At 30.2% G+C, this 64,808-nt stretch overlaps 1 long non-coding RNA gene and 2 pseudogenes across 1 annotated transcript; all 3 read left to right on the top strand.

Moving 5' to 3' along the window:
• The first annotated feature begins 7,183 nt into the window (after positions 1 to 7,183).
• On the top strand, positions 7,184 to 28,659 carry LOC120606407 (uncharacterized). Its single transcript, XR_005653894.1, has 3 exons — positions 7,184 to 7,258; positions 16,571 to 16,706; positions 28,585 to 28,659. It is a non-coding gene; the product is annotated as an uncharacterized LOC120606407 (long non-coding RNA).
• A 2,878-nt stretch (positions 28,660 to 31,537) lies between these two features.
• On the top strand, positions 31,538 to 31,656 carry LOC120597936 (uncharacterized; annotated as a pseudogene).
• A 16,953-nt stretch (positions 31,657 to 48,609) lies between these two features.
• Positions 48,610 to 48,728, top strand: LOC120596092 (uncharacterized; annotated as a pseudogene).
• Positions 48,729 to 64,808: the final 16,080 nt, after the last annotated feature.

Raw genomic sequence — 64,808 nt, 5'->3', positions numbered from 1 at the left:
TAATGAACTTATAACTGTATACTATAAAGCCACATATATATACTATATAGCCACTTATTTCTTACAGTATGATCAATTTTATATATTAACAGAATATACTAGAAAATCAGTATTATATATACCTATCTTATCACTAAATATGTTTCTCGAACACAGAAATTCCTTCTTACACTATATATTCTACTTTGAGGTAAAAAGATGTGTGCTCTATTTGTAAAATAGCAAAATTTAGAGAAGAATCTTAATGGCAGCAGTGATTATAAACTGTTTAAGTTCTATGACATTCATTTTTCTATAAATGTATGGAAAGGAAAGTTAGGTAATTAATTATATAATCCTAAAGTGAAGAAGAGTTTTTTTTCAACAGAAATTACAAAGAAAAAAATTTATATTTTATAGTTAAAAAAAGAGAAAAAAATGTATATTCACCTAGCTTTAGTGAGATGAAATCATATCACAAACTTAGATAACTAAAATATTTCTTTCATTATCTATTATCATATCTGAAATTCTCATATCTGAGTTATTCATTTTGTACTCGTTAATGTGATATCACCTTAAAGCAGTGCAATATATTACTTTCACATGTTAACACAGAATTACAAGTGTATTTACATTATTATCCTATCAGCATTACTGTCAAAGTATAACATTCCAGATTTAGGATGAAGGCCGTAGCTTACATAGCTAATAAAATATTTTGCATTCTATTCTATATGAGTTATCTATTTAAAATACCTTCTGAATCAAGTCCCTGCTAAAAAGATCATTCAGGACAATAACATCTGAACACTTTACAGTGGCCTAGAAGGCCCTTTCTTCTTCTATCCATTTTGTTCTCCCTCCATTTAAGCTATATTGCCTTCTATTTGTTCCCTGTTGTTTTTTGTTAGTTTAACACTTTCTCTGACAGGAAACTCTTCCCTTTTCCTCTTTCTTTAACCAGATTTTTCTTATACTTAATTTCTCAGCTTAAATACCATCTCATCTGAGAGGCTTTTCCCTTTCTACCATGTATTTGGTTTCTTGTAATATAACACATCACCATTTGCAATTGTAATATGTTTGTTAGTTCTCATTCTTGAGTCTCTCTTCCTCACTAGGAGATGGAAAGCTCCATGTCTCTGTTGTTTATCAATGAGTAAATCCTCAGCCTTGAAAATATTAGTTCTCAAAAAATACTTGTTGAAAGAATAAATAAATGAATTATGACAGGAAATGCTTTTGATAAAGCCCTTCTGAATATCATTTAGTGAATTATTAAAATTATCTTAAACAGAAACACAAATAAAGGCAGAGGTGGGGGGAGCGCTAATTCTACCTGGAGGTGTTTTTTTGTACTTGCTGTTTGATTATATTATAATGTTAATAGTAAGTTTTTTGTTTGTTTGATTGTTTGTTTTACTTTGAGCACTTTGAATTTTATTAACTCTTTAAAGAAGGGCATATGGACCCTATTTGAACACCAAACACACCACTTCCTATGTCTTTATTCTCTGCTGCTGTTATATTTTTGTTACTTGTTTGAATGATTTGTCTACTGTTGAAAGAGGTTAATGACTTTGATCTAGCTAATCAAAGAATCAAGTCTGAAAATAATCCTATATGCTAAAAATATGATGTTTATCAAAGTACTGTTTATATTACTAAAAATTTTTAAAAATCTAAATTTCTAAAACATGTTTGAAAAAATTATAATCACATTGAAAATGTTTTATTAAAGAAATGTAAAGAAGAATAAAAATCAATATAATCACAACCAGTTTTACAAAACATTCCCCAAGGAAAACCATTTTATGAGAAAAAGTTTGGAATGAAAAATGTCAAAATAATAATATTGGTTTATTTTTAGGTGGTGGTTCTCTGAGTTAATTTTCTTATCTTTTCCATTATATGCATATTTTAATAATAAAAAGATCTTTTAAATGCATTTTAATGAATGATATTTATTGGTTATTCATCCTGGTGATTTTGAAAATTTAATTACATTGCCTTATCTTTAGGATAAAAACAAATGAATTTTTTTTAACATAATTTGAGCTTGACCTCAAAGGATAAACAAACAGTAATTTTAAAGGCAGAGAATGAGGAGAGAGATTTGCAAAAGTGGGTATTGCACATGTTGGCTCATTTTACTTAAATACTATAGGTGTTCTTAGGTTAGAAAATGTGAAATGTGTTGAAGCAGTAATTCCTTAAGATGAGGGTATTATTTCCAAACTGTTACCTCTACCCGGAACTAGCCATGAGTCCTAGTTTTGATGTGTGCATCAGCTGAATGGGTACATAAATGCTATTTAAAACATCTAAAACATTTTCAACCTCATTTGTAAATTGTGAACAATAATGGGAAATCTGTGATATAAGAATCAAATAAATATAAGAACAATATTTAAAATTTTTAGTGTGCCATATTTTTCAAAATGCAGTCTTACTTATTACATAATTTCACAATATTTGTTAAGGATGGATTAATGGAAATTATATATATAATATATATAATACATATAATTATAATATATATTATAATTAAAATTGCAAGAATATGTTACACATATTCTTGTAACCTTTTGTATGAAACGGTTTGTCTAATTTTAATTATAGCTATAATATTTATAAATTCTATAATATATATTTTCTATATAGCAAGAATAATATGTGTATATATTGCATATGCATGTGTAATATATAATTATAAATATTTTTATTTTAAAATTATAATTATTCATAAGTATAGTTGTTCCATGTATAAAAATGATACATATATGTTTCTGAGAATAATTTAGATAAAATTATATGAATGATTCATCTTCATAAAACTACAATTTGGGATTATTCCCATTCTATAGATAAGGAAACTTAGCCTAAGAAAAGCTAAATAGTACACTCATAGTCATTCTGCTAATAACCGGGATAGCTCAGTCTTAAGCTTTTCCCCTCAGCCAAACATTGGCTCCTATGGAAAAGAAACATTGAGAATGAGCTTTGAGAATTATTATAGCTATATATGGATTTAACATTATTAGTAACAATGACATACTGTTTTTTCTTATCTTTAATTATACCTCCTTAAAAATTGTTCACCCTATTACCAGTGTTTCCTTGCCATAATATCTACTGGCTTGTCTGAAGCCCTTTGTTCCTTCCCCACACTTCAATTAGCTGAGTTCTTTGACCTTACCCACTCTCACACCAATCCCTCAGCCAATAATCTGAGATAAATTATCTGAAACTGATCATTTGCATGAATATATATGATGGTTTCCTTTTAGATTTTGGAACTTCTTAACTATGGAATAAACCCACGTCTCTCCCATATAATGAAAGTTAGAAAGTTTGCAATTGGGGAATGAATGCAGTTAGACTCATTGATATCACAATCTGGGAAAATTGACTACTATAATGTCAATGGAATTCCTCTAACTCTTTTATTGCCTAGCTGAAATGAGACAGATTCTGAACTCCCGGAGGGTAAATGCAAGGTATTTTACTTTCTGTCTTAGGTGAAGTTACCATAACAAAATGCCATAAAGTAGGTGGTTTACAAACAACAGAAATTTATCTCTCACTGTTCTGGAGGCTGGAAGTCCAAGATCAGAGTGCCAGAATGGTGAAGTTCTGGTGAGAATCATCTTCATGTTTGAAGACTGCCAACTTCTCATATATAACATGGTGAAGAGCAGAACAGAGGAAGCAATCTCTCTTGTGACTCATAAAGGCACTAATCCCATTCATGATAGATCTACCCTTATGACCTCATCTAATCCTAATTATCTCTAGAAGGCTACCCTTCTAATACCATCACATTGAGGGGTAGGATTTCAACGTATGAATTTTGGGGAGACATAAACATTTGGTTCATAACACTTTACATATCTTTGGCTAGAAAAGATTTTCCACTTTTAATGTGCTTAATATTTTTTTTGCTTACTTGCATTCCTAGCCACAATTTCTCCTTTATGGGGAAGTATTCAATACAAATTCAATCAAAGCCCTTGTCTCAGCTTTAAAAAGTTTCCCATTCTCATTTTGTGCCTCAAGACAAAAGTATGATTTGTACTTAGTAAATACACAGTTTCTTTAGATTTTTTTTTTCAAAATGCAAAAGAAAACACTGTACCTTTACTTTTAGAAGAACATAAACAAAAATAGCCTCAAGCTTCCATCATAAATAGGTTTCCTGGTAGGCTGCTTACCTATTTTTACAGTTAGAAACTGCATTGAACATCATGAGAACATTATTACTCAGATGCTGTGTTATAAATTAATGGCAGGAAGAGGCAATCCAAATAAAAGTTTTGAAGTGGTTTGCTCATAGAAACCAAGACCAGTACTGAAAATTAGTGTTTCGGACATTACCAACATTTTACTCTTTGATACACGTACAGGGCTCTTTCCCCTAAAGGGATTTAGTTTTGACAAATTATTAACTAAGGACACATTGTATCTGAGGTGATAAAGACAAATTAGACTTCTCTTTTAACTCCTTTATAAAAGTCTTGAAATCTATCATTACTTTCAGTAGAAGACTTATTTAAATGGTGTTTTTGGTAATTTTATTACATATGAACTTTTTATTTTTGCTTTGATGTAGCTAATATATTATAGACCTCACTTAGAACATGATGAAAGGAAGGTTAGGGTTACAAAATTGAAATCTTACAAGGCCACTGCCTTAGATCAAAGACTTCAGCTGAAAATAATGGCTATATTTTGATAATTCATTCTTACAAAGGAATACACTTTTTATCCAACCCCAGACTACATTATAATGCTTCTTAGCAATATCATGTAACTAGGCAGGTAATAGCACTGAAAGATTTTTAATAATCTTATTGTCCCTTAATCTTAATATCTTCAATAAGAGTGAGAATTTATAGAAACACTAATATGTCAATGTATAATTTCATAGGTAGTAACATGTTTAATACTCTTCAAAAATGTTTACTTGAGTTAATTTTCTTTTTTTTAAAATTGTATTAAAGTTATTGAGGGGGCATTGGTTCAAAAGATTATATAAGTTTGAATTGCACAGTTCTATTTATTACATTATGTGTTCATCACCCAAAGTCAAGTCTCCTTTTGTCATCACATAGGTAATGATTTCAGTATGAGCAATATGTTAAGTTATATCTATACATATATGTCTAAGTATATACATGTAAATAAATTATACACACACATATACACACATACATTAAACACGAACAATTCATCTAACACCATATTTAACTAGTAGTTATTTATCTATTAAAAATGTTATTAAGAAGATGGAATAAACAAAAACAGCCCCTGAGCATTCCAAATAAATTGTGCAAAATTATTTCATTAATTAAAGATAATAAATATTATTCATAAGAAAATTCTCCATCCCCAAGTTTGGTTATCTAATTATTATTATTTTTTTTACCCTTAGCAGGTTAAAATAATCTGATTAGGAAGCTGGCTAGAACCAAGAACAATGTTAAAAGCAAGACGTTTTAAGTCGGGATCCACACACATACAGATATATAGCATGCATATATACACATCAGGCTTGTTTGGTAAGTATATAATAAAGGACTTATTTTCTTTAATGGATACTAAAGGGCTTTCTATTATAAAGCCTGATTAAAATTGGTCATAGCAATGACTTTAAGAAATCCTTAAATGATTTTATATAGTTTCCTTTATAAGGAGGATATGTACAAACTGTATTTAAGAATGACTTTTTTCCCCACAAATAGCTAACTGTTTTTTTAAACTGAAGCTTGCATATGTACTCTAGTTATTTGAAAAAAATTTTCAGCCCCTTGTAGATAGGGATTATATTGGTTTTAAACCTCTCTGACTAATTTTCCTTATCTTTAAATAGGATCATAACACCTACCGTACGGTATTGTTGTAAGAACTATATGATCAAGAGTATGAGATGACAAGCCGTAGCTGGGAGAAAATATAGTTTCTTACAAAACTATTTATTACCATGTGACCCAGCAACTGACCTGGGTATTTACCTAAATGATTTAAAAACTGATGTCCACATAAAAATCTGTATACAGCGGTTGAGAGCCACTTTATTCACAAGTAACCAAAATATCCTTCAGTAGGTGAATGGATAAATAAACTACGATATATTCGTACACATTATTCAGCACTAAAAATAATATTATTTAGCACTAAAAGGAAATGAGCTATCAAGCCATGACAATAACTAGACAAATTTTAATACAGATTACTAAATAAAAGAAGACAATTTGAAAAAAGCTACTTAATATATTATTCTAATTATCTGACATTCTTGAAAAGGTAAAACTATAGAGATAGTTAAAAGATCAGGGGTTGCCAGGGGTCGGTGGGAAGAAAGAAATGAATAGGTGGAGCACAGAGAATTTAAAGGGCAATGAAACTATTCTGTATAATTTTAATAGTGGATACATATCATTAAACATTTGTAAAAAACCATAGAATATACAACTCTTAATATAAACTATGGACTTCGTTGGTAATGATGTGTCAGTGTAGGTTTATCAATTATAACAAGTGCACCACTCTGGTGAAGGGTGTTAATAGTCGGGGAGGCTGTGCAGGGGCAGAGGGCATATTCAAATTCTCTATATTTTTCTCTCAGTTTTGCTGGGAACCTAAATATTCTCTAAAAAAAAAAATAAAGTCTATTATAAAAATAATCAAAATTAGAAAACTGAATGAGAAAATTATGCCAAGATATTAGCACTATGTCTGGTGCCTGCTGTGCACTCAAAAAATGGTTACTTTGTTGAACAGTTAACCGTGTTGAATTCTTAACACTGAGCAAAGAGCCTGACATATAATAGGTGCTTGGAAGATAATTTGACTAAGTAAATGAAACATCTAATCTTCTAGCTATGTCAAATAAATAAATAAACATCAACATTATAATAGAAATTGAGACAAATTATTTCTGATTTCAATTTTACTTTCTAAAAATATATAATCAAGGTCTGAATTGCTGACAACCTCATCATTGTCTTTTTATTGGCAGAATTTTTTCTTCTAATAATACATGAAAGACATATGGAGCATACATTGATCTAGGACTATAGGTTTGCCACATTGCAATAAACCAATGAGCTGTCATCTTCTTTTGACAGTGGTTGACCCATACACTTTAGAGTAAGGCAAATCCACAAACCCTCCATAAAGCACTTAATTGGGCAGTGCAATATAATATGCTGGGACATTTTCCCCTGACCTAAAGAGAGAATGTGACCTGACTGTCCTTTCATATTGAATCCAGGTAAGTGGAACCCATTTGACTTTTATGCTTAATTTCTTTTTGAACCTTGTCAAGTTATTTACTTCTAGAAACTTTCTGGCAATACATTCTGTGAGATCACAAATCTTCTATATGTTACAGGTGCTACTATCTTTTCTTTTAGTGATAGTAATTTCAGCAATTATTTAAAGGAAACAACCTATCCAACTAAATTAGAATATCCAAGGCAATGAAAAAATCTGGTCCCAAAAGTTTATTTTTAAAAATATTTTATATTAAATTAATATAGCTGGGTATTTGCCTTTTATTTGTTTGGCCTAATTGTTATGTGCTGACAACATTTTTGTCCTTCAAAACATTTCATGTAATTCATAACTGGTCCAAAGGAGAATAATAGCAGAGGGATTACAGAAGTACCTGGTCATAAGAACATATGATTTTGGAATTTCTTTTAAATTAGATTGGAAGCCATTGGAGGGTTTAGAGTGGAGGAGTGACATGGTTTGATTTATATGTTAACAGGATCATCTTATCTCTGTAGAGAACAGACTGTAGGGAAGCAAGAACAGTAAAAGGAAAGGCACACACAAGGACACAGGTAAAAGGATTTTTCAGTATCTCAGCAAGAGATGATGGTGACCTGGTTCAATGAATAGTAGAGATGGTGAGAATAGTGGGATCTTGAATATAGTTTAATTGATAGTATTTTCTACACATTAGATGTGGGTTGTGCTTGGGATATGGGATGTAGAAAAGAGAGAAGCCATGGTGAATGTGTAACTCTTATTACATATGATATGCTTTTAGAAACTCGTAGTTACAGTAATACGATCATTTGTATGCATCCTAAAAAATGAACACTTTATCAAAATCTTGAAAATAAAAAAAAAAAAAACAAGTTCCTGGGCTTCATATATTCAAGCATATAATAAAGCGATTTCCAGTTCTTTACCTTGCTCATATTCCCACATATACATACATTATGTGTAGAAAACTAACAATCTTCAAAAATCTCAAATAAACTTATAGGCTTTTCCCTCCTTTCTATGATAAACCTAGATATGATAAACCTAGAGTCTGATTTGGAAAGTTCTACTTTTACCAATGCTAGGATTCATCACTTTGTTGTCATTATGTGTCATGTTTAAATAGTGACTTTCAGTAACTAAGAATTTTAAAGATTTAATGGGCAGCTTAGTAGGGAAATATTTTATTCAGGTAATTATCTAATGTCCTCTTTTGTTATTAACGAATCACCACATAATTTTCCCAAAAGAAATACATTTTCCTATGTTAAAAAGGAAAATTCAAAATCTAATATATTAAACAATGTCTCTGCATGTGGGGGCCCAAATTAAATTAAAAACATATGCTATATATTTTCAATGGAAGGTCACTTGGATGTTTTATAAAGAATCAAGATGGACATGTCCCTTTCTTACTTCTATGCACACCATTTTCTAATTAAGATCCCATTTTACATAAATGATAATTAAAACAAATTCTATAAAAATACTGTTCAGTAACTAAAAATAGTATGTTAAAATCTAGCATTCTAACTGAATTAAACTGCATATTTTGAAAACTGATATTAGTTTGTATTCAGTCTCATCTCACTCTTCAAATGTTTTTGAAATCATATTTTTTCAATGCTTCAATCATGAAGCAATTTTATTTTCTGTGGATAAATAATTGTTATCTTTTAACAATTCTACCAATTTATGGTATCAAGACAATGTAGAATACTTATGACTTATTTACTTGTATAGAATATTTATATATGAGTTTATTTGTTTGTATTTGTCTTTTCAGTACTGTACATTTCATGAAAACTAAACAAGAACAAAAGATATCTAACTTGTTTGCTATTCATCTAGGTTCTTGCACATAATGCTAGGCATACAATAGGGTTTGGAGAAAAGTCATGATATATGATTTACATTTTAATCATCTAAGGAAAGAAGAAAGAGAGGAAAGAAGTGAGAGAAAGAAAGAAGGAGGGAAGAAGGAAGAGAGGAAAGGAGAGGAGTTAAGAAAAGAAAGAAGACTGTGGGAATAAGAGGAAAATTTGAATGTTTGTTTCAGCTTAGTAAAATATATATATTATATATATGAAATATATAAATATAGATTATATATAATGTATATATATAAATACATTATATATAATATATATAAATATATATTATATATATGAAATATATAAATATACACATTATTTATATATAAATGTTAAATAATTATAATGTATAAATTAAATATTATATGTAATACTAATTAGCAATATATGCACACAGGCACACACATATACATATGTATGATATATAATATCTATAATTCTTGATCTAATTTAAAGTATAATGATGCCCAATTTTATAGAAGTAGTCAAATATCACCATGCTACATAAGAAATTATAAATTAATATTCTTCTATTGAAGACTAAAGAACTGTAACATTCTTAATACCTCATATAGTTATATCATGAGAGCCTAGGAAGACAAGCTCTCAGTTCCAATATTTACATATATTATTATTGAATCTCTTACATAGAGCATCATGACAAACCTATTATCTATTTATTATGAAAGTGACATTCAACTCTATGTGTAGTAGAAAAAAAAACTGTTCAAATATATACATTAAGTAGTAAAATTGAAAAACTGCAATTGCATTTCCCCAAAGAATGCAATCATGATCATTTTATTTGCAACACATTACTGCTACGACATCAATAGGATTCTCTTTAAAACATTCTGTACTATAAATAAGCAATAATGTATGGAGAAAACAATCAACAAGGATATAAGAGCCAAGTTTTGCTATGGTATAACTTATTATTTTACTCCATATGGAGCAATACTGTTTTCTTTCTCTGTTAAAATATTTGAATAGCTTCATCATGAAAAAGCTAGACAAACATTTTCAATTACCACAACAATAGATTCTTTATGTAAGCAAAATATACATCATACAAAGTAAGATTCCTAAAAGACAAAATAAAATGTCCAAATGTAACTACACCACACATATCTAGTTAAGATTTGTCCTTTTTTAGAATTACATAAATTAATGATGACTGACTGGTCCAAGGTATTTAAATCACTTTCGAATGATGCTTAGCTTAGTCTACCTCGTTTCATAGTTTGTTCTATATATGTATTATCTGTCACTAAACTGTAGAGTGCTCAAGAGCAGACTTACAGTTGTGTTTATTCTCAATGAGGTTCCTACCATAATGATCAATAAATCTCATCTGCTTTACCTAAGGCAACAATCAAATTTACTTTTTCCCTTTGTTTATGAGTTTATACAAACATTGCTTAGTATATAAATTCACATACTGCAATATTTATCTAATTGAGAGATATATAAGTAGCAAAAATTGTTATTAAAAATAAGCTAGCATGTGCTTTTATATGCATATAGATATTATAACTAGTGATTTTATAATTAAAAGCTCAGAATTGAAATTAAATGTTGGAATAGGTTGATATCATCAATCCACTTCTCTCTTTCCATGTCTCCATATTACTCAGCAATGTCATGAAAAGAAAATACTTACTTTTAAATAGAATTAGATAATTATGCCGACTAATACATAGCAATAAAATACAATCATTAAAGATATGAAGTTATTAGGTATGTTAACATGAAGTTATTAGGTATGTTAACAAATTTAATTTCATTTTAATACTTAGTAAAGACATTTAGAATTCAATGTAAGCAAAGAAAAAGTGATATCATCTCAATAAGATAGATTTAAGATAGAAATTCAGCCTAGACTGACAGAAACAAGTTTATGTGCTTCACTTATTTATCTGTCTTCTCAAAAGCAGCTAAAATGTAAACCAAAGAGAATTACACTTCCAACTCTAACAAGTTCTTACTCCACTATTGCCTATATTGATAAATAATGTCACCATCTAAACTGTTTTCTTCAGTAAAAAACATAGGCTTTATATTGGACATCTCTCTCTTTTTTTTTCCTTTTTCACATTCAATGACCACTAAGGCTTGAATTCAATTTTTAATTCATTCATTGGCAAAAATGACATAATAATAAGTGTTTTACAGAAATGTAAATAAATAAATAAATATATAATGATACTTAATATTCTCTTCTAATGGTTTTGATTAACAATTGTAACAGCTGATTAAATTAATACTTTAGATGTCAAAAACAAAGTTTAAAGAGCAAGATTAATTAATCTTGTTACTACCGTAGAGCTGAGTTTGAGTAATTTTAAAATAAAAGTTTACAAACTCACAGAAATTTATTCTACGCAGATACTATATCATGCATTTCAGTGGAATGTAATTTTTATTTATATTACTGTGGGTTATGTTAATTTATTTTAAGTAACCTATATTTATACATGTGTATATAAACATTTACACACAGTAAGACAAGGCAAGCTATGCATCTGAGAAGAAAGCTTGGATTGTTTGTAATGCATCCCTTACACACAGTGTTTAAAATTAAAATTTAAAAAAATTTTAATCTACAGCCTTGGCACCCTGAAAAAGCTCTATCCTGTCTGATCTCAGAAGCTAAACAGGGTTGGGTCTGGTTAGTACTTGGATGGGAGACCACCTAGGAAGACCAGATAGTGTAGGCGTAAAAATAAAAAAATAAGGGATTGTAAACTGACAAGGTCCTTGCAAACTGTGAGGTCATCCAAAGGTCGCCTCGCCTAAAAATAAATAAATAAATAAATAAATAAAATTTTAAAAGATATGAGTCCTAAATCTTAGTATATTCAGAAGTTATTATTGACAGTGATAATCATCTGTGAGCTTGATAATCACCATTGAAGGATTATTGATACACAAATATAAGAATCTTTTTCTAAGGGATATCTTTAGCCTTTAAAAATTGCTTCTCTTCTCATATATTAACTACACTTATGAACTATGCTTGAATTCAATGCTCATAAGAAACCAGATTTGACATATCTGCTCGGACATGCAATTAGATCAGCTCTTTTTTAATTTTAATCCTAGTACAAGAGTTTCTAATTTAAGCATTCAAACTAAATTGAACCCTATAAGGTCTATCAATTTCATCCACAAAGCTCTTTTGTTAGACAGTTCCATCAAAAGTTAGACAATTCGTTTTACTAGGAAAAGAACTGATCAGTAGAAAAATAAATTGTATCCTTAATGCATGGACAGATCACTGGATTACTGCTAATGTATTATTAGTCAAGCAGAATCTCCTTTTGAAGGAGCCTTGCAGTCCATGTCATAAACTGATTAAAAATCAGTGAGCAAGTAGTTTCTACCTTTGTCGTATATTAATGAGAAATCGTCTACCCCAGAACATTTTTCTGAACTAGTAACCTTTAACTTCCTGAAACTAGACCATAGTAGAGCTGAGTAAGCACAAAAACGTTTTCCCCATCAGTCTTTAGTATAGAAGGTTATATTTTAAAATTTAATTTATTTCAATTAGTTAAAACTTTTTTATATTTGAATATAAATTCTTATGTAAGTTCTTAGACATGGGCAAATAATAAAACAGTATCACAACATCACTCTTTTCTTCGTGTATGCATATTTGTCGATATTAAGCAGGAGGAAGGAAAGGGCATTGTGTGTATGTGAGAGAGGGAGAGAAAAAGAGAGACAGAAAGGAGAGAAAGAATGAAAGAAAGGAGAGAGGAAAGGAGGGAGGGAGAAAAGAAAAATTATTTAAAAAGCGACAGCTATACAAAAAAGTATTCTGACTCAAAAAGATGAATAACTAACTTTCCAGTAATGGATAAAAACCTTAAAATGGGTTATTTTCTGTTCATTAATATTCATTAATATTTCTGTTCAATCTGTTTGAGCTCTACACACTTACAAAATTGGTGTTAAATGATATCACACCAAAGTGAAACATTTTTAGTTAACAGACAAAATGGATTTTTAAATTTAATGTCAAAAAATATATAAATTTTCACTGTGATAGGACATGGAAGAAGGAGAACTAACACTGATGGAAGACCACTTTGGTATTTTGGTTTTCTATGCATATGGGATCCTAAATATCAAATTAAAGATATTGAGTTTCTATGAAGAAAAGATCTTACTCAGAGCCCCTCAGGTAGTGGATGAGATAAGTCCTCAAACTACGTCTGCAGTTTGCCAAGGACCATTGCTCTTCAGAACATCCCCACGTCCTACATGTGAGACAGCTAAAATAGTACCATTTCAATTTGTTTCTATTTTTTCCCTACATCACATTAAAGATATTATTATAAAGTCTTCGAATGATTGTTTCTGTAATAAAATATTTCTTTCGTGGTACTGAGATAAACTAAGGACTTTATCCACCAAATTGCAGGAAGCATATTACCAAGAATTGAACAGATGATTTGATTTAAGTGATATACTATATTTCAAATGTTTTTTTTACTTGTTTTAATAACCAATGAATGGATATGAGGTTTAAAAAGAGTAAAGATATAAAATATGATGGTACCAAAGTCATACATCTTCTCAAATTTTAAAGAAGCAGGTGCTGTGTATACAAAAAATTTAAATGATGTTGTCAATTAGTTGGTATAAATTTTCTGGAGGTAAGTCTTCCAATAGCTATCCACATATCAAAATTCTACATCTATGCATTTATTCCAAAAAAGTAAACATGTATGGGATGATAACTGAAGCCCTATTCATAATATCAAAAAAGGAAGCAACAAAGTATATACTGGTAATGAATTAGCTAATTAAAATATTGTATCTTTGTAAAATGTTATACTGTACATCCATTAAAAGGGCAATATAGATATATTTATTGACATATCAATTAGTCTATGACACACTATAGAGCTGTTTCAAAAACAACAAGGACATAAATCATAATCCTATTTCTGTGACATGTATACTTCTATCTTTCATAGAGAGAATATTCGACTAGAATATTATCTCTCCCTGGTGGGAGTTTGTGTGGTTTTTGCTTTCTTTTCTTCGTTAAAATTTTAAAGTTACACACAACTCAATTTTACAAAAATAATGACAATGGTTAAAAAAACCAAAATATTGCTATTCCTATTATTAATACTAATAACGATAATGGGATATGCAACTTAAGTCATTGACCTTGTATTTAATCAGATGGCAAATCTTGTTAATTCAGTCTCCACAAGTCTTATTTTTTAGCTTGTACTATTTTAGTTAAGGCCTTTATTTTATTTGAACTATACTGCTGCAGTAGTCCCTCATCCCTCTACCTAGTTTATTTCCTCTTTAATAAATTTAATACACAGCCATTCTAAAAGCAAGAGATGGTTGAGCTATTATCATAATAATCAAAAAAAGAATGATCTAAGTAGAATGATAAGACCAATATCAGATTCCTTCTACCACCCGCTTTTTTGCTTACTTCTTCCCCTCCTTTGCTATGGATACAATGCTACATGCAAATCATCAGCAAAAGTACAAGGTATGGGCCATTTGAACTACTGATAAACATTTTTACTATTAAAAAATGAACAAAACACATAATTTTTCTTTAAACATATTTCATATTTACCTACACAGTACAAATGCAATGAAAACAAATATCTCAGCTTGTCTTTTATGGTTACTTTACAATCTGATTCCTTTATAGTTTTATTTCTTCTTCACTCTCTTTTCTCCAAGTGCTTCATTGACAACTGATTTACTCAGGCTGGTAAACCCCAATTCACCTTCTCTAACTTTCATAATTGTTTTCTTACACCAATTTGTCCTCTTGCAGCAGTGCTTTCTTCAAGCATTTCCACCTCTATCAAAGCTCTCCATGTTTCTATATCCTACTTGAATTCTTGCTCAAATTCTATTCTTTCCCTAAACCCTCTGAGATTATCAAATTCATAATTAACCTCTCTCATTCTCATACGCCAAAAAAATGTTTCACTTTTCTAAGTCCTTAACAGTGTCTTAATAAACAATTGAATGAGTCTGTGAATATTGTGACCAGAGCCAGCAAAACTGCTTCCCCATCTCTCCTTGGTTTTCACAAATATCATGAGATAGTATACGTTAACACATTTCACAAAATACGCAGCATTAAACATGTAAGACATTATTACTTTAATTATAGGTAGTAGTATTATTTTCTACTCCTTATAGACTGGTTCTATACTTGAAAGTGAATCCATTTAAAAGTCCAGAGATTTTCAGAAATGATACAAGTGCTGGCAGCAAAGGCTGATCACCTAGAAGCAACAACTGGACAATCAGATAGTTGGAGCAGCTGACAAATCCTGGCAAATGCCTAAGGAGCTGGTTGTCAAATATTAGTATGTCTCTGAGTCATTTGTGTTACTTTAAAAATGTAGATTTCCAGTATGTCAGCCAGAAATAGTTATTCAAAGTGGAAGAGGGAAGTAGTAATCTGGGGTGGGAGAGGGAAGTAGTAATCTGCATTTTATCAAGCATCCCACATGACTTTCCTGTACATTGTCTGGGGTTCCTTCTTTACAAAACATTCCCTTAGAAATGGAACACTTGCAATTATTTCTAATAAGGATTTATGGCCTACATAGATTATTAAAGCAACCTGCAGTGAAACAAAATTCTTGTAAAATGGGCAGACTATTGTCAATTTTCCAGACCAGAGCTATGATCCTAGCTCTGATTTTGAATCATAAGATCAGAGAATCAAATAATAGTTTGCTTTGTCAAAGCTAAAACAAAATAATCCCCATATAGCTTTTGAATAATAAGCCCTCAGGTCTCACTCATGGAAAGCAGAAGAAGCTCTTAAAACAAGAACTGATTATAAGCAAGACTGATAAAAGGAAATTAATTCTAGTGCCATTGTTTTTTCCTTATGCAACATTATTGAACAACCATCTGGACCTGACAATTTATTTCTTAAATGGTCTTCAGCAAGACTTCTCATTTCCTCTCCAGAATTTTTTTTTTTTTAAGTTTTTTGCAAAGGATTTTGCTTATTGGTGGAAATTTTTGCTAATTGCAGTATTCAAAGTCTAAATTAGGTCTGATTTGGTTACCCTGGGACATACAATATGAGTATATTGTATTAATCCTTAAATGCCTTCTTAATTACTATTGCCTTTTTAGTACATTGTTTATCATTTTTCTTCTAAATGGATTCAATTAAGTTTTGATTGGCCTTTTTTCTCCCTCTGAAATTATAAACTAACTCTTATCTTCTTTGTTCTTAATAGATTTGTTCATTCAGCATAAAGGGAAATTCAATTGTGCTAAACATTTAAACCATAAACTTGCCCCTGGCATTTGTTAATACTCTAAAGGTACTTTTACATATTTATTTATATATATTTTTTTAAGCTCTTAATTAGTTCAGCTAACTGATTGTTTTTTCCTTTCAGATTGATATGATTTTATAAACTCAGGACATCAATGTCAATAATGGTTCCTATAAACTGCCTTCACTTTCTCCTCCATTTCCAATCTCATGAAAATCTACTGTGAGAAGAAATACCTTTTTGAGGACGAATCTTAAAAGTAAGTCTTGAATGACATTTTGATTCAGATATTTCTTATAAGTTAAGTCTTGATTACCTCCTATTGCAAAATAATAGTGAAGTGATAAATTAATAGCAGATTTGTTTGCTTTCTCTGTTTTCTCCAATGGCAGTAAGAGGCAATTTTAACTTCCACAGCTTCTGAGATGGACAAGGAACACGATAAATGAAGATTCTATTAGTAAAATTGACAGTACACACTATTCCTGATTGTTATGTAATTAGTTCTGGACCAAACACAGGTAATCTACTTTGTATCGTTAAGGAATTGATATTATAAAAAGAAGAGTCAGAGATCAAAGTGGTGTGTCAAACAGAGATCTTGAAATGATATGTGCGTGCTTTAGAAGGAATGGATGAACACCATTTTTAAGGTGTCATTTTAAAACTAATTTAAAAAAATAGATATAATTCTAATGTCTGTTTAAGTATTGAAAACAGCTTTTAAACTTGTCAAAATATCAAGTTTATTGAACTATCTGAAAATAAATTGTGCCTTAGTGAAACGTTTAGTCTATAAATTAAAATTTTTATTGTATTTTTGTAAGGGATAAATTTTCATATATGAAAACTTAAATTTTCATAGAAACTTGGCCAATTTTAATTAACATCAGTATTCACCCATATCATTTTTATAATTAAAATTTGTCCATCTAAAATAGTGAAACAGAAATAATCTTTATGATAAGAATTTTGAAGATCATGTACATGGATATTAAAATTAGCATTGATAATTTAAATACTATTTATATATATACATGTTTATAGCCATGTGCCCATTAAGATACACTCATAATCCAACAACATTATGAATTGTAGTGTTCATTCATCATTGCTATTTATAAATATTTTATTGGCCCTTTCATTTTATTTTAGCCTATTTTCAATATTTCATCGGATAGAACTAAAAATTTAAACATATGACAGTAAGTTAGGGGAATATTTGACAGGGAATTACGAATAATTTGTGTTGAACTAAAAATAAATATGAGATCATAAAAAGTGTGTTTAATATGGAAGAACTCAAAGCAACAACTGGAGTAGCTGAGAGGAGAGACAGTTGCCACAAATATGCCTGTATGAAACATTCAAATCAAATGAGACTATGATTAAGGAGTTTTTATGAGCTCTAATGGGAAGAATAAAAATTGCCATAGTATATTAAACCATCAGGACTTGTCAGAGATATATTTGAGAGAGTGAGACAATTTTTACAGCTTGTGTAACTGCTGTGAATAAATGAATCACATGGACTGACTGCTATGGGGGGAAGAGATGCTGTCATTAATAGGGTTACAGGATAAAGCAAGAAAAACATTACTTATTTCAATATGTAAATAAAAGAAAACATATCATTCTACATGATTCCATATTATAACCACAATATAATTTTCTGAGAAAGTTGTAAGAAATCCAAATAAGCATAATTATTAGTAAATTCTATTATCTAGATTAAAGGCTATTTCTTAATAAACTAGAAAACATTGATAGCTGAATTGCAAATAAAATATTTAAAAATTTAAAATTGCCCATATAAGTCTATTGCTATAATGATCTTATCTATATTTAGATATTCCTTATTGTGTGCCTGCTGCTATAAATACTTTTAAAAATATTAACTCATTTAATACTCAAAATAATCCCATAAGAATACACTATTACTATTCTTATATCACATATGAGTAATAGAATCACAGAGAATTATGTACCTTGCCTGATATCATAGAGCTAATAGATGACAAAGATAGAATTCCTAAGCAATTTAATCCTGGGGCTCATGACTTGAACAGTGAGCTACCTCACAGAGAGAATGAGATCCAAACTATATTTTGAAATGTATCTATTTAGCAATCTATTCTCTCAATTTACTCTTTATAGAAATCCTGAAAGTTAATAACCCATTTAGTTATGTATTAATATGTTGTTCTGCCTATTTTCATTATTTTCCCATTAGACTGTAAGCTACAGGTAGAAAAGAGCATGTCTGTTTCACCTACCAAGATATACTTTTAGCCTATTAAGTTGCTTAACTCAGAGAAATTATTTTAAAATAGTTGTTAATGAATGTTGACATGATTAATCTCATTACCAGACAGAAATTCTACTTTGAGGAAAAAGGCATACTAGGAACACTGAGGATTCCTTCTACTGGGAACAACTAAAAACTACATATCATATATTATGCATAATATATGCACATATTTTATCATATAAAAACTGCATATATATAGAGAGATAGGTAAATAAGAAACATTTATAGACATATATTTATGATATAGATACAGATATACAAGTTTATAGATATATTTTGTTGTTGCTGTTGTATTGCTAGGTTTACATGATGTTACCAAATTGCCAATGCTATAAAAACAAACCTCCACATTCATGGAGAGAAATTAGAGCTATGAACTGTGATAGTAAACAAACACAAAAAGGAAGGTTATTTTGAGGGTAAATTTTAGTATCGGTATTAGTATCACAGAGAAATTAAATAATTTGCCTTGATATGACCAAGCTAATAAATGACAAAGGTATGGAAGTATGTGGAAGCAAGTTTAATTTGTATGTAAAGGGAAATCAAAGACTCAGATTAAACTTCAGACTCTTCAAAAGACTAAAGTGATATATGTCTGTAGTATCCTCTGGCTCCTGGAGAAACAAACACAAATCATTTCTAGAGAAAAGAATTCTACCAGAAAAAGGGAAGAAACTTTAGGTAGTCAACAGGGTAAGAATAATCAAATATGAACCCCTAGACAAAATAGATATACTATTTGAGAGACATACATATATAAAAGCAAAAAGATTGAAAGTAAAAGATATCAAAGCATAAGCCTGTCAAATATATACCTAAAAATGCTGTCACCTACATTAATATTAGACAAAATGAACTTTAGATTAAATGATTTTTCAATGTAGAAAGTAACATTATATTATGATAAAAGTTTAAATTTACTAAGAGGATGTAACAATTCTAAATATGTATGCATAAAATATAAAGAATTTGATAACTATAAAAAGAAAAAATCATGCTTTATATCACTGGTGGCTAGGGTGAGATGAGGGAAGTGGACTGGCAAATTTATCATAAAATGAGAAATATAAACTCACTTCTCTCAACTGTGAGTTGGTCATACAGACAACAAAAATAGTTAAATTAGAGAAAGTTTGAAGAATACAATATCAAACTTTATTTTGGAATATATGAACTATATAGAATCCTGTATACAAAACTAGAAAATGAATTCTTCTCATGTCAAATTCATAATCAACATTTATAAAAATTAACCACACTCTACCCATTAAACAACTCTAAAATATTTAAGGGATTTTTGGCATCACAGTATGACAGCACATAAATTAAAAGTCAATAATGAAAGATAAACTAATAGAAAATCTCTTTAGACACTAACTACTTCAAGATATCTCACGAGTCCTTAAAGAACCCATTTAAAGTTATTTTGAACTGAATGATTAAGAAATTTCTTGGTTTCAAAATCTGCAGCATGCAGTAAAAGAACTCCCATAGTATAGTATAGACTTAAATGCTTATGATGGAAAAAAGAAGAATGACTGGAAAGTAAATAGTTAATGCCCAAACCAGAAATGTGAAGAAAGAGCGTCATGACAGCGCCCCCCGCCCCGCCCCCAAACAATCAAATAGAAAATGATAATGCAAAGAAAATCAAAAGGTAAAGTTAGTTCTTTACAAACATAATAAAAAACATAAAATAATTAAAAATCATTAATTAGGATATTAAAAAATGAACAAATATCCAATATTAATGATTTTTAAAGACACAAATATAGATATAGATTAACGTTTTTAAAAAATTAAAAACAACAACAATTTATTTTAGTAATTTAAAAATGCAGATGCAACAAAGACTTAAAGTAATAAAACATAAAATTTGCTTAAGAATAAATGGAAAAATCTGAATTTTATTATAAAGACAACAATAAAAATAGCAGGTCAAAATAATTGTACATAATTGTACTGGTGCATTCTATCAACATAACCAGATCATTCCAGATACTTAAAACAAAGAAAATTTCACAACTCATTCTTTGAAATTAAAATAACCTTAATATGAAAAAATAAAAAACACTATGAGAGAAGGAAATTATACCCAGTTTTACTTATAATCATTGATGCAAGCATTCCAAACAAAATATTACTCAACTAAACCCAACAATAAATAAAAATAGTAAGACATCATGGCCAAGTTTATCACATTATTGCAAGGGTTCTTTTAAAGAACTACAACTATCATTCACCACATGGACAGATTTAATAATAAAAAGGTAATTACCTCAAAATATACTATAAAACATTTTATGTAATCTAATATTTCATCTTTAAAATTTTCTAGATAAGTTAGAACGTAAAGAAGAATATTTTATGATTCTAATTAGATACTTTAAGGATAACTATTAAAAATCAGAGTAAACATCATTGTTGATGGGAAAATGTTAAAGCCATTCATTTGGCAATCATGGTGGCTTCTCAAGTTCGCATCTCCCTATGCAGCCTCCAAAAAAATAAAAACTCCAAAAATAAAACTCCAAAAATAGTAAATCTTCTTGTGATAACTAGAGGGGTCCCCAACTTTAAAACAACTGAATATAGAAAAAAAAAAATAAACAACACTAAGTTCTAATAAAAGACCTTTATATTCCTGCCAGAAGATTTGTGATGATCAAATACAGTGTGCAAAACTCTGCAGGCAAAGATAGAATAGGGGATCAAATGACATCTAAGATCACTCTAAAACTAATGCTAGAAAGAGAAAATCACCCTGTGTAAAAATACTCTCCACAACTCTCCACCTGATCTCCCACAAAAAAAAAAAAAAAAAAAAAAGTTCGTGGTAGATGAGAGTTCTGATGCTAGGAAAGACAAGTAAAGTATGCACAATTTGAAAACATAGTCTTCAAAGTTTACTTGAGAGTCAAAGTTGCAAAAAAAAGATGAGAAGTCTTTTGGCAATTAAATAGTGAAGGGGTAAAGAAACCAAAGGGGAAAACCGATTGATTGAAAAATAATATAATAACTTATCATCTCTCTCCCTCTTCCTTCCTCCCTTTACTTCCTCCTCCTCCCAACATCCCCAAGACACAAATACTCTGCTATATACTAAAGAGGGCAACCTGACCTAGGAATCTAGCAACATACATATGAATTCATGCATATAAGATAAAAGCTAAGCAAAGATGTTGGACGTATAATTAATAAATAAGATTTACCTATAGAATGCACAAACTATCAAAAAGCATAGCTTTAAAAATCGAGTCCATGTGTCACCTAGTGGAAATATACACTAGCTATAAATTGATTTGGCTGAAAATTTATGATCAAATGGATCAGTTACTTCTATGATAAGTAACATTTTACAGAGGAATGCTTGAAACAACATCACAGGATGGCATCAGCAAATTCCAACTGTGGGCACTTTTACAAAGTAGGCACTTATGAAAAAGGCCAGGTCAAAGTAATTGGGTGTCCTAGATTCTTCAACTTCATACTGATTAACAGAATATCATAAAATAAAAATAACCAAAAGCAGGAGGGCTTGATTTGCCAATTCAATTGTACTTCAGTGACTCAAAGATAATTTCATTAAAAACAAAATGAAAATGTAAGAAATATTTGTTTCTGCCAATCTTTCTAGAAATCCAGAGAGTCAGTCAATAATTTGCAGAATAAATAACAGCACACGGGAGTAAAATAGTGTGTTTTCTCAAATAGCAAAATTGATATAAGATATGCACAACTGTCAAAAGAGTATCTGAATACATCTCTTGCTTTGGAATATGAAATAATGAATGTTTATTTCTGTGGAGAATAATCTTTTTAAAATATTTTCTTTTCAAGTTTCCCCAAGATAAATATGTTATCAGGGTAACAATGAATACTGCTAAGATTCACTTACATTTGATAGTTATATGACTCCCAATAGCTTCTCAATCTTATAAAGATATTTATTTCAAGCAATCCTGTCAAGATAATTTTTCATCACAACTATTTTCCACTTAAAATGATAAAAAGCCTTTATTTTCCATAATCTACTAAAAGTTAAATTTTCTGATTTGCAACTAGAATGTTTAAAAGCTGAGACCCCCAAAGTATCGAATTCATATTTAAATATAATGCTTTGGAAATTAGAAAACAAACAGAAAGCTCATTTTGGTATCATTTGTACATCAAGACCATCCAGAAATTATAAAATAACATTTTTTTTTCACAAATTGCTAGAATTATTACTAGTTCTAAATAAAAGTTTATAACACAAATTATTTTATTACAATCATTTGGTGAGCCTCTACCAATGAGAAATAATCTTGTATACAGTCCCCAAAGTGATAAATTCAATATGTTGAAAGATATTTTACCAGATAATTGTATAGAGATATTATACAAATTATACAAAGATGTATACTAGTTCTTTTGTTCTTTTGTTTGCTTTAGTTTCTAAATTTACTTACTTTTATTTCTTCTTTTCTTATTATTCTTTGTAATTAATGTACCACATATATTTTCTTACTATTGGCTATATATTTTTAATCTGAGGTGTTGATAGTCTGATTGAAAGCTGTCATTCTCTATAGGAATTATAAAGGTGGCTTATAATCTATTAAAACTTCACCCATCTCAATATGGAAAATTATTATTAATTATTAAAACACTGTATTAAAACAATCAGTAAAGATCATTCAAAGCTAAAATACCTGGCTAAAATGGAATATGTCTCTTTTGGTCATTTACAAACCTGATTATCATTTGACTGAAGTATACCAAACAAATAGATCAAGAGCAATTAACTTACATCTGTACAAATTATATTCCTAGATTAAATTTGAACAAGTAAAAGCAAAACTATGTGAATTATTAGAGAGTTATTGGGAAAAGCTAACTGGTCTTTTCTTACTAAAAAAAAATATTATTTGAGGGCCTGGACACCCAGGTATCTTGAGTTACTTCCACCATCCTCCTTAGGATTAAGAGGAGGAAGGGATGCAAATTCCCAACTGTTAAAGGGTTAATTGATAGAGAGAGGAGAAAGTAAAACATGGTTGAAATAAAACATTTGGCTGCTTCAGCTGGTAACAGTAAAACTAAGGTTCCATAGCAATTGATCTTTAAGCTATTTCGCAGACCTAAAATTATATAATTTTCTCTTTGTTGGATGACTGGTAATGTTATGTGAAACTGGAATGATTCAAATGCTTTAAGGATAATATCTACATAACCAACAAACCAGAGCTTAATAGATGTTTAATAAAACAGGATACCGTGGCCTACAGCATGGCTCTATACAAAGAGAATCAAGAAGCTTGCCTGAAAGCCCTGTGTTAAATTCTGGGCTCCTTCCCATAATAGATGCATTGTTTTTGGAAAAGTGCTTAACTTTGAGCCTCAGTATTGTCATCTATAAAACAGGAATACTGTAATAATATATCTTTCATAAGTTTTTTTGTCTGGAAAGTAAATGAGAACTAGCACAAAGTCTAGCACCTAATGGACACATCACTGTATATATGTGTGTGTGTGTATTTAGGATAGATATATATCTTTGTGTAATTGAATACTACACAGGTATATATTACTGTATTTTAATAAAAGTATAGTTACTAATTTGGTGTTTCTAATTATCTATTGAGATTGATTCTCAGAAACTACTCTTTCAATAACCTCATTCAGTCAAAAGTGACAAAATTATCCAAAATGATTTAGCCTTGTGTTTGCATGTGATTGGATGTTCATTTTCTCCATGGTGAATTTCAAAGCTGTAGATTATTCATGTCAGTCAGAATGATATAGCCATCTCTACATCTCCCTTCCCCTTCGATCTCTTTTTTCACCATTTAAACAAAAAGAGAGTCACAACATAGAGGTGGATGTGTACTGGGTTTATAGAAATGAAGCCCAGATTTTTGATTTCACAAAGTTTAAAATAATGAGAAAAAATATAATTCATGACATAAGATTATCACGATTATAAAAAAAATACATATAATATTTGGTATTTTAAAATATAAAATATATTGTTTGTATAACAGATTTGCCACAAAATAAAAAGTTAATAGGAGGTACTGTCAAAGAATAAAGGATCGTCTTTTAAAATTGACCAAATAAACCTTCCTAAATATCTTACTATGTTGTTCTCATTTAGCTCTTTTATAGTGAACTGGTAAAAATTTTGCCACAGAGCAGCTTTTGGGAACCTCTACTTTATCATACTTTTCAAATTCATAACAGATACTTCAAAATAAATATATTTTAGAGAGCCATATATTCCAAAAATGGAAATACTGATCAAAGTTGATTTTTCCATTTACTTGAATCTGGAACACATTTTTTAATTAATGTATATAAAAACTAATATTTTCAAAGTGACTTAATTTTAGACATTAAAATATCAGAATGGATATTGTTCTCTTTATTTTTTATCTTCCCTTATTATCTACTTTCGAGTTTCCTAACATCCTGGGCAAACACTGCCCCCATGTAAATTTGAGCGGTATCAAAACAATAGTGTATAAAGATATGATCTCGACACATAACCCTACTGTGAGTAATATTGTCTGAATCCAGCATGCCACCACATGTTGGCCCCTTCTGCCTCCTGTGTGACCTTTTTCACTTTGATGTCTCTTTTAATCAGACCATCTGAAAAGAAGCAAACACCATATGAGGTTGGGAGATATGACTTCCCAACTCTCCTAGCATCTTTTATCTCCTTGGGGAAAATTAATCTGTTCTATGTTATCCCTGTATGGCAAGAAATTTTAATAATAGAAAAGTGCATGTTGAGTTTAGCAGTTGCTTTAATTAAAAGGTGATCACTAGAGAGTTCATTTCCTAGCTGGTTGTTGACTTGCAAACAGAAAAGAATTGGCATATACAAACCAGCAAGAGGAATGGCACTCAGGACACAGAAGCTGTTGACAATAAAAAAGTAATAGTGCAATAAAATCATTTATGTTTATATAGGGGATGCTGTATTTATGTCCATTTCCAGTTATTAGCATTCCAGAGCTTAGCAAAGACATCACCTTGAACTTTCTTCCTTGTCATTACCCATTCTCTCTCTCTGACAATTGATGAGCTTGACAATCTCGTTAAACTGCCAAACATATAATTTGCAGAGGCTCTAACTCGCCAGCCCCTGGATAACAGCAAAGTGATGGTTTAATACAAACCTGGCACTGATCTTAATGAAAAATTTGTTTTATAAGCCAGGTTGCTATCACATCACCCTCTTTGAAGTCTGCACTGGCTTGAGGCAAAACTAAAATTAGAGGACAGGGATAGGATTTGGTGATCTCTTAAGGCTTGTCTAACCTATAGTTGTATTGGATCCTCTTCCCCATACCAATGATATACACTTTTTCTTCTAATGACTTCTCCTGATATCTTCTTTATATAGAGAGAATGCTTACATTTTCTATCAACTGTAGTCAGCTAATAATTCAAGATACGTGTTTAAGAGATTTTCAAGGTTTATTTCTAAAGAATGAGAAGATGACAAATTGTTTTCTTAGTTTGTCTTTTTGCTTTGGTAGTTGTGTTGTTCCTTTTATTTCTGGTGGGGTATATCAATAAAAGTGTGTGGGGAGTGGACGGTGAGGGTGAATCTTACAGAGAATTGGGGCAAGAGAAGTCAGGGAAGGAAGTTGCCAGCTTGGGAATTAGACCTTGGAAGTGCTTGGAGAAGCCTACCTACAGTCACTGTCGGAGTATCCTACAATGAGTTTGGGAGCTAAGACATTCTCTGGAAGCCATTTATTCTTCCCTCCAATAAAAAACATTCCTCTCTGGCACTAAAAATTAGAAAATTTTTAGAAATTTTGCTTCAAGGACATAACTTAGGACCTGTTTTGAATGAATACTGCCCATCAGTTTCACAACCCTTTGCTTAGTCCAAAAAAGCCCCAGGACCTCATAGCTCTGGGGAGAGACTGGTCTGGATCTCTAGTGGGTGGTGGTGGGGAAGGCCACTGGAAAAAAACTTCAACTGCTGAACAAGATATGGACAGACATCAGTAACAGCCGCATTACTGTTTATAGTCAAATCAACACAGATATATTAGAAGCAGAGTCTAAAATCAAACTTTTTCTTTTTTGAGACAGAAGACTTGTAAGAAATATAATGCTCTGAATTGCAAGCTCTTCAGGCTAAGATCCTAGAAACAGTTACTCTTCTCTGCCATTGATAGAAAGATTGAAGCACTAAATTAGGTAGTCACTGAAATGATATGTCATATTCAACAAGTTAAATTAGCTATTGCTAATTAAGAAGTTGAACCTGAAGTATTAGTGCTTTCCAATTGAAGAGTGCCAGGGAAAAATTACCAGACATTCAGGAGTAGATTGATTTTCTTCAGAAGCCTAGATAAGCAGGCTATTAGCAACACAGAACTCTGTCAAGTAAATAGCATGGTTTCTGGCACAAGGGTAGAATTTCGGGACAGATGCCAGCCACTGATGAAACAGACCAGTGAGGACAGACAACAGTCCAAGAAAAACAAACAATCAAAAATAGAAAAAAAAGTAACAAAATATGTTATTTTCCTTCTTATCATAGCAGCTCAAAAAAAACAGCCCTGGTTTACCTTTGGAAAAAATAGAGCTATTAAGAATTTCAGTGAAAAACATTTACATTGATAAGAAAATCTTTGCAATGATATACAGATAAAAACTGATATATTGTTCTACATGTTTTTCTGCCTATAGGTTTAAGAACAAACACTCAGGAAAAAAACAAACAAACAAAATAAACGCAGGATGTAAACTCCAAAAAAATAAGATTTATTTGCCTGCTGTATTTTAGCATTAGATTTTAATAATCACATAATAACAGGAATCTATAATGAAAAATGAAAAAAGCACATAAAGCAAAGCTAAGTGAGCTAGTATTTTTTTAAGATGGTAGTGTAAGATATAATTATGTAATGTATCATCTCATATGCATAAAAATCACAAAACAGAAATGATAGAAAATTCAAAGGTAATACTCATTTTAACACATTAATATTTATAATCACAAGAGTATCTTTAGGTTCTAAGATACAGACTATTCTAATTTTAATAGCAATTACATGACCCTAGCAACCTAAGCTGACAGAAGCAAGAATGATCAACATAAATGTTTTCCAAAAGAGGTTTTTCTGAAAATGAAAAAACTTTATTTGTACCTAAAAAGAGATTTTATAGAACTCTGGGAAGATATTTTCACAATCCTACCAGCAATATAGGTCAGATTCTACAATCATTGAAGAGCCTACTTACTCCTAGTTCGACAAGAAGACAACCTGAACATATATGTGACATGCAGGGTTAACCATAAAAGGCTATTTGACATTTCCTATCAGGAAGGAATCAAGTATGCTTCCAAATAGCAACAGGATTTAATACATTTTGCTGTGCTAATCACCACGGCACTGTAATATGTGAGATATTATCACTTTCCAGCACCCAGATCATATCATTGTTGGGTACTTTTTCATTCATAAAACATTTGACTAAAGGCATTTTGAACATCAGATGTTAACTTCCTAGATCGGTTCAGTACTAAAATCATCAGCTACCTTATTCTCTATGGCCTCAGCTAGATTTCCCTTGGCCATTCAATCCAACTCAAAGAAAGAGCCTCCAATCTGGCATAGTTACTTATTTTGTAGCTGGTGATTGAGTAAAAATGCTCGTGATGAGGCAGAGTAAGTGGGCAGGAAGTTACTCTTTAAATATCCAGTAAATGCATGTAAAGTCTTTTTTTATTTAACAATACATAAATTTCCTAGAAATTATTTTTATGTGTATTAAAATATTGTGGATTTCTTATTACTTTTCCTAGATTGGGTTACTTTTTCTACTTCAGTCATTCCAGAAGTGCAGTTGTCTATGGAGCAGTACTAAATGAATGATTATAATCAGGTATCTAAAGTCACACTACTGAGATTACAAACTTTTCTGTCATGTTAATTAGCTGTTAATCCTGCACATGTTATTTAAACTTTCTGTGTATTAATTTCGTTCTTTCTAAATAATAGCCTATAACTCAGAGTGTTGTTAACAATCTTATTTGAGTTGATAACTTGAAATCTATGTTCTTAGAACATCGAGAACACAAGAATTGTCATCTATTAATATTAAGCAAAAACTTTTTAATTTTTAGAAATGGGTCTTTAAGAAGTATATAAAAACATAACTTTAGGTATATAATTCCATCTACATTTTGGTATTCAAACATGTTGATTATAGTTCTTACACTTATGAAAAAATATAAAAATAAAACCAGCTTCTAGCTCATAAGTATACAAAATTTTTAAGTATATGGTTATTTTTATGTGTTATATATAGTTTATAGTATTATTTAGATTCTAGATCTCACCTTTTTAAAAGAATGCAAATGTAATACACACATCTGTGCAACCACACATAAACACATACTTAAAACAAGAAGAGTCTCCACAAATGCAAGTTCAATAAAATTTTACTGGATTTAAAATTGAGATAAAGATATTTTACTATAAAAAACTTATTTTCACATCCATTATTTGTATGATTTTAAGTATATAACTCCTCAATTAATTTAAGTATATATTTTGAACTTGGTTTACTTCTAGTAATATTTCAAAACATTTTTAAAAATGAGATCTTAATAATATCTGAATCAAAATATGCAGACAACTTCATTGAATTAAAGGAATAAGGAAAAATATTGTTGGAAATTAAAAAAGAAATAATGCATACCCACACACACATCTAGAATTTTTAGAAGATGTTTTGGTGTTTTAGAAGAGCATAAGCAACTTAAGGCAGAAATAAATATATATTTACAAAATTATTAATTTTCAGAAAAAGTTTAATTAATTTTCAGGAAAATAACCTTTAAAGTTTTGCATTTGGAGAGCTAGATACTCCATTTATATTGCATTATCTTCTCTGTTTTTATTTTGTTTTCATTTTTGAAATGACCATTTTTAATTTTTAAATCTTATATTTTACTATTTTGCCTTCCTTAAATTTTTTTCCCTGGGAGTCATAATACTGTAAACTACCAATTTTATTCTAACTTTGAATTTAATCCTCTGTCACCTCACTTTTTCAGGTGTAGGTGTGAGAGTGTGTGAGTGTGTGTGTGTGAATGAATTATTTTGTTTACATTTGAACTTATCTATCTACTATGTATTCTGTAAAGCATTTCAATGGTTCAATCCAACAAACATTTACTGATTTGATTTATATTTACATCTCTCTGACTCTATAATCACATCTATAGAATGGTGATAGAATAAACAATAATTTATATAAATTTATTACATAATCTATAGATTATTGCCTATTCTAGATAGATATTATCTATTCATATTAATAATGTATGCTGATAAAAGTCTAAAAGTGGTTACTTTTGGAATGGGGCAACAGATGGAAGACGGTGAGAGAGGCTTCTGAGGTATTGGTAAATTTTGTTATCTTGAAACAGGCATTGACTTTGAAAAGATTTATCAAACTATATACTTGAGATTTGTGTCCTTTGCATATATATGCTGTACAGTAATAAATATTTACAATAAAATATATGCATATAATATGCATTTATAAAGTTAAAGTAGCTAGGCATACACATGTCTATAAACAAAGTAAGAATGATACTCTCTTGGAGCAAGTTAAGTCAGCATACTCTGACAACACAAAAGCAAATTTGAGAGAAACGCTTTTTAAGCAACAGATGTATGTTGATTTTTTTCCCAATATGCTTGTCTTTTTGTGCTGTAAAAAACAAAGATATAAAAATTTTTTAAAAAAGATAAAAAAATAAGTCATGATACCTGTCTTTCTACAACTCCTGCTTCATGATTAGGTTATGAACTCATTGCATCCAGGTAGTATTATTAATCTCTGTATCCTCACATCTAGCACTGCAGTGTTCAAAAGCAAGTATGAGTGTGTAATAAATAAACCCAGTGGAGAGAGAGAGAAGGTAGCTGGATACATGAACAGACACACAGATCTGCATACCACGCTTTAACAATACAGTTGGATACATGAGTTCTTAGGAAACAGAGAGAAGCTGTGTTTAAAAACTTGAGACACTAATTGACATAAACGTCACAAAAATACAGACCTTGCTAAAATGAGGAAATGTGTTCTACTAAAATAAACCTTACACAGGTGGGAGAAATAACTTGCTTACATGACAGGATAAGTGGAACCCCCTTTGTGGAAGCTTGCATAAGGAAGGCTCATGAGCGGCTTCACAGAGCTTCCTAGAGTGTAAACAGCCTTAGGCTGTCTGTAGAAAATAGTGGTTCACAAATGTCAAATCCTAGCTATGAGTTCTCTGGACCCCGTGAGTTGGAGGGAAAAAAAAGGACCACGCAGGGCAGTTTTCATAAAGTTAAATGTACTTAATTGAAAGAGGATTATTTTTAAAAATATTTTTGCAGTCTATAAAGTGATATTAAAATAAAAGGAAACCAGCTTCCACAGGTTTTTCACACACTTTAAACTCTCCTAGTTCCAGAGACATTTTATACAACAGTTACTTTAAAATGAGCTAAGAAGCTATATGCTGTTTTTTAACTGTCTGATGCTATATCCTGAATATTGATACATGGGTGGGTAGACGGTTAGCTAAATAGTTACTTGATAGACAGATGAATTGATACATGCATACATACATATATAGTCTAACATATAAACATAAAACTACAAAGTTAAAAATAATGCTAAATTAAATGTATATAAACATCAAGTGCGACTCAATTTTTATGAGGTTAAATAAGTATTATATTGAAAGTGTAGTCTACCATCATGCCACCCTGAACAAGCCCGCCCCTATCTGATCTTGGAAGCTAAGCAAGGTCGGACCTGGTTAGTACTTGGATGGGAGACCAACTAGGAAGACCAGGTGCTGTAGGCATAAAAAATAAAAAATAAGGGATTGTAAGCTGACAAGGTCCTTGCGATCTGTGAGGTCAACCAAGGGTTGCCTTGCCTAATAAATAAATGAATGAATGAATGAATGAATGAATGAATAAGTAAATAAATAGTGTATGTGTTTCTATCCTTTTCTATTTGTGTCTTTTGAGTATTAATTGTGCAGTGACAGCATGGTTTTGGATGTCAGTTTAATTAACATCTACAGCTTATTTAAACTTTTCCTCTGCCTTTCTCTCCTCATTTAAAAAATATCCAAAATAGTACAGTATAACGTTAAGTGAATTAAGTGAAATATAGTATTGTTTTTAAAAATCCTGTTATATTAATTATTTTGATGATGTATATCTAAAATAGTATGTGAAGTTCATGTCAATTAAAAATATATGTGCCCTGATAAAGAGTGATGCATTAAAAGAGAAATTCAAGAAACCATGAGTGCAAAAGAGAAGAAAAAGCCACTGTGGGCAAGCTTCACATTACTAATTATTATTTGTAATCTGACTTTATTCTATTTATCAACTTTTTTGCTACAGACTTCAAAAAGTACAAATCAAGAGATAAAAAATTGGTTTTTCACTGCTACATGCATCCTCCTTTTTATTCAAAAATTTATTTTTAGCATGACTTTCTCTTTGCTACTATGAAAGTTTCTCATATCTCCTCTTCTACTTATATTTATTATCTGTGAAAAGGGCTACAAGATATTTCCCTCAGTTGAAAAAATCTAATTTGCATTTTGAATAAGAATCCATAATTGTATATTTTGAGTGTGGTTTTCATGTTAGTCGTAAGGTTTAGTTCCAGTACTTGCATTTTAGTCAACCTGGAATACAACCAAATGTAACATTTTTGTTCTACATAGATAGCTTCTAGTGAGTCCTGTGCTTTCAAGTACAACAGCAAATTAAGAATTTGCTAATAATCAAGATCTAAATATTTCCACGTTCATTTTGTTTCTGAATTACTAGTCACTATTTATTTCTTCCAATAAAATGTTTTTTAAAAAACTCAATTCATGCTTAATCTAAAATTCCTTTTTGTTCTATTTCCTTCCTAGGAATGGCATGATTAAACTATAAAATACGGTCATCACTGTCACATCTTCAGAACATAGGGATTTGTGTGTCTATGATGGTTTAACTAAGAGTTGTATTAAATTAGAACTCTAAAAAGAATATTCTGTTAGAGTCCCCTCCCCCCCCCCAATATCTGCAACTTAAAATATCTCATTTTGGGAAATGTTCAGTTGGAAGAATCTGAGTTTTCTTTTGACCTACTAAGTACTATGGAAAGGTCACAACAGTGGGGCTTCTATTTGCTAGCAGTCTTATTTCTTGCACTCATTGAAATCAGAGAGAGCATTAAAATTTCAGCAGTTGAAAATTATACATTAATTAGAACTAGAAGCAAGACACCATGGAGTACAGGTGATAACCATAAATCAGAACAATTAGTCTGTCTAGAAAAGCAACATGATTAAATCACAGTCCCTGTACCAGGTGCTCATTTAGTCTGGGGTTGCAGTTTTTCCAGTTCTTGTGAGATAACCCTGCAGAAGGAGCTTGGATCTGACAAGTATACATCATTCAGAATTATTTATTACCTCAGGGAGGCATTGGTATACTCATGATTGTTATTTTTACAGAAAATATTGGATTCGTGGAGGAAAAAAATGACATTAAAAATGTTAAATTTCCTAACTATAATGTCACATTTTAATCTAGGATAAATCTAACACTTAAATTGGAAAAGATATTAGAGTATATATACCTTTTTTCCTTATGATTGATATCGATTGAGACTAATTATTATGTTCATATCACCATTTTGTTGTAATACTAGCCTTGGGAAATATATTAAACTACTATATATAAGTAGGACTATTTTATAATTTTTAACATCTTCTAAATCATTACTTGAAGTCTCTTTTTATTTTTCAAAGATTCCAGTGCACTTTAAGTAGGAAAATATATATTTTGAGTGCACAGAAAATGAATACAATGTACAAGAAAATAATTATGTATTAATGTCATGTCTTTCTGTAATATGGTAATATCATCATCCGCTGTCTAGAATTTAGATGTGCATAAACACTCTACAGTAGTTTCATAGGGTACATGTAACCTAACTCCTGCCCTCAAAAACATATTTGGAGAGAAAATGAGATGCTTACACAAGGAACGATGTAATATTAAAAGTAATATGTATCATTAGACAATGATAATGCAAATAAAAATAGAAAATTCGATAATTCAATTAATATACACTATTAAAATATAATAATAAATAATAATTCTTTATTATATATAATATAGAACAATTCCTTGTTTTATATATACTAGAACTACCATCATTATTATAAAATGTTAGTTTTGGACCTTAACTAAGTTGTAGAGATTATACCCTATTTTCATCTCCTATCAAAACTTCCAGTAGATTTCAGGCAGTAGCCAAAGCTGTTAGAATGTAAATATGAATAAAATATAGTTTCTGATATCAAATAACTCACAAATAACAGAAAGTTATAGACATAAACAAACAATTACAGTACTGAATGTTGTCAGCAGAATTAAAGTGTATACAAAGGGCTGTGGTAGCTCAGAGGAAGTAGAAACTCCACTTATATATTGCACTCAAATATAGGGGAAGTGAAGAAAGCAGTTTGCTCAGAAGTGGTAATAATGACTTTATGAAAGTGAAGATACAAAAGAAAAATCAAGGTGATATTAATCAGTACACTCTGTAACTAGTTTCTTGTAAGATTTATAAGAAGGAACCAAGAGGGACAAGAACGATGAGCACTGAAAGTCTCCAACTCCTTTTTGATGTATGCCATAAAGTCAATCTAAAGCTAGCCTCTTTTTAAACAGAATGCATTATATCATCCCAACTCAGAATTTTATTTCCTAAATCCTTCTATCTTAATATTATTTTAACATTTAAAATCTTGGTATTCAAATTATGGTTCGTATACCAGAAGCGTTAGCATAATTGAGTAACTTGTTAGAGACATAGATACTAAAGTTCTACCCCAGATTTAAGAAATTATCATCTGCATTTTAAAAAGATCTTCCGGTATTTAATCTATACATTCTATTATGAGAAACACTGAGTTATAACATATTAAGGTAAATAATATGTTACTACTTATATGTGGCTGATGGTTTTGCTATCTATTGATTTATTATATAAAGTACAGTCTGCCTCTTTGAAAGAATATCTGTTGATAGGTGATTTTTTTTTTTTTTTTTTTGCCAAGAACTAACACATATTTAATTTGTTCTTAGAAGTCAGGGAGATTAAATACACAATAAAATAACCTTAAAGAGTTAAATTAAGTTTGAACAAGAATATATGATATCGCATGTTAAAGTAATATTTAATATATATAGAATGCTGGATGGTTTTTTTTTTCTGGTTTAAAAGTAGTTACTTGAATAATTTTAGTTTTTTACTAAATAGTTCTGCAAGATGACTGAAACCAGATAGACTTTTAAAATGTAGGTGTGGATTACCTAGACATTATAATGTAACTCTGCTTTTACTGGGTCCTTTTCAAACTCAAGTGTGGCATGTCCATACACAATCTAACAGATTATAAACAATGATTCAGGGGATCGAATGGCATCCTGGTTTACTGTAGCTCACTAAATATATATACATATATATATATTTTGTGTGCGTGTGTGTGTCCCTTTACCTCTGTTTATTCATATTCATATAAAAACATTTAAATTCACTTGATATATTATTTTAAGTCTTTATTTAGTGTGCTCTTAATCTATAGCTAAGACAATTCAAAAGAGAAAAAAATAATATTAGGGGAGAATTTGGTTTGTGATTCCCCATGAATGGCACAAGAAAGGTGAGCACGAATTCTTTCTTTTATGATTCTCCAATTAAAAGTTGAGTATAATTCTTCTCATTTTGAATCTGGACTATATTTAGTGATTTATTTGAACAAATCAATGAAGTCAATATGATATTCTGAGACTTCCAAGGCTAGCTCACAAAAGCTCTCGCAGCTTCTGGCAGAGTATCTCAGATCACTTTGTTTGGGAGACCTGATCTGCCATGTATGAAGTCTAACTACCTGAGACCACCATTATAGAGAGCCCACATGGAAGTGCTCTGGTTGACAATTCCTGCTAAGTCCAGCCTACTAGTGATAACCACTAAAGCACCAGATGTAAATGAAATCATCTTGTACACTCCAGATCAGTCATTTTTCAGGTGAACACTAATGAATGACACATGGAACAGAAGAATCTCCAACTGAGTACTGTCCAAACTTTTGACCCACAAATTAATGAGATAAAGTAAAATGGTTGTTAATTTAAGTCACTAAGTTTTGGGTAGTTTGTTAAATAGCAACAGATAAATGAATTGTGATTCCTCAAGTTACATGTTTTAAATAGGACATAATCTCATTCATTCTCGATCTCACTCTCTCTCTGAAATAAATGTGAGCAATTTTTAATGCTATACAGAATACTTCATATGGACTTAGAAATTCATCTTACATACTTGGCTGCATCTTAGGTCAATTATTATTCAGTACTTATTTACAGAATTGCATATGACAAATAATATTTTATAATGGTTTCTTCATTCTCATGATGGTGGTTTTTTGCTGCTGAATAAATATAAATGAATTAAAATTTGAAAAAAATTTTGTAATGTAGAATTATACATTTTCCATTATTATTAGTTTAATTAGATGTAGAATTAAGCTATGGAGTATGGATAAGCTAAACTCCAATATTCTGAAATATTATTATATTGAAAAAAATAAATTTTAATTGTTTTTATATTAAAACACTCACAAATAACATTAATATAACATATAAAGTGCTTTTACATTTCATTTTACATTTACCAAGAAGAAGATAACTTCTATTATCTAAAATAGAAACTTCTCTTAAGAACTCAAGGTCTTTGCTCTCTAAGATTCTAGAAGTGCATAATAAAATATTGATAGCATATAATGATTAAACTATCAATTTTTCTCTACTAATAAAAATATTTTATATTAAAACATATTTTAAGAGATATACTTACTTATAATATTAAAGGTTAATTCTTCGGCTACTTTAACCAGTTTTGTAGTACATACTAATATATATAAAAATCAAAGAAGTCTAAGTCTTTTCATTTTTATAAGTAGAATGATTATTCAATTAAATATTTTTATCAACTTGCCCCATTCCTAAGAAATTATTCATGTAAGGTATTGAACTACAATTAAATCACTTTAAAATTGACTGTGTTTTCTGCCAATGATGTCAGAAGACAAAGAGAGAGGTAGCCATGCTTAGTGCAAAGAGCGTACCAGGCTTATAAGTGCTAACAGACTATGGTTTGCCCAGCTCCTGGACCAATTACTTAAACTCTCTGAGTGATAGTTTCATCTATAAAATGAGCATAGTATCTCTTTACAAAGTCCATGTGAAGATTAAATTAAATAATCTAACATATAGCAATGTTAGTAGCACATGAATACTGAATAAATGACAGCTATTTTTTAAGAATACTAGCACTTCTCTTACAGCTACTCAGATTACCACACAGTTTGTTTTGAATTACTAATCTGGAAAGATGTACAATTGCAGCATAAGAAAACTACAAATTGTTCTGAGCTCTCTCATTTATTACTATTCATATATTATATATTTTGGATAAAAACTCTCTCTCCTAAACAATTTTGGTTATTCTAAAATATCTCACTGAGATTATCAAGCCTCTTGCACACACTGACATTTCTTGTGAAGTTTTTCTTCCAATGTATTATCAGACATCAAATAGGTAAAAGTTACATTCATTCATGACAATATATCATTACATATCACCATGCATTTGCTAGTTCTTGAAAACTCAATTGTGTATCCAAATAATTTATTAAAGAGAAAAATGAACATAAAATGCAGAAGAACAAAAGCCTGTTTTTAGCTGAGAGTGAGTGAGAGGAGGTAGGTATTGCTAGAAGAAGTGTATTATATAGATTAAAACCAAAGCAAAAAAAAAATAAAAATTTTTAAAAATCTAAAATTTTTGCCTCCATTATCAAATATCATTTGGTCATATCCACTAAAATAATTAGATACTAGCAAAGATAAAATGATAGAACTAGTTAAAAGAACTAAAAGTGAGAAATGCTACTCAACACTGATCATCTGTAATTACAGATAAATTAATATATAATTTTTAATTAATATTACCAGCTGCCAAAGCAACAATGACATATATACATCTGAGTAAAATTTAGAAATATCATAAAGGAATTCTTGTGTAAATCAGTATTATTTTTCCAACTAAAAAAATATAGATTGTATTTTGAAGGCAATATCAAATGGCATTTTTGCACTTGTAAGGTATATACTGGAAATTATAATTATTGTTAACTAAAACCAGTGTGTTGTTAAAACAAAATAAAAAACATGTTGTTGACATATTTCCATACTGGAGTCTTCAGAGATCACATTTTCATGAAAAAATATCATTACTCACTATTCAACCTACGCAAGATCCAAATCATGTCATGGATAGGACATAACTTATTTTATTTTCAGTTCATTTCTAATGGAACCTAATACAGCAAAATAGTTGAGAATTCTTTTTTTGATAGAAAATAGCATTTGATATGTAATGGAATTGGTGTAAAAAGTCATTTATAAATAATGCTGCCATACTCATTGTAATAGGGCTATGATCACTGTTTATATTATTCAATATGCCATTTCTAAAATAATTCAACAATACATTTTTTCTGAAAACATCCAGGGAAAAAGAGTTTTACATGTAGATCATTAAAAAATATATATGTTTTCTAAAAATATAAGTTTTTTCTAAAATATGTTAATGCTTAATTTCTTTTTTTACAAGCATGTTGTAAAAGTTCATCTTATTTTTGATAATGTGTTGGCAATATCACTATTCCACTGGGTTTGATGATGTATTAGCAGTACATGTATATAGCATTCTGGTATATAAAAGACTATTAAAATCTAGAGTTAATAAAGAGCTCCACATTTCTATGCTTTGAAATTCCTTATGCCTATTAGAGTTCTCTCTCGTTCCCAGTGTTTACTTCTCAGGGTCAAATGCCTACAAGTAAGAATTCTCTTACTTGCCCTCTAATGTGCCCCTTTAAAATTAGAAATATGAGAGAAAACCATATAATAGCCTATAAAGATTTGCTGAAAAGTAAGAACAGAGACTCTAAATGACACTGAGAAAGATTTCTCTGTAAGAACTGGTACTATTAATGGAAGAGACTATAGTGTTTCTTTCAGCTATTGAGTTCTGCCTACTTTAAAGTTACTGATTGGGTTTGTGATGGTCAAAGTTTGGTATAAGGGATTTCTGAAACATGCTTATAGAAAGTTCTACAATTATTGGGCCTAATTTTACTAATTTTAAGACATTGGTCACAGATAAATTTAGATCTGTATTTTCTATTTCTCTATACCTAGAAGTTATCCTCCAAGTTATATTCTTTATCTGCTACTTTTGCTGGTAAAGTTCATTTAGGGTGAAAAGGAAGGGAAAGAAGAAGCTGTCACTTGTCAAATAACCACTGACAGATTCAAATTTACTTAAAATTTGGTAGAAACTTGCATAATACCCAGTTTTCCAAATATCTAATTGAGAATGCCACTGAAAAGACAATATGACACATTTTCGCATTCCCATTTAGTTGAAATTGCAGTGTAAATTAATTAAAAATATGTTTTTAAAATTGCAATTTAATTAAATCGAATTTTTTATTTCATTTGCCAATCCCAGATGACATTTTTTGGGACTCTTCAGGTTCCATTATAAACATTAATTATATCATGAGCCTCTTGAGAACAGTAACAATATCTTTTCATTTCTGTAGTCTTAATTTCATGAGTGAATGCATGTCAAGAGTTTAAGACCTTATAAAACATCCTTATTCTGAATAAACTGACAGATGTTATAAGGTAAGAATATATGGTGTTACAGACTTTCAAATAACAAAACAAACAGAGTAATGTTAATAAAAGATTAGTCAAGTATACTTAATATTGTCTTATAAGTTTCTAGATTCTTGTTGTATTTCTATTTATCTTGTAGGTTGTATTATCTATTTTGAAACATTTCTTTTTCATTATTTATAAACTATCAAAACTTATTTTACAAAATGTCATTTTTATGAGCTTGTCAACTAGCAATACTTTAACTTCCTCAATAATTTCTATCTCACATATGCAATGGCAAGATTATGTGTGCACTTTTTCACTGTGGTAAAGGCACACATGTAACTAATTTTTACAAGGAGGCTTACACTCAGGCAGTAAACTACAAACGTGAACAATTAAAAAAATCTAAAACTGATAAATTACTATAAAACAAAAAAAAAACCATATAATGAGCTATTTTGATTTATGGTATTCATTTCCATTTCACATAAGCAATCTATCTTAATACATACTACAAAACCTTGCATCTGCTTTATTAAGTAGTACATTTCACATTTGGCTGTTCTAAAAGGGAAAGACTGTATTTGGGTAATGTAGCAGATCACTTCTGTTTACAGAAGGCAAAATTTAAACAAACTTTAAAGGGTCAAAAATAAAAGTATGTTTATTCTGTGTTACTGCCCGCAGTACTGTAATCACTATGTATATAGTAGTAGTCATTTAATCATATTTTGGAGATTTAGAGACATTTTATCTACATACATTGATTTACCCATGTTTATATATGGATGAATGTGCTTGCTCCAGAAATCTAATTATTGAATACGATTAATAGATTATTGTTTTTTTCTGCATTTTACAATGGATTTATATAAATTTATGAAAATATCTTCTAATCTAGAGATACTATAATTCAGTAGAAAGCAATTGTATAGGTAGATTTTGTTAACCTTCTCTGTAAAAAAAAGTGTAGAATAGATTTCTAGTGTCACTACTATAAAAGTCATTTTACTAAGTAGAAAATATGTCAGAATGAATTGATTTTATCTGTAGAGCGAATACACTGTAGTGCTTATAGTTTAATATCTTTGTTGCAGAGGTATAAGGTAAATAGGAGAGCATATTACTCCATATTTTACTTTTGGAAACTACATCTTAAATAAGGTTAAGTAATTTAGCTTATTGAAATAGTTAATAAGTAGCAGAATAAGAATCCAGAACTCTAAAAAGTCTGGCCCTTTCCACACACCTAGAATTAATTATAATGGAAAGGGTGATTAAGAAACATACTAAGGACTTAGGCCTACAATAATGTAACTCAATTCTTAATAAATAAATAAAGACAGAAGCTTGAGCAGTTTTATTTCTAGTACTTGATTCCTGATTATGAAGTAGGAAGTAACCCACAGTGAACTTAAAGGATTGCTTCTTCGTTTCAGATCATTCTTACTATATTCAAAGATTTTGCATTGTCGATTTTAATGAGTTTTTCTGTATTGTTTTTACTGTTAATTAAAAGGTCTCATAATAGAACTTGAAATTTTATTTACTAAAGGAAATATTAATTGAATCCTCTTTTATTTTGAAATTCTTCATTTACGTTAAACAGGACTATATCATTTTAATCTGAGACCATCCAGAAAGTTGTCTAAATTATTATCATGAATTGATACCTATCAGGGTATATATATTCTCTTTTGAGTATAGTTTTTATGTATGTAGATAGATTAGTTCATATAGATTAGTTGATATGCAGAGAAAGCTGTATTAGTTAATATATGTATATATTCATAAATAATTTGTATATGTATAATATACATGTAGGTTGATAATGCAAGTGTTTCTAGCTACTTCGCAACACTCAGTGGATAAATATAAAACTCTGGCAACAGAAACAAAAATATAAAAATAAAATATTTCAAATAATAATTAGACTACTTATCTTGTTTTAAGGGTTGTTTCTTTAAGATGGAACAAATACTGAGAATAAAGGACTTCTATTAGAGTTACATTCACTTTATCTGAGTGGTTCTCAACATATGGAAGTTTTAATATCCATGTAGCAATGGCAATGCCTAGAGACAATTTTGTTTGTCAGAATTAGTGGGTTACTACTGTATATAGTATATAGAAACCAGGGATGCTTCTAAGCATCCTACAATACATAGAATATCTTTAAATGTCAATAGGGTGACAGTTGAGAAACCCTGGTCTATTCAAACAGCCCTCAAATTGTGGGTTATGAACAAGAAGGAGTCAGAGAGCCTAATTAGACAGGACAGCTTCAGAAGCATGGCATGACTTCCAAGTTAAACAGCTATATCCAACTATATGAAGAATCATTCAATGGAAAAAATAAACCAGTAATAGTTCTCTTGACACACATACTGTCAATTTTGATGCACAAATGTACATGATTTTTCCTTTAGGATTTAATTCAGCATTAGTGTTTTGAGATCTTGCGCCAGTTTAGCAAAACACAAAATTCAAACAAGCCTTTCACTGATTTTAACTAGAAGAACAGAATTTTGAGTTTCTATGGCATTTGAAACCAAATACAAAATAATAATAAAAGAAAATAATATCCATTGAATATTTTCTCTCCTTTACTTCTGATTTCTTTTATTGTTGAACATGAAAATAGTAGCCATCTGGACAAAAGAAGAAAATAATAGCATTTCTCATTTCTAAAAGAAAATGGCAATAACCATAAGCCTGAAGAAATAAAATTCATCAAATTTTCTCCTTTATTGCTTGAGCCTAGGGACACACTGACAGGCTGACAAGTCTGAGATATATTTATAAACTTTGATTGCGTTTAATAAAAAAACACTCTATTTTACTTTTTATTTCAGTTCATTAATATTTTAATTTACAGACTGCCAAAAGCATGATGCTCTCTTTCAGTCAAAAACAAATTAAACCCATAGGGAAGGAGAAATACTATCCCATGAGAAAAAGTTCCTCCTAAGCTTGTCCAAACTACTGGAATGGTCGACAGTAAGTCTCTGCTAGATGACATACCTATTCTGTAATGCATTGTCATTTTTGAACATATAGGCACCCTTCAGACACTACAATGGATTATTATACCAATTAGGCTGACAAAAGCTTTTTTTTAGTTCATCCAGTTGGTCCCAGAATAATGCAAATTTCTTTGTTCTACCTGAATACTTGAAACCCAATAACATACCAGGAGGACCTAAGAAATGTATTAAAAGTAGTCTATTACCTAACACAGCTTTTTAAAAACTTCCATAAAATATTCTTTATGGTGTTTATTGTTTTCATTAGAATGGTATGTGATTGCTATTGTGACAGAAAAAATGAAAAGAAGAAGTTATGATGGATAAGGAATATAAAATACACTAATAAAAAACTCATTTGCTAAATTAGTCATTACTCTTGTCCACCTTGACTTGTTTGAATCCCTGAAAAAGAATCCTAATATTCAGCACTCATTAAGCCATGCTCAAACTTTTAAATAAACTAGTTGTAAATGGGCAAGTTTATTCTACTTGGTAGGTGGCCCATTGCACTGATGTCTACATTTACTATTTTAGAAATGAAATACTCATAGCCTTGCATTCTATTTCTGCCAGATAAGCTCAGATATAAAGTGTTTATTAATATTTATCTAAGAACTAAGCTTAAAGACATAAATGTTTCTTGTATGTTGTTGAAATATTAATTTAAAAAATAAGGAAATTTAGTGTGGGGAAAGGAAATCATGTTTCTGATAAGTGAGGCATGATAAGATGCATCAAGAACGTCATTAATCCACTTAGATCTCTAGATTTCATGCTAGACATGACAGACAACAAGATATGTGATCCATACCTCTGTCATTAATTCCTTCCAGTGAATGAACTCAAGGGATGTCATAAACAGCCAGGAAACAATTATAATAATCAGATTATACCAAGTGCAAAATACAGGGTTCAAGCCATAAATTAAAGGTAGTTCAAGGCTAAGGGAGATTAATTTATGATACTTTAAAGCATCATAGAACTAAAATTGAGTTGGCCCATGAAAAGATGGCTCACTTTAGAAAAATAAATGCAGAGCCTTCTAAATCACCCTGTTTCAAGAAAGATAGGATATTATATAAACTATTCCATTCATGCTCTTTCTTTTTCATTATTTTTTAAAGTGGTAGACTTCTCATAGACAGAGGAGAAATTAGTTTTGCATTCTACACATTTTGCAGGACTTGCACTATACAGACCATTGCTTAGACACCTCATCATATAATAAAAAAAATTTGGTACTTTCTGCTGCTCTGGGAACTACTGTGTAAGTTTGTGTTGGGCTTAGATTTCTTAATGAGATGAGCCATTTGGTGAAAATGCTATAAATTTAAGGATCTGCCACAGGAAAAGAAGTAGAATGTGAAAGAAACAGTGGCACCTGGCAGAGGCAAAGAAGGGCCCACAGTAGGCCTGCCATAGCCACCATCTTGCCAGCACCCATGCATGCTCTTTTAATCACAGAAACAGTGAGAAACAAAAGAATAGAATATTGGTGAATATATATATTTGTTGGCAGATTTCACTAAAAATAAGGCCACTTGTCTTTGATTTTATAATCTGGGGTTTTGGTGAAGTTCAATTTTGTAGCTTTTATCATTAATTGAAATTTCTTATCAAAGTTGTGTCTCTCCAATATGAGTGCTGGGAACTCTCAAAAGAACTTCCAGGAAGGTAGATTACCCTCCCAACTCTCAACCAGCAAGTTGAATTTCTAAGTTTCGTATTCAAAATAGGATGTCTTGTGCCAAAAGTAGATTATGCTGATATATAATGATATAATGGGGCAAATATATCTTTTATAACAGGTGGTCCATTTAAGCAAAAAGCTTATTGACTGTAAATTACTATATGAAGATAAGAGACACAGACTTACCTCACTGGAGTTTCCTATATAAAAGCTAAGATGAAGTTGGATTTTCTTTATTCTTAATTGATATAAATGCTACTTCTACCATAGGGCTAAAGCATATTTTGTCTCATCACCATTTTTCAGAGGAGGATCACTGCATTAACACACTTTTACATGGCGAGAAGAGAAACTGCTCTGATAAATCACTGCAAAACTAAATATTAATGCAAAATCAAACCGAAAGTTATAATAATTGACTTGGGCTTTGTCCATAGCCATATAATTCTGGGTAAATGTGGGACAATTTTAAGAGCTCTTATGATTGGCATGAAACATATTTTCAGATATTTTATATATACACACATATATATATGTGTAAAAGAATAACAATAAGAATATTACTTCATTAATTTAAATCGGTGAGTGAAATATTGCTCAGCAATGAGATTGAGATAATTAGCTAGTTTTTGCCACATACACACAAAAAGCTATATTACTTTGGTATGCTTTGCAGGAAAATTAATTGATATTTAGTCAAAGAAAGATTGAAACAAACACTCTAAAAATATCAAAAAAAAATAGTGAGACCGTATATAACCTTTAAATAGGGAAAATTTTTCTAAACATGGCAATAAACTAGAAACAATAAAGAACACAACTAGTAAAATTAATTACATAAAAATTCTGAGTGACAAAATACATCATAAATGCAGTTAAAAAAAACCAAGACAAAAATCCCTGGGTGCTTTTTTAAAATGTACCTTAATGTATAAGAGTTTATATAACTCAGTAAGAATTTTATAAAAATTCTATTAAAAAATGAATAATGTACCTAAGTATATAAAGCAAATATTAACAGACCTAAAGAGAGAAATAGGCATCAATACAATAATCATAGAGGACACTAATACCCTTACTTTCATCAATGCATAAATCACCGAGAGAAAAATCAATGACAAAACATTGTCCTTAAAGAATACATTAGAACAGATTCACTTAACAAATATATACAGAACATTCCATTCAAAAGCAACAGAATACACATTATTCTCAAGCAGACATGGAACATTCTTCAGAATAAATCATATGTTAGGCCATAAAACAAGTCTTAATAAACTTAAAAAAGACTGAAATCATATCAAGTATTGTTTCTGGTCTTAATCATATAAAACTAGAAATAAACTACAGAAAGAAAACTGAAAAAATCACAAATATGTGGAGATTAAACAACATGCTCCTGAACAACCAATGTGTTAAAGAACAAATCAAAAGAAAAATAAAAAAAAAAATACCTTGAGACAAATAAAAATGAAAATACAACATACTAAAACTTATGAAATGCAGCAAAAGCAGTTGTCAGAAACAAGTTCATAGTGACAAATACCTACATCTAGAAACAAAAAAAAAATGTCAAATAAAAAAATTAACTTTATACTTCAAGGAATGAGAAAAAGAAGAACAAATGAAGCCAAAGTTAGTAAAAGGAAGGGTGTAACAAATATCATAGTGGAAATAATGAAATAGAGATTAAAAAGACAATAGCAAAGATCAATGCAATTAAGAGCTAGTTCTTCAAAAGGGTAAACAAAATTGACAAGCCATAGTCAGACTAACCTAGAATAAAAGAGGGAGAACTCAAATAGATAAAATCAGAATGAAAGAGAAGTTACAACTGATACCACAGAAATACAAAGGATCATAAGATGCTACTAATAAACAATTATATGCCAACAAATAGACAACTCAGAAAAAAAAATGGATAAATTTCTTGAAACACACAAACTTCCAAGACAGAATTATGAAGAAATAGAAAATTTGAATAGATGGATTACTAAGAGATTGGATCAGTAATCAAAGACCTACCAACAAATAAAAGTCCAGAACCAGATGACTTCAATGATGAATTTTAATAAATATCTAAAGAAGAATTAATGTCCATCCTTCTCAAGTGCTTCCAAAAATAAAAAATAAAAATAAGTGGATGGAACATTTTCTAACTCATTTTTCAAAGCCATCATTACCCTGATGTCAAAACAAGACAAGAATGTAACAGAAAAAAAAAATATAAGCCAATGTTCTTGATGCATATACATGCAAAAATCCTCAAAATATTAGCAATCTAAATTCAACAATATATTTAAAAGATCATATACCATGATCAAGTGAGATTTATTTCAGGGATGAAAGGATGTTTTGACAACCCAAAATCATTTGGTGTGCTATATCACATTGAGCAAATGAAAGATAAAAATCATATGATCATCTCAATACATTCATATACAAAAAGAATTTTTGAAAAAATTCAACATCCATTTATGATGAAAACATCAAACAAAGTGTACATAGAGGGAATGTACCTCATCATAATAAAAGACATACAGAGAGGGCAAACCTTATTTAATAAAAGGAAGCAGGATACCAAAATAAACAAATTAATTAATTAAACAAATTAAAGGTCATAGACAAGCCCACAAATAACATACTGAAAGCTTTTCCTCAAAGGAACAAGAAAAAGATGTCCACTCCCACCACTAGCACTGGATGTCCTAACCAGAGCAATTAGGCAAGAAAAAGCAATGAAAGACATGCAAAATGGAAAGGAAGAAGTAAAACTGTCACTATTTGCAGATGTCATATTATATATATAGAAAACCCTATAGACTTCACCAAAAAACTATTAGAAAAAACAAATTCAGTAAAGTTATAAGATACAAAATCAATATGAGAAAATCTATTGCATTTTCATACACTGATATGAACTAGCAGAAAGTGATTAAAGAAAACAATCTCATTTACAATTGCATCAAACTTATAAAATATCTAGGAATAAATTTAACCAAGGAACTAAAAGATCTGTACATTAAAACTATAACACATTGATGAAAGAAATTGAAGATTCAAATAACAGAAAGACATAATGATGATTTGGAGGACAATGTTAAAATGTTCAAGCTAAACAAAGCAATCTATAGAGTCAATGCAATCTCTATCAAAATCCAATGGCATTTTCACAGTACCAGTACGAATCATCCTAAAATTTGTGTGTAGCATTAAAAAAGAAAGAAATCCTTTCATTTGTGACAACGTGGATGGATCTTGAGGGTATTATGCTATGTGAAGTAAAAGATGGACAGTTTTGGTTCATTTCTAGAATCAAAGGATAAATACCTGTTTCAGATAAAACTAAAAAGAAAGAATATATGACAATCAAATACATGCAAATCCTCAACTTCAAAAATAATTTAGATATATTTGATATGTAGATGGAAAAAAAAACAAAAAAAAATCACAGTATTGAGAATGTACTTATTTATACCAATGAGCTCTTTCACCTCAATATGAAAAGGCACATATTTTTAAAATCCTATTCCAAAAAATGTTAAGCAAAGAACTGAAAGACTAAAGAGTATTGTAGATAGCAATTTTAACACAATCTGTAATTCTATCTAAAATGAAACCCTTTAATAATCAAATAAATACTAATAAACTTTTTAATAAGTTTATCTTTCAATGTACAGATAGAAAAATCTTACTCATTTTGTTTACATTACTTTGGTGGCCATTTTAACTAGGATCTTAAAATTTAATTCTAAAAATAACAGAAATGAAAGAAATTATTTAAAACAAAGTTTCTCTGTACTCCCAGGGGAAAGTTTTACCATGGATATGGAGTAGCCACATTTATTCCATAACTATAGTCTTGAAAGCCTTTGATAGTTTAAGGGATGATGGGAATAAGAAGCCAGTTTTCTGTACAATAGACAGAAGCACTTAATCTTGATATAGTATTATCCATCCATTAATCTTGATGTGGATAATCCATTTTGAATTACCAGACACCCCATTTATAAAAATAATATGACAACATATGAATTACTTGATACTTTCATTGTAATACTCTCACAGTAAAAATATATATCATAGGACTCAAAAATCAAAAATAAAAATAAACTAGTAATGGAAAGACCTGAAACAAAAGATCTATCTTTTTCTCAGTAAATCTTGACAACAAATTCGAATCATTCCTAACTTCCCAGAAAATAACCTTCTTCTACTTTTGGAAGAAGTGGAAATAGTACTATATAATTTATAAACATAAAGTGCTTCTGGTCTACAGCCATGCCACACTGAACGTGCCTGATCTTGTCTGATCTCAGAAGCTAAGCAGGGTCCAGCCTGATTAGTACTTGGATGAGAGACCATCTAGGAATACCAGGTGCTGTAGGTGTTAAAAAAAAAAAAAATGTTTCTGCACTATGTCAAGGAATAATAGCTATAAATACAAAATAAATACTTGAGTTATCTACTGGCATTCTGTAAAGAATATACCAAAATATTTTTTTTATAAGAGAAAATTAAATTTGCAAACATCAATGTGAAACAAGATCAACATTAAAGATAAAATGTCATCATGCTCAGGATTTTCATGCTCAACTGTGTATAACTTTGGTGAGAATTTAAGAAAACATCTGTGACTATTTACCCAAATAAAAAAATGGGGTGGGGAGACAATTTTTATCCAAAACATATAATCAGATTTGAAAATAATTTTGGAAACAATTTACACATAGATTCATTTCACAGATGAGAAAATTAAGACTTAAGACATTAAATTTGTCAGAAGTCACACAAGAAGTTCTGACTAGCCAACAACTTAAGCTCAAGGAGCATGAATATGTTCCAAGAGCACGATATCCCTTCCACAGTCATATTTTTTCAAATCAAGAATAAGTCACTTATTTTAAGTTTTTATCTACTTAAGGATACGAAGATAAAAATCTTAAATCAAGACAAATACAGATAATCTGGGCAGTGTACTAAACATATATAGAATAACTGTGTATTATTGCTTTGAACTAAAAGTGATTGGATAACTTGAAAGATTTAATGGAATCTGCATACATGACTCTTACTCCCACGCAAATAACTCCTACTGAGAAATTTGGCTGTAACTGCTGCATTCAAACAGTACTGAGAAGTAAGTAAATGGGAAGTTGCAATGCAGAATTACAAAATATTCTCAATAATAATATCTAAAATTTTACTTATTAAATTTTAAAATTGTTAAGTATGTGCTAAAGTATTGCTACGTGGTCAAAATAAACACTGTAAAATAATAATAGCATAAAAACATCCCCTAAAAATGACACTTCTGAATGTGACAAAGAAGATATAGACTATACTATTTTTAATTTAAAAAAAATAGTCTTACTTCTTAATAGGAGTCAATTAGAACAAAACCATGCCACAACAAAACTTGAATTGTGTGTCTTAATCTATAAAGACACATGTTCAACTACTAATACACGTTCTATCTTCCTCTATCAGAACATAATTTTTTTTATTTCAATATTCTATATTTGACAAGAGAACAGAAAAGAAATCTGCATTTTGCTAAAATGCAATGATATTACCATGGAAGGTAAACGTACAACATCACTAATATTTTTGTAAGTCTGACTTTAAGATTCTGAAATGCTGATTTCATACATTTTGATTCTCCCCAATAGAGTTTTTAAAGAGATGGGCACTGGGGTAGCATGAGTTCTGTCCAAAACTTCAGTGGTTTGCAGCTCAGATCATTTCTGTGTTCATTGGAAAGGTAAATTGATCAAATTAGTACTAAAAATTATAATATTGAATCATTTTAACACACTGGAATGTAGAATGAAAAATCACCAACAAAACCGCAAAAGAATATACAATCTGAGTTTTCTTTTCTTTTTTTTTAATAAAACTTTGAGCTGTGAATACTAAGCATGACTTTTGTACATTTTTTTTAAAATGTCTTTGCTTATTCCTAAGCATGAGTGTCAATGAGGGAGGCTCATCAGTATAGTTATATCTTTAGGTTTTAAAGTAGTCTCTTTACCCAGTTTCCTTGATTTCTTTTTCAGGATAGAAAGTATTTGTAATTATTCAGATAGATGTTGGTACAAACAAAATTTCCATATTTTCTTCTTAGTCAAGAAGAAGAAAGATTTGAGAAATTTTTTTTGTGGGAAATCCTTTTGTGAAAATAATGACAGATTGCAGTCTTCATGAAATTGCAATAAATTTTTTTAAAATGAGAATTGTGATTTAAAAACACTGAAAACAAAATTTGATCATATATGTAATCAGAGGTTTTATTCTAAGTCTTCCCTAGCAGGAACATCCTTTAGAAAATCATATGATTCAAGAGAATCATACAAGAGCAGAAAGAGAACCCAACAAATCCAACTATTTAGCTACCTAATTATGAAATGTGATTTATTTTAATTAAAACTTTAGATAAGAAAAAGAAATCCTATACTATGGTTTGTGGGTAGCTTGCACATCTATTTAGCAAGGTATGTCATATAATACTAAAAAAATAAAAATAAATAAAAAAACATTATCCTAGAATTAATCTTCTATTATTATGTTTCTCAGTAATCTCCTTGGTCCTCTCCATTCCATCCTATACACACACATACACACACATGCACAAAACAGAAAAAACAATCCTCACTCTCAGAGATCCATATGATAATCTACGATTGCCATGCACATGTGCTAAGCCTTTATATGTCTTCTATGTCTAGAAACCAGAATATTTTCCTGGTTATAAAGGTGTATCAGAAGCAAAGATAGAGGCTCAAGTGGGATTCTCCTTCGGTAGTTAGCCTTCGGAAAGACAATGTAAAATCCACCATATTTACTCCTATGAGCATAGCCCCAATTTTCATAAAGCCCATGCACCTTGCCACTTACCATTTCTCAGTACCTTCAGCAAAGTGATTTGGTTTTCTTTAAGCATGTTTTTTTAAAAAAATCATCTTGTGTCTGTATAATCTGTTATAAAATTTTACTTAATAAGAGAGCATACAAAAAACTAAAGTAAAAATTCAAAATATGTGGTTGTTGCAAAAAACTCTATATACAAACCAAAAACATAAATATATATGTATGATATTGTATATGCTGGTAAATTAGTGGTTATTTTGGGGATACTGCTTTTAATGTGTTATTAATAGAACTACACTTATTTAATAGATTTAAATGAATAAAATATAAATATTTAAGGACTAATTAGTCTAATTGGAAATAGCCAGATGTAGACAAAGCAAATATTCTGTCAATAAAAAAAAATAATAATAATCAAAAGATATTTATTTGACAGTGAATCAATATTTATTTATGACAATTATGATAAAAGTATTTAAAGTCAAGTCTATGCTTAAAAGTTTTTCTGGAAAATTAAACATATTGTGTAATATTGCCTTCCTTCAACCTCAATCATTTTATTAACTTTCATATTTTTCTGTTCCTCTATTTCTGAAATTTTAAAAGACACCTTCTACCACATACCTTCCCACTAACAACAAAAACGGTAAACTGATTCAGCGTAAACTAAAAAGTAGAAATGATGCATAGAAAGACAGTTTCATATGTCTTAATATGTCCATGGGCAACTTTTCAAAGCATATATCTTTTTTTTTTTTTGATACTAGAGTTTGAATTACATGAGGGGTTTCAGCCTGGGGCAAAGTGGAAATGACTGTCCTGGCATCTCTCTCAAAAACAAAGAGAGAGGAACAAAGCTGACAGGGGCATCAGCTGCAAATTGGAGTTTCCCTGGTATCACATGATACTGGTTGTACAATATGTTTAGTGGTCTAAATACCCAGGATAGAGGAACAAACACAAAATAATAAATATGGAGTTTAAAAAAAATATTTAAAAAAAACTATTAGGGTAGTATTTCTATTTTGGTGAACACCTGGAAAAGTTCTGCTTGACTTAGGACAGCAGGCAAGAAATGAAGCAAGGATGCCGTGCTTAATTAACCACAAAAAGTTCTTTCACTATATTAGTACTAAGATAGATAATGTCAGAAGATTTATTAGAATTCCTATTCAAATTGTTTTCATAACAGCATGTATTAATATTCTACATCAGACGAGAGTGGTTTAAATTAAAAAGTAGATAATTTAAATTTCCACTAAAATGACACTTCTCCGTGTAGTCCAATTATTGAAACTAATTGAGTCCAACTAAGGATTGTTATTAGCAAATATGTAAGTACTATGCCACCCTGAGGAGAAAACAATTAACATAATTTTTGCTCAACGCTAAGAAAATATGTTTAAAAACTAGTCATCTCCCCCAAATGAAATGTGATGCCTTAAGAAGGATTTTTGAACTCCATCCTAAAAGTGAAATTAGGTAAGAGGAGCAAGCAGATAGAAAGTTAATAGAAATTGTTGAAGGAATGTAACACACAGGTTGGACTACCAGATGCAATGACTCTGACTCTTAAAAGTTGAATAAACATTATAAAGGTAGATTTTAATGTCCTACAACTATTTTAGAGGCTAGTAATGATTGACATGAAATACTTCATGAGGCATAATTTGTTGTGCCCCTTTCCGTAGTAGTACATTTAAATCCTTTCAGTTCCAGGTAATTGTATACAATTATTTATCTCTAGTCCTATGTGTGAAAAAAAAAGAGGTATGTTTAATTAATTAATTGTTGTAGAAATAATGCTAGTTAATATTTTATGATATTTAAATTAGTACATCTCTTAACAAGAAAAAATGAGAGCATACAGAGACTTCTGCTATAAAAAAAGGAACCAAACATAGGAGGGGGTGTTATTTCAGATCTTTCCAAAAAGTAAAGAGCTGAACATAGATTACTCTGAGAACCACACCAAAATAAAATAATCTAAGACATGGAGACCCTTTTTTAACTTAGTAAAAAGGAAATAATTGTGTGGTCTTTAATAGGGACTGTAATCTAATGACAGTTAAGATTAAAGGGGTAACAGGAATGTTATTCAATTTTCAACAAGAAAGTATACCATTTTAAATTCAGATAGTTGTCTTGTATTTCTCTCTATTTCAGGTTGTTCACTTTATCTAAAGGTATTTGTTAAATGAATAATAGTTAATTTTTATTAAATATTATAGTACAGATTTTCCCAGGCTTTTATTTTGAGAGCCTAGGTTACCTGCTATGCCAAGCAAGTAAGTGGACCTTATTTGAGAGCCTAGGTTACCTGCTATGCCAAGTAATAAGTGGACCTCAGATTATTTGGTGGCAATTCAAAATAAATAAATATGAATGTAAAAAATAATACTGCCAAAATATACCTTTGGAAATATGACTCCAGATTTCAGAATTACCCAAACACTACACTGCTCATTTTCTCAAAGACCATTTGATCAGTTTAGGCAAGCTTTATGTTGCTGTAACAAAATAAAACAAACAAACAAACAAAAATCAACTCAGTAGCTTAAGACAAAATAATTCACTTCTTGTTCTTTATAGGCAGGCTATGGAACTGTGAGACTTGCCAGAACAGTTGTCTTCCATCAAGTGACTCAGGGATCCAGGATAATTTATCTCAAATTGATGTATCCTCTGCAGAGGCAGAAAAAGACTAGAAAGCACAGCTCTTCTGCCTAGAAGTGATAGACTTCGCTTCCATTTTTTCTTGGCCAGAATTAATCCCATGATCTAAATGTAGGGTGAGGGGAAAGTATAATCTTCTTTATGCTCAAGAGTGAAAGGAAGGGAAGAATTGGTGTGCATTAACAATGTTTCTCACACTGCCTTATGATTTCCATTAACTTGTTATCCCCACAAGGTAGAAGGAAACAATAAAAGCCTTAAAACAAATGCTCAGAATTTTAGTCAACAGCAATTAAAAAATAAATTAAAATTAAAAATAAAAGCACTGCCATGAAGAACACACAAAATGATGGTTTTTGAATGTAATTTCTATATTACTCAAACTCTATGAGATTGTTTGCACCAATACTCAATAAATTGTGAGAGAATGGATGAATTAATGAATTGATGAGAGTTTGATTCCTTTCTTTGGTCTCTGAATATAGGACTTATGTTCACATAATGACAAATTATTTATCAGGGGAGCATACTAACAGTGATGATGGCAGAATTTTCATCTTAAATAACTGTAGGTATAAAGTTTAAAACTCATTTTAGTCACTTATGTATCAATTTTCTTAAGGACTAAAGATAAAGGATATTACTCCAAAATATATAGAATTGGGTTTTATTAAAAGCTTATTGAGGTGAGTTTTGTTTGGGAAGGTGTTGTAGTGGAGTCTTTGGAGTCCTAGGAATAATACTGAAATCTCAGTATCATGATTAACTAAGTTACCACAGATGAACTAATTAACCTCTCTGACCCCTTGTCAGTTCAGCTTTAAAATGGTGACCAAAATTCATGCCTCAAAGTGTGATTGGAAGTTTGAAATGAGACTACACAGAAAAAGCACATAGCATAGAGATTAATATACAGTGAATGTTTAAAAATATGTACTTCCATCAACTGTATATAATTGTGCATGTGTTATTATGTTGACCTCTTAAAATGTCCAAACTCCAGGTGCAGAAAATAAAATTTATGAATTGGAACAGATTGCTGTAATTGCGCATACAGATACAAAATTCAGTGAATCATAAGCATTAAACACATTACCTTATGTAAATTTTAAATGCTGAAGTAACGTTTTTTTGTAAATATTTTCAGCTTCAACGTGGGCAATGTTAACTCTTCATATTGAAGTAAATTTTTATTGCTGCCATTTAGTTCTAGAGTAAATCTTTTTTTTTTCTTTTTTTTTAGCTTGAGAGTTATATGATAATTGAATAGAGTATATTTTATTTTATTTTGTAATAATTTACATATTACCATTTATATTTCAATACTTTTATGGTTTAAATTTTACATTTATTTTATTTTCTCTGAATTATACTACAAAAACACAGTTTTAAAGAGTGTATCATATAATTCAGAATTTGTTTTAAATGATACTATTAATCAACCACCATCTCCATGTCATTATTTCTTTTAAAAATCATAATGGAATAGAAGCAAACAATAGTATAAATTAAATTTTAGGTTCAGTTTTTATAAGTGTTGTTGAGATCTTAAATAAGTTATTCAATTGAAAATATTTCTTGGGGAACTGCTAAACAATGAGCAATATGTTAGGTATGCCACAATAAATAGCACAAAATGGCATTGTTACCTCACTTAAATTAACGAGCTGCAAAATTGCAAAATTGCACACAACACAAGAACCTTAGAACATATGATAGTAAGTATAAGATAAAGTGCTAAACTTTGTGATCCTGAAAATAAAGAGTTCATGGAGAGGAGGAATCAAATTATGATTTTTAAAACAAGAAGTCTTCCAGGAAAAAATGGGAGTTGAACTTGTCCTTGAGGGATGAATAGAAAGAAATGTATGGAAGATAGGAAAAATAACTGTTCACAGAAGTGGAAACAGTGACAATGAGGGCTACAAGAGGAAAGAACTGACCAATGTAATCTTCCTTGAGTTTCTTGGTATTTGCTCAAGGATGACTGCTTTTGATTAAATATGGAAATATTTGATTATATCTTATATAACAGATTAGAAAAAATAAACTTACAGGGAACATGATGGGGTACATAAACAAGAGAAATATGTGTTGTTTAACAATAAATCTGTCTGTTTTGTGAAACATGGATTTAAAATGATATAAATTAGAAGATGCGTGAAGACCTAGAGGATAAATGTGATGATCAGAATTGGAAGAGCCCACAGTCAAGTTCAATATGTGGAAAAAAGGTGGAATTCAGAGAAAAAAAAATAATTATAGGAAGAAAATGGGGATTCCACTAATAGAGACAAAAAATTTTGTGTTTTTTGTGGGGGGAGGCATCCAGGAACTTTATCACACTGCAAATGAGGAGATAAAATGTCTGCTATCTATAAGACCCCATCAAGTCTTCCCTCCTCCCCAACAAATGCTTAAACAAAACTTTTCATTTTCAGAGTGTTAAAGAGATGGAGGCTAACCCTCATCCTCATTTTGAGAATAAATATACAAATTTCAAGTTTCTATTGCTCCTATTCATGGCTAAATATGGAACACTGAATTATCATTATGAGTAGAATGTTTTTTGTTTATTTTTTTTTTTTGGTTTGGGTGTAATTTCAACATGACCCTATCCAAAGGTAATGCAAAATCCTCCACTGCCTAGTAAAAGTTTGCACAGTGAAGGGCTATTCTTTTTTGCAGGTCGGGTAAAACACTGACATATTATTATATTAAAATATTCTTCACTTAGCTGGCTGGACTCAAATATAGAGAATGCCAAAGTGGATTCTGCTGGGGAGGATGCAGGCACCAACAATACAGCAGTGTGCTGGTACTGAGGAAAGTGACTCAGATTGCATACTCTTTTGAGAATGCAAGGTGCAGTGGCTTTCATGAGCAGTAAGATATGATATAAATAAAGGTTTAAGTTTTCCTTTTGTGTGCTGTAATTTTGTTAGCTTAACCTCGTCTTTGGTGATATTTTTTAAACATGAAGTTTTATTGTCAACTTTGTTATTATTTGGCAGGAAGTATACACTCGGATGGCCTGGAGCAGCATAGGAAAGCTTTGATAAAATGACCAGAAGATAGTTGAGAAACCCTGAGAAACATCTGGAAGCCTGAAGTAATGCAAAACAAAAACAGGCTGAACTCTCACCACTCTCCCATTCATTCTATTCTAATCCAGCAATAACCATTTATTAGTGAAGAATGGTGTGTAAGACTGTACTCCTGCAGTCTATCAAGTTGTAACTTCATAGTACTCTTGGCTGAGTACTCTAGAAATTAGAAGAGTTGGAGACTCCTAGATAACACAAGAATAAGAATCCAAGCTAAAGTATTCTTTAGAGAATTAAGATAAACTAAGAGATAAAATATGTTTTACAGTCTTACATAGGTTCAGAACGTAATAGGATCTCAATATAAGAATTGGAATGCAAACAATATTTCAAGAATATTTGGAGATAAAAAGGGGCTGGGTGGAATCTCAAAAGAATACAAAAGCTGTTGTCTGGAAAAAATATAACTTAGTAGAAAAACTTCTACTTCAACCAGTCATTTTTTCATTAAAAAGTATCTTTTCTATGCCTATAACATATGTACCAGAGGGATACCTCAGAATTTTGTTTCTATGTGTAAAAGACCAGAGCCTTCGGTGTTTCTAGTTCTACAATATATAAATGATAATACCAACATTGTAGCAATGAAAAACTTTTTAAAAATACAGTTATCATACTCGTTCTTCTCCATGGCTTTTATCTTGCTGTTGCTTTTGGTCTTTCTTAAAAGAAAATTTCTCAAATTGATACTGCATCTTACCTGAATAATTCTCTTTATCTCTGACTCTTTCAGTAGCAATTTTTGTTCCTGAAGAGACAAATGCTACCCCTCTTTGGAATATTCTCCTGACCCATGAAGGTGAATCTTCAAGAAATATCTGGACTTATCAGATCATCCCATGTGGGTTAAAATGAAATTAACTCACTCCTACTAGCCTTGTGGGATTCAACCTCAGGGGATAGTAATGAGGGGAGAATTAAGAAAAAGGATTAAGCCTGAGATAAGAAGAAAGATATTATCCAAAATTGTGTGGCAAAGGAAACAAAAATATTGATAATACTACAGAAAAAAGTATCTTACCAAATTTTTGAAGTCACCAGATGATCCAGGAATCCAAGCCTAAAAACAAAATAAAATAAGGAAGACAGAAAAAAAAAGTCATTTTAGTGTATTGCTTAAAAATATACACAATAAAATTTTATAATTCTATAACATTATTATATTTACAAGTATTACAAACTGATGAAAATGCTTTAGGAAATCATTTTTAGGTAAAATATATTTTTTACTTAAATTTAAGTGTTTAATCTCATAGTATGTCATTAAAATAAATAAAAGAAATATTTCTAATTATTCAGGTGGCCATAATAATTATCATTTTAATTCTTTAAGTACTCAAAATAGGGGGACTATTATTATTAAATGTACCTAAATCTTCTAATATTTATTACATATATTTAATTTTCTTATGAGTGAGGCAAATCAAAGCTTCAGTTTTAAAAAAAAATTCCCATATTTCTGCCCTTGCTGGCTATCGTACAGTAATTAATTTTGGTTTTGATTAATTTTTGAAAAGTAAATTCATGAAAGATATTATGATAAAAGTTAATGGGTTTTAATTTCCAAATTATATTAAAATGCAGTCTCTATTTTTTAAAGGTGCTTGACGTTCAAATGAAAGGCAATATTAAACAGCACAAATCCCCAAGAGAAGACCCAGCACCTGCCATGGGATGCAAAGGTTTTATAAATGTTGTCTTGTGTAAAGGCAAAGGCAAACATTGTGAGACTTTTGTAAATATGCCTGCCTGCCTCTGTGTTTGAGCAGAGATATTGAACTTCTAACATTTATTATTATAAAATAAAGGAGTTTTTTTTTTTAAACATATGATGATCACCTTTTCTTTTTGCCTTGGGAATCAAGTTTGAAAGTACATATTGTACAGATATTGAAACACTTATCTTTCCTTGAAGGAGAACAGAAAATACAATAAAGAGAATTAGACACTTTGTGTGTGGTTTTCTGTGCATATAAATATGACTGCACCTTATACTTTGAATATTTAAATTAGGTTCTTGACCAAAACTATACACATAATGCTAGACCATTAATTGGTAAAAAAAAAAGAAAAAAAAAATTGCTTGGAAAGAATCTTAAAATTCCTTCTCTAAGTCCTAGAACTATGTGAGAAGAGTAGCTGTTCACTTATGAGGAGAAAATGATGAATTCTGTTGTATTATGCGACAGCTCTTCGAATTCCCTAGCCTTACTTCAAAGGTGTAAGTGGATGGTCTGTCTCCTAGAAGCCTCTGTTCCTGCATCTTAGTTCTGCTCATGGGAGCCATAGAGAATGTTTGGTATGTTTTCTTTTCTTTTTATAATTTGAGTTATTTTTCTGTTGAGTTATAAACCACATAAAACCTTGCAAAATTACTAATGTATGTAGCTCTATATTGTCACAAAGTGAATGCTCATGTAATCATCACTTAGATCAAAAACTAGAACATAAATAACATTTGGAAGCCCATAACTTGTTCACACATATATACAGCATATACAATGTAAACATGTGTATATAAATATATATATATACACCTATATACAGCATATATACCCACGTATACATACAAAGTTTAAATCCACTTGAATATTTCTTGTGCATTATGCTAAAGCACAGGTGTAAATAAAAATACAAACCATCTGAAGCAACACAGATGCATATTCAGGGATTTGTGTACTATATAGCATCAATGCCATATAGTCATTGTATTTTTGTATGGCATACTGATTACGCGTTGCCAAAGAGGGACAACTCTTTGAACATATCGTGCGATGTCATTGAACACAATGTGTATTATAATCTCAATAAATTATCACATTTTTTTTCAGTTTTTTTGATCATATAGCTTTATTTTTCCTTACTTTTGAACATATACAATTGGAATCATATAGACATAGACATAGACATTCTATGTCATTTTTTTTCTTAACATCATGTTTGTAAGATTCATCTGTCTTGTTGCTTATAACTATAGTTAATTTTCATTACTCTCTAGTATTCCATTGGGTGAATATAAACTTTATATATTCAATCCTCTATAGGCAGATATATGGATTGCTTCCGCTTTTTGGTTTAATGGATAATTCTACTATGAATGCATTTTTATGCTTGTACATGTATTCTTGTTGAATATAGTCTAGGATTAAACTGCAAGGTCAGAAAATGTGCATATGTTCTACTTTAGCAAATATTCCCAAATAGTGTGTGAGAGTTGCCACTGTTGCACAAACTCACCAGAAAGAATTTTTTTTCTGCTTAATAAGTCATCAGTTTACTGTGTAATTATACTTTTTATTTATATTTCCTAGATTATTAATGTTTTATTAAATTTCATAGGTTAGTCATATACATTAAGAATATATTTTCAATGTTCTTGTCTATGTTGTATGTGGCTTGTCTTCTCTATTTTGATTTGTAGAAACATTTTATGTATTCTAGATATGAGCCCTTTGTTGTTTATATGTGTTGAAAATATATTTCTCACTCCAAGGCTCAACATTTTACTCACTTTCTATATGTTTTGTTGCAAATTAATTTTTAATTTCACTGCAGTCCAACTTAACCACCTCTTTATTTTTTTTTGTATCCTGTTTATACAAAATCACATATACTCTTCCCTATTTTCTTCTAAAATCTTTGTTATGTGATGATTTGTTAGCCTCTCACATGACAACTCATTTGTTAGCCTCTCACATAAAATCCACTGAACTTTATGTTTTTCTGTGTGAGATGAGGTATAATTTCATTATGCTCCAAATTGACCCAACAAAATGTATTGAAAATACCTTTTCTCACTGGTCTACAATGCTAGTTTTGTCATAACTGCCCATAGATAGTTGGCTCTGTTTCTAGATGTCAATGTTCTCCATTTAACTATTTGTCTATTTCACACTATCTTACATAAAATAACTTTATAACGTACCTTGGTATCTAGTAGAGCAGCCCTTTCTACCTTTTCCGTCATTAACAGTTTATTGACTTTTTGAAATATAATTCACATAACATAAAGTTCAGTTTTAATTTGAACAATTTACTGGTTTGCAGTACATTCGCAATATTGTGTAAACATCACACTAATTCCAGAACATTTCCAATACCTCAAATTATTATTAGCTATTGACCCCATTTCTCTTTTATTATCTTCAACTGTCAACCCCTAATCTGTCTCTATGGATTTGCCTATTTGGACATTTCATTCAAATGGAACCATATAATTTGTGGACATTTGTGTCCAACTTATTTAACTTACTTAGCATGTTTTCAAGGCCCATCTATGTTGTAACACATAGCAGTATTCCCTTTGTATGGCTAAATAATATTCCATTGATAAAACACATTTTGTTTATCCATTTATTAGATAATTCTTTAGTCTTTTCATTGTTTGGCTATTATGAATAATGATCTTGAACATTCTTGTATAACTTTTTTCTCTATAAGCATATGTTTTCAGACTTTTTGGGTATATATTTAGGAATAGAATTTTTGGGTCATATGATAATTCTATGTTTCACTGAGAAAATGCCAAACTATTTTCCACAGTGTGTACACCATTTTACAGCCCTACTGGCAATGCATGAGGGTTATAATTTCTCCACATCCTCACCAACACTTGCTTTCCATTTTTAAAAATGCTATAGCCATTATAGCCAGTGAATGTGATTTCACTGTGCTTTATAATTTTTTATTTTTCAATTATAGTTGACATACAATATGATATTAGTTTTAGGTGTATAACATAGTGATTAGACATTTATATACCTTACAAAGTGATCACCCCACTAAGTCTAGTACCCATCTGAAACCATACATAGTTATTACAATATTATCGACTATATTCCCTATGCTGTACTTTACATCCCCGAGTATTTTTGTAACTGTCAATTTGTACTTCTTAATCCCTTCACCTTTTTCACCCATCTCCCCAAAATCCCTCCCATCTGGTGACCATCAATTTGTTCTCTGTGTCTATGAGTTTGCTTATTGTGGTTTTGATTTGCATTTCCCTAATGACTAATGATGTTGAACAATTTTCATATTGTTATTGCCCATTGATATATCTTATTTGGAGAAATGTCTATTCAAATCATTTGTTCACTGTTTAAATTTTGAGTTCTCACTACTCTTTTTATAATCTGGATATTAATTCTTTGTCAGATATATCATTTGCAAACATTTTCTCCCATTCCATGAATTATCTTTATATTTTGTTGTTTTATCTATTTCAATAACGTAGTAGAATTTTCTACGTAGAGGTTTTATATCTTTCAATAGATTCATTTCTATTTGATATATTTTATATCATTAAACAGTATTTTTATTTTCTATTTATCACTTGTTCATAAAAATGGAATTGATTTCTATTGCTCTTATATTGAGAGCAAACAATATATATTAATATATATTACACATATTCATAATAGTGAATAAAAGCGGTGATCCTGAGCATCCTTCTCTTGATGTTAAAGGGAAATCTTTACCATTAATTTCAAAATCTATTGTAGGTATTTCATAGATATCATTTACCAAATGATACTTATAATGAAAATTCTATTTCTATGTACTAAAAGCTTTATTTATGCAGGTTCTTTATTATTCATTATATTACTTTAATAGGTATATGATTATTTAGACTGTCTTATTCTCCCTCTTGTCAGTTTTGTTAGGCTATATATATTTTACTAGAAATTTATTTTATTCATAATTTTATTTTTAAAAGTAATTTCCAACATCCATTTAATATCTTCAGGATTTCTAGAGATTTAGCTTTTTAGTCCATATATTAGTTATTCTTGACACATCTCTTTTTTCTAACAATATCTACCTCTTTTATCAGTTTATTCTAAAAATAGTTTTAGTTTTCTTGATTTTTCTCTATTGTATAGTTGGTATAATACACAATATAATATTCTTCATTATATTATTTAATTTTCATTATTGTTTTTCTTCTGTATTTGGGTTAAATGTGTTGTTTTCCCCCAACTTCTTGAGATAGATGCTTATAACTGATTTTCTGCCTTATTCTTTTCTTATAAGCATATTTAAAATACACTTTAATATTGGCTTTAGTTTTGTTACATACATTTCAATTTGTATTCATTTCAAAATATTTTCAGGTTGATTTTTTTAACCCAAGAAGTAGTCCAAATTTGTCTATTTTAAATTTCATAATATCTGGAGATTTTCTAGTTCGGATTAATTCGTGTACAAAAAGCATTCACTCTGCACGATGTCAGTCCTCTACAAATACTGAAACTTGCTTTATGATTCAGCATCTGGTCAATTTTTACAAATGTTCTATGTGCACTTGAAAATAATATAGATTCTGCAGTTGTGTGCATTGCTTTGTACACATAAATTATATTGAATGTGTCAATCAAGTTATTGATATTGAAGGATACATGTTGTAATATCCCACCATCATTCTATTTGTTTTTTTTTTCCTTTTAGCTCCATCATTTTATTTGTATATGTTAGGCTACATTAAGAAATGTATACATGAAATATATGTGTGTGTGTGTGTGTGTGTGTGTGTGTGCGCGCGCGCGCCTTCCTGTTAAATTGTACACCTGAAACTTACTGGATTTTGTTAACCAATGCCACCATAATAAAAATTAATAGAGAAAAAAAAAAGAAATGCATTCATATTTAGAATTTTTGTATCCTTTTGTTCAATAGAAACCGTTATCTTATAAAGTGGTTCCATTGTATTACTAACACTAATTTTGTTTCTAAGTTGATTTTGTTTGAAATTCATAGAAATGTACCAGCATTTATTTACATGGACTTTTCTCAATACAAGTGTGAATAACTTTAGTAGAAAGAAAAGCATGTTAAGGTAAATATATAGGCTAGTCAACTCATTAGTGGAAGTTGTCAACTCTTCTAGGGAGAGTCAAAGAAGATTTTAACTGAGGTGAAAACATATTACAAAGCAGGAATATGGAATAGGCAACAACATGAATGTCAATACATTTGTGAAACTGAGGTTTGATGTTTATGGTGGAAAGACATTTGACTAGTATTTGAAGATATTTTTGAGAACAGATTTGAAAGTCTCGATAATGGCAAGTTTGGTAGTTTGTTAGCAACCTGAAGATAAGGCAGATAAGATTTTGAAGTAAGGTGATAATACCCTTAATTAAAATAAACAATCTGAGGAGGTGATAGAGGAATGTAAGAAATAAAGTTTTAAATGAATTGAGTTTTAGAATTCTGTAGGTTTTTTACTTAGGTAGTTCTAGTAATCAATTGGACATAAAAATCAGGAATTCAGGAGAAAGTTATAAACTAGAGATATAGATTTGTGTCTTAGTGAATGATAAAGCAAGGGAGAAAAGATGACTGATAATGGATACTTAGGGGAATATCAACATTTCTGGAATAGGCGGTAAAAACATAATAGCCAAAATTGGCTGAGAAATTTAAGTAAGAAATGTAGAAGCAAGAAGCCAAGAACAAGGGATGTCACCAATGCAAAATGTTCCTCAGAGTGTTCCAAAATGATGAAAACAGAAATTTGGCCTTCATTATTGTCTTTGGAGACATTTTAGCAGAATTTTGAGATTAGAAGCTTAATGTTTTGAGTGATAAATAGTAATTTAAAGATTTTTATAGTAAATGGAATGTATGATTTTCTCTTTTGAATTTTGATGAAGAAGAAAAGAGAAGAAACAAGGTTTGAGTATGGTGATGAAGATAAGGAAAGGTAGCTCTTGTATATGTACAAGTTATGTCAGAAATTTGAAGTCATCAGAGAGTCTCATCCATATTCCTAGGCAGTCTTAAAAACTCTGGCAGCCTTATAAGAACACTAT

Source organism: Pteropus medius, unplaced genomic scaffold (genome assembly GCF_902729225.1).
Source record: "Pteropus medius unplaced genomic scaffold, Ma_sr-lr_union100, whole genome shotgun sequence".
In the NCBI taxonomy this organism is placed as follows: Eukaryota; Metazoa; Chordata; class Mammalia; order Chiroptera; family Pteropodidae; genus Pteropus; species Pteropus medius.
Note: the sequence above shows the minus strand (reverse complement) of the source record. Positions and strands in the feature narration are given on the sequence as shown.